The sequence below is a fragment of the Bufo bufo genome, chromosome 2, assembly GCF_905171765.1.
Source record: "Bufo bufo chromosome 2, aBufBuf1.1, whole genome shotgun sequence".
In the NCBI taxonomy this organism is placed as follows: domain Eukaryota; kingdom Metazoa; phylum Chordata; class Amphibia; order Anura; family Bufonidae; genus Bufo; species Bufo bufo.
Window position 1 is genome coordinate 301640100 of NC_053390.1, and position 72089 is coordinate 301712188.

The 72089-nt window shown below is 43.0% G+C and overlaps 1 gene segment (V, D, J or C); it reads left to right on the plus strand.

Moving 5' to 3' along the window:
• The first annotated feature begins 2058 nt into the window (after positions 1–2058).
• On the plus strand, positions 2059–30062 carry LOC120989000. The segment is given in 3 exon segments: positions 2059–2267; positions 2440–2666; positions 29766–30062. Coding segments are annotated over 3 exon segments (429 nt in total).
• Positions 30063–72089: the final 42027 nt, after the last annotated feature.

Genomic DNA, 72089 nt, shown 5'->3' on the forward strand with positions numbered 1-72089 from the left:
GGAACAAACAGTACTTAGCAACATTTCTGTTGGCAATCTTTTGGCAATGGCACAATCAAGCCTCATGGGAACAGCCACTCCTGGGTTGGGTTTACATAAGCACCACCCATTTTCAGGCCGGTAAGACCTGAAATTGCCAGGATTCTGACAAGATGACAAGATCTCTGTATTGTCCATAAATATATGAGTGCACAGTATTTAGGCCTGTGACTATAACTTGAGGGAATAGGAATAATATCACAAGTTGAGGGGACTAGATTTCTAGAGATGGACCTTGATCCAAGGATTTATTTTTATTCTGATTGTTATACTGTATTTGAAGCTGGAAAGGAATTTTTATCCTAACATTAGGTCCTTATATGGGTTTTTGCCCTCTTCTAGATCAGCCCTGAATGATTATAGATTGTACTTCATGACTTGAATCTTTTTATCAACCTAAGAAACTACGGTATGTAACTATGTAAATTCAATTCATGAGATGGTTTAGGTGACTTTCTAAGTGAAACACTTTGAAGTAAATGGAAGCTGGATGACCTACTGACCAACAAACGCTATATGGACAAAGGTACTGGGATGCCTATGTGTTACACCTACAGGAGCTTTTATGATATCCAATTCTAAAGCCATACTGTAGGTAATAACATGGAGTGGATCTTCCCTTTACATATGAAACAATGTACCGTATACCCTACTGTGAAGTTTCCATTCTTTGGAATGTCTCATTGACACATTCTTTGGAATGTGTCAATGAGATTTTTTGGCCATTCATCCAGAAGAGCATTTGTGAGGACAGCTACTGATGTAGGACGAGAGGCCCTGGCTAGCAATCTCCATTCTAGTTTATCCCAAAGATGTTGCGGTGAGGTCAGGACTCTGTGTGCGGGCCAGTCAAATTCTTCCACACTTCCACTCTCACTCAAGCATGCCTTCATGGGCTTTGCTTTGTGCACTGGGCACAGTCCTGCAGGAACATAAAAGGGCCTTCTCCAAACTGATCCCACAAAGTTGGAAGCATGCAATTGTTCAAAATGTCTTTGTAGGCCAACTCTGGAAATTAATTCCATAGCTTTATTCTTCCTCCACCAAACTGTACAGTTGGCACAATGTCAGGCAGGTAACATTGTCCTGGCATTTGCCAGACCCAGACTCATCCACCAGACTGCCAGATAGAGAAGTGTGATTCATCACTCCACAGAACATGTTTTTACTGCTCCAGAGTCCAGTGGCAGCATGCTTCACACCACTCTGACACTTGACATTGTGCTTGGTGATATTAGACTTGCTTGCTGCTGCTTGGCCATGCCAAAAAGCCCCCATTGCTTACTTTTTGTGCTTATGTTAATGTCAAAGGAGGTTTGAAACTGTACAGTTTATTGAGTCAGCAGAGCGTTGGTGACTTTTACGCACTATGTAACCTCAGCACTCAGTAACCCTGCTCTGTAAATTTACGTGATCTACCACTTCATGGCGGAGCTGCTGTGGTTCCTAAACACTTCCACTTTTGCAATAATTCCACTTACAGTTTATGGTGAAATATCTAGGAGGGAAAAACGTAACAAACTGACTTGTAATGGTGGCATCCTATTACAGGACCACGCTGGAATTCATTGAGCTCTTTAGAACGAGACATTCTTTCACAAACGTTTCTAAAGACAGACTGTATGACTAGATGCTGGATTTTATACACCTGTGGTAATGGGACTGAATGAAGCACCTTAACTCAGTGAATAAGTGTACCTCAATACTTTTCTCCATATAGTACAGTATGTATCAAAGTACTGACTAAAGTACAACCATGGTCTGAAGGGTGAATATTTTACTGGTTACAATCCACTTGGAAGCTCAATATGTTATTGACTACTAGGAACAACATACTAAATGTCCCACAGATTTGTAAGCCAGCCGGAGTGTACTTTGTGGGAAAGGAGATGGGGGTTTATAATACTAATATGGAAAACACTAGGTTGTGGTATATCTTTATTGGCAATAATGTGATTTGGTACCATCACGTGGGATGTAGCGGCACATTTCATCATAGATTGCTATAGGATAGAATTTCCTGCTCTGCATCACATCTGATTCAGCATTCAGGACACAAGCTTATATTACAGAACACAGCTGTCTGGGCTCCCCCTACACATTACAGTATATACGTCTCATGCTGCGAGTCATACACCATATACTGTACCATCTCATCTGCTTTATAGTGAATTGTGCCTCCATGAAAACCAGCCATGTTCTCTTCATTTTACTCACTCTTCATTCAGGTAATTATGATATTGACCTTTAATATTGACATTGTACAGTATATTACTTTACCTGATGTTATAGATCAACCTAAAGATTTGTCAATGCTGGGTATGTCAAGAATTATTCTACATTTTGCTCTTTATAAAGTCTCAGCATTGACTATATGATCCCATATGTTTATTGTTGTAGGTGAAGGTGCTGAAGACTATATTATGCCATCAGAGTCCGACATGTTTGCCAGAGGAGGAATGAATGTCACTCTATCCTGCTCCTACTCCAGTAGCTACACTGGAACCCTTTATCTGTACTGGTATCGTCATTATCCTGGGTCAGCTCCACAATTCATATTACATAAAGCTAACCAAGGATCTCATGCTTATACTTCCCTATTTGCTGTTGGAAAAATCACATCTGAGGTGAAAACAAAGTCTACAAACCTATTTATCAGTGATGTGAAGACGGAGGACTCAGCCACCTACCTCTGCGCTATGCAGGCAGCACAGTGTCACACATCTAACCTCTCGTCCTACATAAACCTCATACTGCCTGTATATGTTTTTTTTTTTTATGATCCAACATCATTGTGATAGTTTAGACCATTTTTATATGTAAATTGATTTTAAGTATATTTTGTATAATTTTTTTCATTCACATGGTAAGTCCTAGTTACATACAGTAGTTCCAGTACATATAGATATAGGATGGAAATGGGGGGTGTAAGAAGGTACCTGGAATCATCGTGGATGGAAGGTATGTGTCACCGAGGTTCCTGGCCTCGGTGAAGTAAGAGCCGGTATTTTATGTGTCAGCAGCAGCTATTGCTAATTGACACCTTGAGATTTAGCATGGCTGTCATAGCTGATCCAGGATGGCTCTTACTGGGAGTATCTGTAAAGAAAAGGGGGTTAGTCAGCACATACCACTGCGCAGGTGCACACTGCCATAGCTAGAAACATAGAGAAAAAAGACATTGCAAGAACACTCTGCAAACCAGATAAAGTACAAAATAATGCCATAGTCACAAAAAATATTATACTGCTAATGCTATGCCTTTTTATAAAATGAGATGCTTGGCAAATGTATTTTGTACAAAACTATTTGAGCCCGTCTGCCAAACGTCAAGGCAATCTCTGTAAGACAGGAACCTAACACTAAATACTACCTGTTATGCGCCATAAAGTTCATAAAGTTAGCATTATTGTACTTTATCTGGTTTGCAGAGTGCTGTTGCATTGTCTTTTTTCTCTATGTTTCTAGCCATGGCAGTGTGCACCTGGGCATTGGGATGTGCTGACCCCCTTTTCTTTGCAGATTTACAGCGCTGGAGGTGTGGCACTTCAGCGAGTCGTGCACTCCTGATTAGCCTGTCTGCCCCATAGGCTGATTTTAATTAGTTTCAGTATAAAGCTGTGGCCTTCTCTCACTACATTCATTAGAAGCTGTCTGGCACGAGGAAAGGTATGGAGTGGGCTTGGCATGCAAGTTGGTACCTGCACCTCTTGGAAGTAACGAAGGCCACTATGGCACCAAAAATGGTAAAAGGCAGAGTGGACCCAGCATGCATGTGGAACCAACACTTCCTGAACTTTAGGGCGGCCAATATGTTGCATAACAGGTAGTATTTAGTGTTAAGTTCCCATCTTACAGAGATTGCCTTGACGTGTGGCAGACGGGCTCAAATGGTTTTGTACAAAATGCATTTGCCAAGCATCTCACTTTATAAATAAGCGTAGCATTAGCACTATAATATTTTTTGTGACTATGGCATTATTGTACTTTATCTGGTTTGCAGAGTGTTGTTGCATTGTCTTTTTTCTCTATCTTACTGGGGGTAGTCAAAGTGCTGGGTGGTTGACTACTCCCCATGTTCCAGGCCGGGTTTTGCCAGGCATAAAAACCAGCCAGCACTGCCAGGTGTGGTGGATTTACCTCCCTCTGACACTGGAGCTCAGGAGTCTGTGTGCTGTTAACTGAGGGCTGTGCTGGGATTTGAGGTTTGAGCCGGGCTGGAGGATTCAGGCCCCTATAAAGGCGAACAGGCTGCCTATGGACTTGATGAGGCTCAACTGCTAACAGGGTGTGAATTAACACCCAGGAAAAAAGGTGACTTTAATTGTTCATGGACTTTCCTTGTTTGTGAACAAACACCAAGCAACCTGCGTTTCGTGATACACCTTATCTGCATTTTTTTATACACCAATGTGTGAATAAACACCGCTGTTTGATTCAAGAACTGTGTACTTTGCCTCTATACTGCATCCGCTAGTCCTAACTACCAGAGCGAATCCCCACAATTGGTGGAGGTTGTGGGCAAGCGCAGTGAGGCTGGCGTGAACGCCAATATATTTTTGGGTTTGCATTTTTGTGTACAGTTGTATGTCATACATCAAACCAGCTTTGTTTCAACCCGTGCCCCACGACAAAATGGAGGCTGATGTGAAGGCCCTCATGGAGGCTAATTTGCAGCAGTGAGAGACCAACCTGCACCAATGGGTGGCCAATAAGCAGCAGCAAGAGACCAACCAGTTGCTGCTACAACATGTGATGGCTTTGCAGACAGCAGGAGCAACCCCAAGCATCCACGATGACCGGAAAGTAGTCCGTGCAGCGATCCCTAAGATGACACCTGCAGACAACATCGAAACCTACCTGGCGATGTACGAGAAAGTGGCCACCAGGGAAAAGCTGCCCCGAGACCAGTGGGCTGAGGTAGTCAGTCCTTTCCTGGCATCAGAGTCCTAGCGGGTGTATTTCAACTTGCCGGACGATCAAGCAGCCGACTACCAGAAGGTAAAGGGTGAGATTTTGGCAAGGCTGGGGGTGAATGTGTTTGTCCCACATCAGTGGGAGTTTAACGCCGGCTGAGCCTGCGAGACCCCATCATTATAACTTACTCCACCTTTTGCAAAAGTGGCTACAGCCTCATGTGCTGAGTTCCACGGCTATGCTGGATAGAATATTGGCTGACATATTCTGGAAGGCGCTGCCACCCCCTCTCCAGCACTGGATCGGTCTGGAAATACCCTGGAAATGGTGGACCTGGTGGAACGCTACGATGCCACCAAGAATCTCAAGGTGGGTTCTTTTGGGAGGATGGCAGGCAAACTCCAGATCTCCCCACCCTAAGCCCACCGGTATGAGCCAATGAAACCCCCCCGGGAGGTTCCCCCTATGGGCCGGACACAGTTAATCTGCTGGCAGTTTCAGGAATCTGGCCACACCAGGGCTGAGTGTCCTCATCGGGTTAAGCCCATGAACACTAATTGTGGTTACCGACAATCGCTATATGCTAGGAAACTGTGTGCCACAGGTACCCCAGAGGCTCTAGACCACTTGTGCCAGGTGGAAGTGGGAGACACTCAAGCGGAGGCACTGCTGGACTCAGGGAGCTTGGTAAGTGCTACCCTGGTGCGGTCCGCTGAGTATACTGGCCGGAATGTTGAGGTGATGTGCATTCATGGAGGCTTGAAAGACTACCCCACCACGCTGGTGTCTCTAACCACGGTGGCCGGCAGGTGGATCCATGAAGTGGCAGTCGCTACAAATCTCTACTATGAACTCATAATAGGGAGATACTTTCCAGATTTCCTTGCCCTATGGCCGGTTGTGAGAGTTAAGGATACTCCTGAGACAGGAATAAGCCCAGGAGACTGGCCTTGTTCAGGGGGACGGCCAGAACCCTGGGAACCTGAGACCGAAGGGCCAGCAGTAGGGGAGACCGCAACTTTGGTGGAAGAGGGGGAGACGTGGAGAAGTTGCCAATGGGTCCTGGGTTGGCAGACTTCAACGTCTCCGAGGAGAATTTCAGTACAGCCCAACACCGAGAACCAACCCTATCCCAGGCCGGGGAGAATGTGGTTATACTTGATGGTGTACCCCCACAACCTGGGGCCAAGTCGATGTTTCCCCATTTTGTGGTCCACCAGAATATGCTATATCGGGTAAACCAGCTGCGGGGTGAACCTGTTGTAAAGTTGGTGGTGCCCGGGGCCTATCGAAAACTTGTGTTAGAGTTAGCCCACTAACATGTTCTTGGGGGTCATCTGGGACTGCAGAAGACACAAGACCGGATACTACAACGGTTTTACTGGCCCAGTGTCTTTAGAGAGGTGGATGACTTTTGTAAGTCTTGCCCGACCTGCCAAACCACTGGCCCCCACACCTGTTCCGCAGTCCCTTAGTTTCCCTCCCGATTATGGAGGTACCATTTGCGAGAATCGCTATGGATCTCGTTGGCCCAGTACCGATGTCTGCTAGGGGGCACCAACACATCTTGGTCGTCCTGGACTACGGCACTCTGTCCCCGGAGGCGGTGCCACTGCGACATACATCGGCCAAACTCATAGCAAAAGAGTTAATGGAGATGTTGTCCCGAGTGGTGATACCCAAAGAGGTTCTGACTAGTGATGGACGAACATCTGCCGCGAATGCTATCAAATGTTCGTGAACCGCAAGTTCGCGGCAGGTCCCATTCATTTTAATGGCAGGTGAACCTGAAAAACCTTCAGCTCATATTTGCAGCCAAGAAATAATTACTAGAAGTTCACAAATAGTCCCACAACATGGACAGTGACATACCAGATGTATTATTCGAATTTGCGATCTCCATTCATTATTTTTTTCAATGTGAAATATCGGCAATATAATTTTTGCGTGCGCACATGCGCAAATGCACTATACAGTACCCAAATGCACTATAAAGAAAGTATATTGGTATATAACACCCCGCTTTAATCAGTTTTTTTGGGGGACGACTGGTATATCACACCAGTAGAAATTATTTGTTCCAATAACGCTTGTCCCTCTATATACCTGCAGTATCGCAGCAGAACCGCACACAACTGACGCACAATACAAATGCACTATAATATACTTTCTAACAGTATATTATAACATTGTACAAGGAAGGCAATCCATTAGAATATACATAAAGATAAAACTTAACCTTTAATAATTTTATTATGAGGGTCCATTCACACGTTCGTAAGTGTTTTGCAAAACACAGACACCGGCAATGTGCATTCCGCAATTTATGGACCGCACATCGCCGGCACTATAATAGAAAATGCCTAATCTTGTCTGCAATTGCGGACAAGAATAGGACATGTTCTATTTTTTTGCGGAAACGGAACCACAGATGCGGAAGTGCGGATCCACAAATGCGGATGTGGATCCGTAATTGCGGATGCGGACAGCACATTCCGGCCCCATTGAAAATGAATGGGTCTGCACCCGTTCCGCAAAATTGCGGAACAGATGCGGACCCATTTTGTGGACGTGTGAATGGAAAAGATATCCCTCAAAATGAAAATAAATTTCATTATTAAAGTTAAGCAAAAAGCATAGTCGTGGTAGGCAATAACAAGTGCTCGGCGGCACTAAATCAGGTGCTCGGTGGCCCCAAATCAGAAACCATATGTCCTACCATAATCCGGGGGGTTCCAGTGCACATCCATGAATCCCAGAGAGAAAGCAAAAAACATCTATCCCTGGGCTAGATGATGATGTGGTATTGAAGGACAGGGTGGGCAAAGAACTGTCCCTGATATTCAGGGCCGCTGATAGAAATCATGGGGCCCCGTACAGCATACATGACGGGGCCCCCTTCAGCTCCACCCCCTGATCCCTCCTTCAGCCACACCCCTGGCCCCGCCCTTGGCCCCTCCCCAGACGCCGCCTTGAAACAACATGCAGATTTGTCTACAAGTGATATTTATTTTTCTCCAGCCAGTTATAAGTTTTATTATCCAAAATAAATACTGTTTTCAGATGAGAACAGACCTCTTTAATATCAATATGTAATAAAAAAACATTAATGAATAAATGAAGAGGTATTTTGAAAAAATTAGGAAGATTAAACAAATGATAAAGGTGGAAAAAAAACAACAAGCCAGGTCTCGTTAAAGATAGTTTACTGTAGACAACTCAACTACAGTGGGGTAGCCAGGCCTGAAATAATAATTAGAGTGAGCCTGCAGACAGTAGATCTTGACCCCCCCCCCCCAAACAAGTACATTCATACCTGTTATCCTGATTCCTGGCCCCAGGACAGAGTCACTTCCTCCTTCACTGTAGATAGACTGTAGTAGTAGCGCTGGCTGCTGTGCTGTCTGCCTCCCTGGATTCCTGGATTCGCTGCCCGGAGTGTCACAAAATTTTTTATTTTTTTTCCTTTCTTCACTGCCAGTGGTGCTTTTCCTTCTCTCACTCTCTTCCCTGGCGCCGCGGAGGGAGAAGAATCACTCCGCGGCGCCAGGGAAGGACAAGCTGGCCGGGACTTGATTCTGCAGAGCAGACTGAGCAGAGCAAATGAGCGGGCGCGGGAGAGAGAAGAGAAGAGATATAATAAGGCAGACCAAGCAGCTGCCTTAGGGCGCAGAGACGGGGGGGGGGGGGGGCGGAAAAATGAAACTTTTTTTAATACCCCGTATTTTTCGCCCCTGGGTCTTATGGGGCGAATACTAATAAAGCGCTTTATTAGTACCGGACGACTGGGAAGCGTGAAGGATCTGTACTCACCGCTTCCTGGTCCTCCGCTCGGTTGTTTGCTGTAAAGGGCTGCACACCATGTGACCTCACTGTGCGCAGCCTTCACAGCTGACAGCCGAGAACCAGGAAGAAGAGAGAGATCGCTGGTGGTGAGGAGCGGCGGTGTCCAGGAGCAGGAGAGATAAGGTTTTTTTATTTGGCTGATGGCTGACATGGGGGGGCATGATGGCTGACATGGGGGCGCATGATGGCTGACATGAGGGCATGATGGCTGACATGGGGATGATGGTTGACATGGGGGGCTAATGGCTGACATGGGGGGCTTATCTGAGGCATTGGGGGTCTGATCTGAGGTCTGATTGACATTGGGGGTCTGATTGCTGGTCTGACCTGAGGTGCAATGGAAAATATGTTTTTCTTATTATCCTCCTCTAAAACCTAGGTGCGTCTTATGGGCCGGTGCATCTTAGAGGGCAAAAAATACGGTCCTAAAACCAGCGATTGTCTGAAGCAGACAAAAGATACCAAGGCCACACAGAGGAGAAGCCAGCTGCTGAAGACGGGACCAGGGCCAGGTGAGCTGCGGGGGGGGGGGGGGGCAAAATGTAGCTTTGCTTGTGTTGGCAAAAATCCTTGCACCGGCCCTGCCTATACTAGTCCTTAAACTGACTTTTGTGGCCCTATTAGCTAGCGTTTGGTGTCCCTAACAGCCTGTCCCTGCTCCACACAGCAACCTCTCCCTACACTGGCAAAACACTGAATGTAAAATGGCGGCCAGATCAGGTTTATTTATAGGGTAGGGGATATGTCCATGTGCTGAAATGTCTCAATTGGCTGTCCTGTACCACCTGATGGATGTGTCATGGGTCAATGGTCATGCGGGAGCTCTGTAAGTTGCTGAATATCAAACAGATACGGACATCCGTCTATCACCCGCAAACTGACGGCCTAGTAGAAAGGTTTACTCAAACGTTAAAAACAATGTTAAAACGAGTAGTAGCTAAGGATGGAAAGGACTAGGCCCTCCTTCTGCCCTATCTTATGTTCGCAGTGCGAGAAGTGCCCCAGGCCTCTACTGGGTTCTCCCCCTTTCTAAATACTATATGGCAGACATCCACGTGGTCTGTCGGACATACAGTAGCCATAGAGGTGTGGGAGCAACAGCCCACACCATATAAAAGTGTTGTTGAATACGTCACCCAGATGCAGGAACGTATGGAAACCGCTGGTAAAGGAACATATGGAGGCAGCTCAGCAAGCTCAAAGTCGGGTGTATAATCGTCAGGCTCGTGCTGGATCTTAAACCCTGGGAGATCGGGTTTTGGTTCTGGTACAGACAGTGGACAGTAAGTTACTGGCTAGGTGGCAGGGACCTTACGAGGTACTATAAAAGGTTGGAGAAGTAAACTACAAGGTACACCAGCCAGGGTGGCGGAAGCCGGAGCAGGTGTATCATGTGAATTTACTCAAACAGTTGGAAGGAATAAGGAGACCAGTACTGACGATAGCCCGCGGCTGAATTTTTTAGGGGAGAGGTTCCGGCCCCTATGTCTGATGTAGGGGAAGTGGTTTGCCACAGTGAAGTGATTGCTGACAGCCTCTCCTCTAAACAGACTCAGGATGCCAGGGAGTTCGTCAGCAGGAACACGGATGTGTTCTCAGACCTCCCTGGACGCACTTCCATAATCCAGCATGACATTGTCACTGGGTACCCGAAGCTCGGTGACAGGCCATCTCTGAGAAAGTACAACTAATGCTGCAACTAGACGTCATCGAGGATTCTAGAAGTGAGTGGGCCAGCCCTATAGTACTGATACCCAAACCAGACGGGACGTTGTGGTTTTGTAACGATTTTCGAAAATTAAACGAGCTATCCAAGTTTGACGCGTATCCCATGCCCCGGGTAGACGAGCTGATTGGGAGGTTAGGACAACCCCGGTATTTTTCTGTTTTGGACCTCACCAAAGGTTACTGGCAGGTACCCTTGATGGAGGCTGCCAAAGAGAAAACGGCCTTCATCACACCGAAGGGGCTGTACCAGTATAAGGTGTTACCCTTTGGTCTGCATGGCGCCCCCCGCCACTTTCCAAAAGCTAATGGACATTGTGCTGCGACCACATCGTCGGAACACTTCGGCTTACCTGGACGATATTGTTATCCACAGTACCGACTGGAAAAGTTACCTGCTCAAAGTGCAGGCTGTAGTAGACTCCCTTCGAAAAGCTGGACTAACAGCTAACCCAAAAAAATGCGCGATAGAGTTAGAGGAGACAAAATACCTGGGGTATGTCATTGGGCGTGGATTGATAAAACCCAAAGTAACCAAAATAGAGGCGATAAGAAATTGGCTTCGACCTGTCACCACTAAACAACTAAAGTCGTTCCTAGGAATGATAGGCTATTACATGAGTTCCCCACTTTGCCACTATAGCCGCGCCCAAGCTCTTGAAGAGATGAAAATCAGTGATGGTTTTCTGGGATGAGTGGACGGAAGAGTCTTTTTCCACTTTGAAGTCATCCCTTTGGGGGTCACCGGTTTTGGTGATGCCCGACTTCAATAGGCAGACAGATGCCTACGAAGTAGGCCTCGGTGCTGTACTCTCTCAGGAAGTCAACGGGGAGGAGCATCCCGTTGTCTTTTTAAGCCGCGAGCTCACCCCAGCCCAAACCAGCTATAGTATAATGGAAAGAGAGTGCCTGGCTATCAAATGGGCTCTCGAGTCTCTCCGCTACTATTTGTTGGGAAGAAAGTTCCACCTGGTGACTGACCACTCCACTCTCAAGTGGATGAGCCAGGCCAAAGAGACAAATGCCTGAGTCACCAGGTGGTTCCTGTCCATACAGAACTTTAAGTTCTCCGTGGAACACAGGGCAGGCCGATTGCAGGGAAACGCGGATGCTTTGTCCTGGGTATACTGTATGGCAGGTGTTCACCCCCTCAGGGTTGAACAAAGGGGGGGTATATAAGAAGGTACCTGGAATCATCGTGGATGGAAGGTAGGTGTCACCAAGATTCCTGGCCTCGGTGAAGTTAGAGCCGGTATTTTATGTGTCAGCAGCAGCTATTGCTGATTGACACCTTGAGATTTAGCATGGCTGTCATAGCTGATCCGGGACGGCTCTTACTGGGAGTAGTCAAAGTGCTGGGTGGGTGGCTACTCCCCATGTTCCAGGCCGGGTTTTGCAAGGCATAAAAACCAGGAGGCACTGCCAGGTGTGGTGGATTTACTTCCCTCTGACAGTGGAGCTCAGGAGTCTGTGTGCTGTTAACTGAGGGCTGTTCTGGGATTTGAGGTTTGAGCCAGGCTGGAGGACTCAGGCCCTTCTAAAGGTGAACAGGCCACCTATGGACGTGATGAGGCTGAACTGCTAACAGGGTGTGAAATAACACCTGCATTTTCTGATACACCTTATCTGTATTTTGTTATACACCAATGTGTGAATAAACATCACTGTTTGATTCAAGAACTGTGTACTTTGCCTCTATACTGCATCCACTAGTCCTAACTACCAGCGCGAATCCCCACAGGGGGTTCAGAGATCTGAGACCCTACCAAGGAGAAATTGTTTCTGGCAATGACTCTAACAGCCCTAATATATTTCTAGCCCTTTAAGGTTTAAGACTAAAGGGTTCATATACAACATTATTACTTATATTGATGATAGAAGTGGAAACAAGTGATGATCATGACCAACAAGCATTTTGAAGGGATGAAAAGGAAAGTGCAAGGGACAATGCCTTCAATACTGAACTTCTGGAAAACCCCTTTAGGGTAACTGCACACAGTTCGGATTCCGTGCAAATTTTCCCCACACAGATTTTAGTATGGGCAAACAGTAGCATAATACAGTCCCAGCAAAGCGAATGAGATTTGCCCGATCTAATGTATACTTTGGGAGAGATTTATCAAAAGTGGTGTAAAGAAAAACTGGCTTAGGCTACTTTCACACTCGCGTTTGGTGCGAATCTGTCATGGATCTGCACAGACGGATCCGTTCAGATAATACAAATGTCTGCATCCGTTCACAACGGATCCGTTTGTATTATCTGTAACATAGCCAAGACGGATCCGTCTTGAACACCATTGAAAGTCAATGGGGGACGGATCCGCTTACTATTGTGCCAGATTGTGTCATAGAAAACGGATCTGTCCCCATTGACTTACATTGTGTGTCAGAACGGATCCGATTGTCTCAGTTTCGTCAGACAAACACCAAAACGCTGCAAGCAGCGTTTTGGTGTTCGCCTCCAAAGCGGAATAGAGATGGAATGGAGGCAAACTGATGCGTTCTGAGCGGATCCTTTTCCATTCAGAATGCATTAGGGCAAAACTGATCGGACCGCTTGTGAAAGCCCTGAACGGATCTCACAAACGGAAAGCCAAATGCCAGTGTGAAAGTAGCCTTAGTTGCTCACAGCATCCAAACAGATTCCACCTTTCATTTTTCAGAACTCCTTTGGGAAATGAAAGGTGGAAAATGATTGGTTGTTATGGGCAACTAAGCAAGCTCTACTTTACAGCAGTTTTGATAAATCTCTCCCATGTGTATATTTAAATTTAGAAATTGATATGCCGTGTGGATTTTAAATTCCGAAGCATGTCAGTTGCAATTCCACACCTTATACTGTCTTGTGAAAAAATTAGGACACCCTTTGAAAGCATGTGGTTTTTTGTAACATTTTTAATAAATGGTTATTTCATCTCCGTTTCAACAATACAGAGAGATTAAAGTAATCCGACTAAACAAAGAAAACTGAAGAAAAGTCTTTTCAAGATCTTCTGTAAATGTCATTCTACAAAAATGCCTATTCTAATGAGGAAAAAGATAGGACACCCTTGCCCCTAATAGCGAGTGTTACCTCCTTTGGCTGAAATAACTGCAGTGAGACGGTTCTTGTAGCCATCTACCAGTCTTCGACATCGGTCTGAGGAAATTTTACCCCACTCCTCAATGCAGAACTTTTTCAGCTGTGAGATGTTTGAGGGGTTTCTTGCACGTACAGCCCTTTTCAAGTCACCCCACAGCATCTCAATGGGATTCAAATCTGGACTTTGACTTGGCCATTCAGGACTCTCCATTTCTTCTTTTTCAGCCAATCTTTGGTTGATTTACTAGTATGTTTTGGGTCATTGTCATGTTGCATGGTCCAGTTCCGCTTCAGCTTTAATTTTCTAACTGATGGTCTCACATGTCTTCAAGCACCTTCTGATACACAGTAGAATTCATCGTGGATTCTATGATGGTGAGCTGACCAGGTCCTGCTGCAGCAAAGCAGCCCCAAACCATGACACTTCCACCTCCATGCTTCACAGTTGGTATGAGGTTCTTTTCTTGGAATGCTGTGTTTGGTTTACGCCAAACATGTCCTCTGCTGTTGTGTCCAAATAATTCAATTTTGGACTCATCTGTCCAAAGAACATTATTCCAGAAGTCCTGGTCTTTGTCAACTTTATCGCTGGCAAATGTCAGTCTGGCCTCGATGTTTCTCTTGGAAGTTAAACTTGTACAGTCTCTTTCTGATTGTAGAGGCATGTACTTCTACATCAACAGTAGCCAGAGCCTGCTGTAGTTCTCGAGATGACACTTTAGGGTTTTTGGATACCTCTTTTAGCATCTTGCGGTCTGCTCTTGGGGTGAACTTGCTGGGGCGACCAGTCCTGGGCATGTTGGCAGTTGTTTTGAAAGCCCTCCACTTGTAGACTATCTTCCGGACAGTGGAATGGCTGATTTCAAAATCTTTTGAGATCTTTTTAAATCCCTTCCCAGACTCATAGGCTGCTACAATCTTTTTTCTGAAGTCCTCTGACAGCTCTTTTGCTCTCACCATGGTGCTCACTCTCACTTCAACAGTCAGGAGCACACCAAACTAAATGTCTGAGGTTTAAATAGGGCAAGCCTCATTCAACATGCAGAGTAACGATCTACTAATTATGTGCACCTGGTGTGATATACCTGTGTGAGATCTGAGCCAATTTAAGAGGGAATACATGTGAGGGTGTCCTATCTTTTTCTTAGTTAGAATAGGCATTTTTGTAGAATGACATTTACAGAAGATCTTGAAAAGACCTTTTCTTCAGTTTTCTTTGTTTAGTTGGATTACTTTAATCTCTCTGTATTGTTGAAACGGAGATGAAATAACCATTTATTAAAAATGTTACAAAAAACCACATGCTTTCAAAGGGTGTCCTAATTTTTTCACATGACTGTATATAGTGATTTTCCACTTAAACTTTAAATAGGTTATTAATAGTGTTGAGCGAACTTGTGTTTCAAGTTCGGCGTCTAAAGTTCGGGTTCAGGTTATCGAAGAATCGCATTATGGATTCCGCTACCACGGACCATAACTTATGGTCCGTGGTAGCGGAATCCATAACGCGATTTTTCAATAACCCAAATCCGGAATTTAGACGCCGAACTTGAAACACAAGTTCGCTCAACACTAGTTATTAACATAAACAGAACATCCAATCCACAAAAAAAAAAACTATAAAAAAGGCAGGAAAATGCATCAAAGTGATAAACAGTGCAGATTTTAAATACTATTTTTGTGTAGATATCATGCAGATTTTCTGCATACAATATGGAACGTGTGTAGGTAGCATGGAGGTATGTTTACACTGTGTATTTTTTGTCTCCTCTCTTAATGTCAGGAGCATTAAGGGAGCAACTAGAAGAGCAGCCCTGTTTTCATATTTAGAGACATTTGACAGTGACATTATTTTCTTACAAGAATGTGGCATAGAATATTCTCTGAATTATGCAAAATTAAGAAGAGATTGGATGCAAGGACCCTCACTGTGGTCCGGCGACAACAAAAATAAAGCCTCTGGAGTCGGGATATTATTTAAAGGAAACAATTGCCAAATTATGTCATACATGCCACTAATTCTGGGAAGGGCCTTGCTGGCTAACATAAAATATAACAACAAAGAAATAAAGTTACTGAATACATATGCTTTACCTGAGATCCACAAGAGAGTCGAATTGCTGGAGGATGTGCAGCCCTTCTTAACAGGTCAGACACCTATCATCATAGGCGGAGACTTCAATTGTGCACTGAAAGAGAAAGATAGAACCGGTGAACAACCAAGACGGTGTGATAAAACAGTATAGCAGTTGAATAATCTAATTATGGACTTGAACATAATAGATGTCTAGTCAAATACCAATAACAAAGACTCAGGGTATACATGGAGCAATTCATTTGTACAATTAAGGCTGGATTACTTTTTTATTTCTAAAATCTTCAAGCCAATGAATATGCGTTTGGAGGAAAACATCTTTTCTGATCATAAGATGATTCAAGCAGAAATAGAAGTGTCCGGTGACGAAAAAGGCAAAGAAACATGGAGATTAAATGTGGACTTGCTGGAAGACAAAAAAAATAAAGGATGATTTTGTTTACAATTATAAAAAGTGGGTCAGCTACAAAAAATAGTTTTGCAACAACATTAAAATGGTGGAGTAAGTGAAAACAAAAATCAAAGATTTTTTCTTTAAAGCTGGAATAAAAAAGGCTAAGGAAAAGAAGCAATGGTTTAAGGACTTAAACACAAAATTGCAGACTTACCTGAAGTTGGGAGAAGCCGGTGTGGATGTATCTGAATTAATAAAAAAAAACTAAAGAAAACATCAAAAAGGCAATTTATAATAAAGGGAAAGAGATAATTTTTAACAGCAAAGTCAAACATTTAGAGGAGAATGAAAAGTGTTTGCGATTCTTTTTTAAAAAAAGTAATGAGGGGGCGTGGCCTGGACGTCTTCAGGAATGGCCGCGTGAAGACAGAGCTCCGCCGCCATTAGCTTCTAAAGGAGACTTTCCTACCGCGCCACTGCAGCACATGGGGAAAAAATTGCTGGGCAAGCCCTCCACCTCGTCCCGACCATCCGCCTGGGGGAATAAGACGCTTGATTCCTACCTCAGCCGTCCACTCCGCGCGGCTCCGTCCGGTTGCGGCCTGCTTCCATCTCAGGCCTCCGGCGCGTGTGAGGGTGAAGTGAAGAGCGCACAGCCGCCGACAGGTACGAGCAGCAATCCAGCCTTACGGCTTCCTACCTCCTCCCTGTCCCCACTAGCAAGGACTTTCCTACCCACTAGCGCTGTGGGGACGCAACTAAAGCGCACAGGGGCAGGAGAGGGGCTACACCTAACAGGAGGCATAGCCGCCATTATGGCGCCAAAATCGGCAGCTAAACAAGCCAAACCAGTGGCCACTCCGTCCCAGAGACGGCGAGATTGGGCCGAATCCTCTGAGGATCCCCCCAGTCAGCAGCATCATAGAAGGAGAGAGGGAGGAGAAGCTGTTACTTGGGAGCAGGGAAGTGAATATGAGGACGAGGGAGAGGGAGATCTTCTGCAACCCTCCCAGGGCCCTACAATACTTCAGCAGACATTACAACATTTGCCTACTAAGGATGATTTTAAAATGCTGGTCTCAGAAGTCAGAAATGCCTGTAAATCGGAAATCTCAACTTTAAGGCAGGATCTGAAGCACTTAGCAGACCGCATGGACACTATTGAAATAGACCATGATGACACCCGTAGAAGTGTGGCACATTTACAATCTGTTATTGCTTCTCAATCCCAAGTTATCAGGGACAATGCACGTCATCTGGAAGACCTAGATAACAGAGGGCGCAGAAATAACATCCGTGTACGGGGTTTGCCAGAAGCTAATGCGGAAGAAAATCTGCAGGAAATATTATCTGAACTTTTTAATGCTTTACTAGGCACACAGCCACCCCAGCTTATTAAGCTTGATCGAGCTCACAGAGCGCTGCGGCCTAAGTCCTCATCCATGCAGCCCAGAGACGTAATTTGTTGCGTGCACGATTTTCAGGTGAAGGAAAGCATTATGTCCAAAGCCAGGGAAGCACGCTCCATTGATTTTCATGGCGCTCCTGTTCATTTATATCAGGACTTATCATGGTGCACACTCCAAAAAAGAAGAGTATTACAGCCTTTATTGCAACTGCTGAAGGAAAAGAAGATCCCTTATAGATGGGGGTTCCCGTTTGCATTAATAGTCACGAAAAATGGCAGATCCTCCATCTTGCGTCAACATTCAGACCTCCCTGATTTTTGTGCTGCTTTGGACATTGAGATTCCACCCATCACAGACTGGGAACTACCGGATCCACAACCTGCCCTGGGTCCAATTTGGCAACCTGCCAGACAGAAGAGAAGAAGATCTTCCCCCACTGGAGGGACCCCTCTACGTGAACCACAAGATGAACCCCCATGATTGCTGCATGGACTTCATTAGCTTAAATTGTATCTCCTACTGTTCTTATTCGCCAGGAGGCGACGGCCTTATGGTTCTCTGTTTAAGGTCCTATGTTAGTAGAATTGGTTTATTGTTCAATTCTCTGGTTACTTCATGCTCTAATAAGCTTTGAAACCTGGCCCATCCTGTGCCGGTCCAGTCATGCTTCCATTAAGCAGACCAGTAGTTTCGCCCTCCCCCCCCAGCTTCTGTTGGTTGGGCTGGAAGGACGGCAGTTTGCTGATAGTAATATCACTAGTTGTTGCTCACTGATCTGTATCTGGGTGGCAACACCCAAGGTTCGGATACTAAATGGTGTATTCTTTATGTTTGTATGGTCCTGTGTCTCCCCCCCTTCCCTTTTGTGTCTCTTCTTATTGTTTTTTATACTCAGGTCTCCAGATTCCAAATCACAATCGACTGAATGCCTTAAGGTGTTTTCATCTATGACAGTGTCCTTGAAAAGGATCCATTGCAACCACATAGCAAGTACATATATTCCATGCTTTGAAAATGATTAAGTATGTATCGCTTAATGTAAAAGGTCTTAACTCTAATGTGAAGAGACGCCTGGCACTTACTGAGTGCAAGTCTCAGAAAGCTGACATAGTCTTTCTTCAGGAGACCCACTTTGATCACCAGGGCTCTTTCAAGTTTGCGCAATATTTATTCCCTCGTATATATTCTGCTTCCTCTGGGAGAAAGAGAGCAGGTGTTGCCATTCTCATGTCTGCTGATTTCCCTTTACAGGTGGAAGATGCTATTATTGATCCAGCTGGCAGGTATATCATACTAAAAGCCACACTCAATGGTAGCCCACACGTACTGTGCAATTTATACGCTCCGAATACTGCCCAAATCCCTTTCCTTAATAAGGTGTTTTTAAAACTATCGAAGTTGCTCCCAGCTGCATTGCTAGTAGGAGGAGACTTTAATCTCTCCTTCTCCGAGCGTCTAGATAGATTAACCCTTCAGAATAGACCGCCTACTAAGGATCAGTGTCGAAACTCACGTCTTTTTAGACGTCTTGTTAGAAAATTCGAATTATATGACCTCTGGAGAATTAACTATCCCACTGCAAAAACATTTTCTTTCTTCTCACATCCACATAATACACATTCCCGTATAGACTACTTTTTTGGTAATATCCCAATCTTAAGGATGCTTGCGGATGCCGACATAGGACCAATTTCCTGGTCGGACCATGCTCCGGTGTCAATTAACATTAAAACATCAGGTTACTACCCTAGAGTATGTCATTGGCGCCTTAATGAATCCTTCCTGCACCAGTTGCCGCTTAGGCAGGAGTTACGTGAGGGCCTTACAGAATACTTCACCTTAAATCAGTCCTCAGGACCCCCTATATCTATGATATGGGAAGCCCACAAGGCAGTCTTTAGAGGCGCATGTATAGCGATGGGGTCTCGACTGAAAAAAGACCGTACTATGCAACAACACAATATCACCTCACAGCTGAAGGATTTAGAAAAGATGCTAGAGTCCCGTTGCTCGCGGCCTTTGCTTAGGCGCATTATAACCCTGCGTGCTAGAGTGAAGGAATTATTGTTTTATAAAACTGAGAAAAAATTACTATATTCGCGTCAAAGATTTTATATGTGGGGAAACAAACCGCATACCCTCCTGGCTCGACAGCTTCGGGACTCTGGCACTATAAACACTCCGACTGCAATGAGGCGAGGGGATGGGGCAATAGTGTATGACCCAGAGGTCATTTCCAACTTATTTCAGGATTATTATAAGGCACTTTACTCTATCCCTCAACAACTCCCATCTGACCCAGGGCGCAGTAGACTCCTCCTAGATTCCTTTCTTTCTAAGTGTGATCTTCCTCAGTTGTCAGGAGAAGCTCTTGCCTCATTAAACGCTCCCATTACTGTGGAGGAAATGCAGGAAGTACTGAAGCAGCTACCCAATAATAAAGCCCCTGGGCCAGATGGTCTACCATACATCTATTACGCAACATTTTCTGATATTCTTTTGCCACATATGACACTGTTGTTTAATTCTTTCCTACAAGGATCACCAATACCCACTTCAATGTCGCACTCCTATATAACTTTAATACCTAAACCAGGTAAAGATCCCCTAGAATGTGGAAATTATAGGCCCATTGCACTTCTTAACTCAGATCTGAAAATTTTCACGAAAACTCTGGCTAACCGACTTTCAGACTGGCTACCCCAGCTGATCCATAAAGATCAAGTGGGCTTCGTTCGAAACCGACAGGGCGGAGATAATACAAGGCGCACTATTGACTTAATTGATATCACAAATAAACGCAGAGACTCGGCGTTGTTGCTAAGTCTTGACGCAGAGAAAGCGTTTGATCGCTTAGGGTGGCCTTTTATGTTCTCTACCATGGAGGCCTTCGGTCTGAAAGGCCCTTTCCTTACAGCCCTTCATGTTCTATATGCCCAACCTACAGCGATAGTGAAAATGAAACATGCTCATTCTTTGCCTTTCCCTATAAAAAATGGTACGCGACAGGGATGTCCACTGTCCCCTCTGCTCTTCGTTCTATGCATAGAACCCCTAGCGGCGGCCATTAGGTCTCATCCTGATATTCATGGGATTAAAGTGAATGCAGTAGAATTCAAGCTTTCACTATTCGCAGATGATATCCTGCTAACATTAACTGACTTGCATATTTCGCTTCCCAACCTCTTTAAACTACTAGAGACTTATGGTAGATTATCCGGTTATAAAATTAATACCACAAAAACTGAGGCTCTCCCTCTTAACCTAGCCCCTGATATTTTGACCACCTTAAAATCTAACTTTAATTTTCAATGGACGGAAATGTCCTTGAGGTATTTGGGAGTCAACTTAACCCCTACTTATCCCTCGTTGTACGCTCAAAACTTTCCATCTATGTTCCGAGAACTCAAGGCCTTAATGATTAAATGGATGCCTTTTCCCATCTCCCTTTTGGGCCGTATAGCATCAGTCAAGATGAATGTTTTGCCTAAATTACTGTATTTGTTTGAGACTCTCCCAATTCCTGTCCCTGAGAAGGAGCTGCGGGATTTTCAATCATCCATATTCAGGTTCATCTGGAATGGAAAGAGACATCGCATAGCTTGCTCAATTTTAATGTCACCCAAAACTCAAGGTGGTTTAGCAGTTCCAAATATTAAAAAATATTACTGGGCTACACACCTTAGAAGACTGCCAGCCTGGTCCAATATGTACGCGTACTCCAGATGGATAGAAATAGAGAAGTTGTGGATAGCCCCTGTACATCCGAACTCACTTATTTGGTACTCCCTACAACCCTCACTTAGACCTGAACTATTGGGCCCTATGTCTTTTACATGTAACATATGGTCGAGGTGTAACAGACTGTTTTCACTTGCATCAGAAAAATCTTCTATGGTCTCCTTTCTGTATAACCCACTATTTAAGTTGGGAATGAGCACAGTTTTTCTTAAAACATGGTTTCCCAAGAAGTTGTTCAGATTTGCGGATGTTGTAAACTATAGGACTCTGGGCTTGTTCTCATTTGACGAGGTACGTTCCTTGCATCAATTACCAGAGTCTTGTAGGTATCAATATGTGCAGATTAGCCATTTTTTTTCGGACCTCTTTCACTCAACGAAGGTGTCAACCCCCACGCCGTTTGAGAAACTTTGTAAATTGACTGTTACAACGAAAGGTCTCATCTCAGGCATCTATCTTATCCTATCATCCTCCTCTGTCACTCACTCCTACATGTCTAAATGGGAAGCAATTCTAGGCCAACCTATAACGTATGCAGAGTGGAAACAGATATGGGAACGGGCAGCGAAGTCGTCCTCATGTGTCACATATAGGGAAAACACATATAAAGTGCTTATGTTTTGGTATCATACCCCACAGCTATTAAAACACTTTAGCCAAGATATCTCTGATAGATGTTGGAGGTGTACGACAGGTGAGGGGACCCACCTTCACATTTTCTGGGAATGTCCTGTGATTGTGCCCTTCTGGAGAATGGTGGAGTCTGTCTTTTTTCAACTCCTCGCAATTCGTTTTCCTTTTACACCTTTTTTTTACTTACTGAATATGCCAAAAATGTCATTAAAAAAACAATTCCTCCTATTAGTCCTTCAGGTGTTAACGGCGGCCAGACGCCTAGTTGCGAGGTTTTGGTTGAGGGCAGACGCACCTACCCGAATGGACCTCATGCATAGTGTAAGAGAAGTTAGAAAAATGGAATACTTAACTGCATGTATTACTAACTCAGTCGATAGATTTACAAAGATCTGGCAAACATGGGATGACGCTTTTGATCACTTACAATAAAAGACCTTTGATTACCAGTCAGACTGTTATTTTTCCCCCTTCCTTTAATTTCCCCTATGTGTCGTGTCATTGTGATTGTCTTATGTCCTTTTGTGGTTTCAGCCCTTGGTGCATTTATGGGCCTCAGATGCAAAATGTATGTTTTGTATACTAAAGTACATTTGTTGATACTGACGTTATGCAACATAGTATTGTACCTGTATTGCCTCTTACGATTGTGCTATGAGACAATGTACCTGTATTATTTTTTCATTGATAAAAAAATCAATAAAATAAACAATTTATAAAAAAAAAAAGTAATGAAACAGAAAAGTCTTGTCTCAAAAATAGCTGACAAAACTAGAAAAGAAGATATGCTTAAAGAGGCTCAAATGTTCTACCAAAGACTTTCGTCTCCGCTCAAAAATCATGTTCTGAGCGGACACCGAACGGACCCCATTATAGTCTATGGGGTCTTTAGGTTCCGTTACGCTCAGTTAGGTCTCAGTTATCTGCAGAATCCGTCCTTTCCGTTCTCCTGCTCTTCAATGGAGCCGGAGAACGGAAAGGAGAAACGGTGATGTGAAAGGAGCCTTAGAAAATACAGTAAGGCCAAAAACAAAAGAGAATAATGTGGATTATGCTCAATTGTATTAAAAATGCAATCTGGAAGGTGCGCAACATCTTGCTCTTCAAATGAGATCTTATTGAGGAAAAGGACTGTGTGAATCTAGCCTTTAGCGAAATGCATGTATATTATTTGCAGATCACATTAAAGCACACAGCAGCTCTCACCTTCCCCTCCACCAACCGAGCTCGGATGACGCACCTGGATGCGTTGCAATGAATCAGGAAAAATGGAGATCTTGAAGATGATAAAAAAAATAGTAGCTTTATTGCGGTATAAAATCGTCGACATACAGGACAAGTTTGGGAACGCGTTTCAGACCATAAGCAAATAGCGGTCCTTCCTCATGACACATCGAACTTCTAACAAAACCGCACCTTATGGGCTGTTCACACAGCTGACCATGCAATCAATCGGTCACATGATCATGGAAAACAGCATAATAAGGAGTATGATTAAATCTATGTACAACATCCAGTTGTGTCGATTTTCCATGCGCTCCCGAAGGTGCACAAGGGGATTTTTCCTCCCCCTTATGACCTATTGTGGCATGATTTAGCTCTGGTATCACTTCGCTGGTTCCTTATGACCTATTGTGGCATGATTTAGCTCTGGTATCACTTCGCTGGTTCCTTAATAGGTATAGTGATTATTCAGATGAACTTCAAGAATACATGGTCATAATGGTGGAGTTCCTCCTCCAGCATAATTTTTTCATGTTCGATTTTGTTTTTTATTTACAGATCTCAGGGGTGTCAATGGGGGCAAAATTCTCTCCCTCCATAGCAAATATATTTATGGCGTGGTGGGAGGGGAGTTTTCTCCTCATCGACACCCACCCTTTTGGTGGTCTGGTGCAGTGGTATGGTCGCTACATCCATGACCTGCTGCTAGTGTGGTCAGGTGATGTGGCGGCCATACCACTGTTCCTTGACTACATCAATTCATGTGTGGAATCTATTTCTTTTAGTCTCCAATATCACAGTTTATGCATATGTTTTTTAGATTTGTGTCTGGAGGGGGACTGCACCACTTCCCGGGTCACTACTACTACATACAGAAAGGAATTGGCGGGCAATACAATTTTTGCATGCCTCTTCGTGCCATCCACCACACACAATACGTAATATCCCAAAGGGTGAATTAATTTGAGCCCGCCGTAATTCTTCTGTAATTGAACTTATTTGTTTGCACAAGAAGCGAAGAACATTACGGAGAGGTTGATTGGCAGGGCTTATTCACATAGACGTATTGCATCCTTTGTTACTGAAGTGTCAGCTATTGATAGGGATTCTCAGTTTTTTCCGAAAACGGGATTACAGCCCCAGGTGGGTATTTCATCTAAACATAGGCGCAGTTTCACTCCTTTTGTGACACAATATAGTTTGGAATATGATCGCATATGTAATATTATTAAAATATATCTTCCACTGTTGTCGTCTGACAACCAGTGGATGGATATTGTCACGGAAGGGGTGAAATGTGTGGTAAAAAGGGCTCCAACTTTGGGGAATTTTTTGAGCCACAGTTTGTTTTCGGAACAGAGAATGCAGAAATCGACCTGGCTTAAAAACAAAGGAAGCTATAAACAGGGGCGTAGCTAAAGGCTCATGGGCCCTGGTGAAAGAGTTCAGCTTGGGCCCCCCTTCCCTCAAACCTTCGTGCTGCCTGAGGAAAAAATTTAAACTGCACCCCCCCCCCTCCTTGATACCAAATTCTTAACCTAACCCCTTCTGTCCAGCCAGAGGTGTAACTTGAACAGCATGCGCTTTCTATAATACCAGTGTCTTCTTATGTGGCATAAGGGTCTTTGGGCCCCTCAGGCTCCTGGGCCCGGTAGCGACTGCTACCTCTGCACCCCCTATAGCTACGCCCCTGGCTATAAATGTGGCCATGCTAAGTGTATCTGCTGCGAACATACTAGAATAACTAGGAATTTTAAATCTACCGCCAACAATAAGGAATTCACCATACAGTCATATTTGAATTGTAATACGAAATTTGCGGTATATGTGATAACTTGAGAATTTTGTAAATTACAATATGTGGGTTGTACCACAAAATGAAATCAAAACCAGAGTTCAAAAACATATTTCTGATGTCCCACATTTCAAAAATCGCAATGTGTCTGCTGTCAGTACACACTTAGCGATTTTGCATGGCGGTGATACTTCCAATCTAGTGGCACAGGGAATTGAAAGGGTCTTTCTTCCAACTAGAGGGGTTGATCATAGAAGGAAACTCCTTAACCGGGAGGCTTATTGGATTTTTCAGCTTGGTTTGAGACAGCCTTTAGGTCTCAACAAAAGGCATGATTTAATTCTACATTATTAGCGGAGTTACTATGTGCCTAGGTATATTTTTATATATCTCTGTGCATTCAGTATATACATATATACACTTTTTCTGCCATTGTTTTTCATATATGTGCATTGATTGTACACCTGTTTAGGCTGTTCATCAGTATATGTGATTTTATTTTATTTTGTGCATCTTATATTCAAGTTGATCAGATGTGTTTGATTGCGCCATGTGTGCTGTTTTCCATGATCATGTGACCGATTGATTGCATGGTCAGCTGTGTGAACAGCCCATAAGGTGCGGTTTTGTTAGAAGTTCGATGTGTCATGAGGAAGGACCGCTATTTGTTTATGGTCTGAAACACGTTACCAAACTTGACCTGTATGTCAACGATTTTATACCGCAATAGAGCTACGATTTTTTCATCATCTTCGAGCTGGATATCTCCATTTTTCCTAAAATATATTATTTGCAGGACCGGAAGAGGATGGGAAGAACAGCTGCCACACTATGGAACATATATACAGTACAGACAAAAGTTTGGACACACCTTCTCCTCAAAGAGTTTTCATTTTTTTCATGACTATGAAGGCATCAAAACTATGCATTAACACATGTGGAATTATATACATAACAAACAAGTGTGAAACAACTGAAAATATGTCATATTCTAGGTTCTTCAAAGTCACCACTTTTTGCTTTGATTACTGCTTTGCACACTCTTGGCATTCTCTTGATGAGCTTCAAGAGGTAGTCACCTGAAATGGTCTTCCAACAGTCTTGAAGGAGTTCCCAGAGATGCTTAGCACTTGTTGGGCCTTTTGCCTTCACTCTGCGGTCCAGCTCACCCCAAACCATCTCGATTGGGTTCAGGTCTGGTGACTGTGGAGGCCAGGTCCTCTGGCGCAGCACGCCATCACTCTCCTTCATGGTCAAATAGCCCTTACTTTCAAAGTTTTCCCAATTTTTCGGCTGACTGACTGACCTTCATTTCTTAAAGTAATGATGGCCACTCGTTTTTCTTTACTTAGCTGCTGTTTTCTTGCCATAATACAAATTCTAACTGTCTATTCAGTATGACTATCAGCTGTGTATCCACCTGACTTCTCCTCAACGCAACTGATGGTCCCAACCCCATTTATAAGGCAAGAAATCCCACTTATTAAACCTGACAGGGCACACCTATGAAGTGAAAACCATTTCAGGGGACTACCTCTTGAAGCTCATGAAGAGAATGCCAAGAGTGTGCAAAGCAGTAATCAAAGAAAAAGGTGGCTACTTTGAAGAACCTAGAATATGACATATTTTCAGTTGTTTCACACTTGTTTGTTATGTATATAATTCCACATGTGTTAATTCATAGTTTTGATGCCTTCAGTGTGAATCTACAATTTTCATAGTCATGAAAATAAAGAAAACTCTTTGAGAAGGTGTGTCCAAACTTTTGGTCTGTACTGTATGTGGAACAATTTAGTTTAGTTATAGTATAGAAAGTTTCTTCTTGATAAGATAGATTGTTTTTTTTTTTAGATAGAATAGATAGGATATATATTTTGAGCTAAGTATGTTTATCGATTTCTCTAATTTGCTGATTGTAATGTACGGTTTTTCTAGTTTTATAATAAAAAATGAAGAGAGCTGGTCTTGAATGTCTCATAGTGCACAAGGCTGCCATTGTAAGGTATGCTGACTGTACCTGTCTCATGGATAGGTTGTTAGCTTTCAGATACCCGGCTTTTGGCATATAGCCTTTGTGTGATTGTTTGTTATAGGTAATGAAATTGCACGCGCAATACGTGCAAATTACAATTTTTGCAATCGCGAATTTTCGAATTTGCGAATATTCAGATAAAAATTTGCGAAATATGCTGCTCATCACTAGTGTCAAGTCAAGTGTTGCCATGTGGTATTGGAACTGATCAGCCTGGGCAAGAGTAGCCACATTTGCGAACAGTTGATAAAGTACATCAAGCAGCAAACATTCCGCTGGCTGTCACCCTGCCAACTCCAAGTGGGCAAGGTGTTCAGTGACAATGGTTGCAATATCGTTGCTGTGCCGAACCTGGGGAAAATAATACATGCTCCCTGTATGGGACACAACATTAACGTACTGTAGTTGTGCAACGCTTTTTAAAAAAGTATACTGGCTTGCACAAGATGCTGCCAATGTCCAGGAGACTGTCCAAGCATTTCAGCCATTCTTATTTGGTGAGAAATGCTCTCCTGGACTTACAGTGACAGAACAGACTACCGCTATACCGTTCAATCCGAAATGTTCCAACTCACTGGAATTCAACATTGCACATGCTAAATCGTCTGTGCGAGCAGCAGAAAGCTGTAAACGATTTTGTCACTCACCAGATAGCCTAAACAGCAGTGGGCATGTGTTGTTTGCAGGTCAGGCAGTGGCAGCTCATCTGAGACGCCTGTCAGGTGCTGAAGACCTTCGAAGAGGCCATAAAATTTGTCAGTAGGGACAACTGCGGCATGAACTGTCTATCTCCCTCATATTTATCTTAAAACAGATGATGAAGCTCATGCAGCAGGGGATACAGTGCAAAAAGAACAGTTAAGACATCTTGCTGTTTGCCCCGTAGCTGTTGGGGACCCATAAGGAGAAACTCCCATGGAGCAGGAAGATAAGGAGTTGCCATGGAAGAAGTGTTGGAGGTGGAGGAGTTGGAGGATGATGATGACACTGCCATGACACCAAATTGTTTCTGTAGGGAGCGAAGCAACAAACAACTGGTTCCTCGAGCACGCTGGCCAGAATGGCGAGCTATGTGCTTTCTTGCTTACACACTTACAGGAATATTATTCAAATCAAACAGTCTGATGATTACTGAATAGCCATGCTTGTAAACCCTCACTATCAAAGCAAAATGCGAGAATGTTTTCCTCCCGCCAAAAGGGAGGCCAAATTATATTATTGCCAGGAAACACTGGGTACGCAGCTTGCGACAGCTTTCGGTGAGCAGATGCCTGAAAGGGAGGGACCTCTCTATTCCCTTCAGAGTCACCCACTTCTCGCCACCAAGAGCAGCAGAAGCTACAGCTGCAGTTGTAACAGCACCTCTGCCAGCTCCCTGGTAAAATCCATAACATTTGAGGCTTTATCAGAGCGGGCACAGGCAGAGCAGCAATGTGATATGGAAGCTCCTGCCCTGCACTTGATCCAGTCTGCAGATCACGTCATCTGTCATCGATGAGGTTATTATACATGAAATCTTATATTTATTAGATCTAACACTGGACACCATCACTTATATTCTGGACTTGACACCTGATAACTTTAGATTTACATTTGTAGTTCTCTGAATATTTGTTGTATTATCCTTACTACTAAAGGTGGTAAGGATAGAAAATTGTATTACAATACAGTATGGATGGAATTCCTTTAATAGCACGGCATGTGGTGCAGAAAATTAAACTAGGTTTAGCTTAAAACTATGCAATACATTTGAATGCATAAAGTTGAAGCAGTTGAATATGTGATCAACCAGTATGTCATGGATAAGCTGTAAGAAAGTACCTATGTATTTAACATTCTTGATCTCTAAGAGCAAATAGGCCACCAGATAGCTAAGTAACGTGTGACATGTGATAGAATGCTTTCTCTCTGGCATTTTTTGGCAAACTTTTCCTGACGTCTTCCAACTCATCTGACTGTTCCTTCTTTGTTTTACATGCAGATGACAAATTTTAGATCAGCAGTCTCCAGAGCTGCCATGGTCTACCTGGGTGACATGTTTGAGAGGCCACAGTAGAAGATACTATATGGACTTAACATCTCTGTCTGTATCTTTCTGCAGAAGAGAGGAGATTCATGAGGCTTCAGAAGAGGCCTTGTCCTCCATGGCCTTTAATGTTCACACAGGCAGAGAGTTTGCCACCCTCATTAATGGTGGAATAATAGTCCAAACATAGAGTCTAAACAAAAAACATTTATATTAACTATTTCTTCTCATTTATTCACAGTCATCTTAATGCATCTATAAGAACCTCTGCCACCAGATTTACAACACAGTCCTGATGAGTGGAGCCGATTACATTCTGTGTGGTGGTAGGCGCATAACTGACAGGGCTATACCTGCCATCACCCAATCTCCCAATGATGGTTTTCCTGAAGCCAGGTCAGATATCTTCATATAGACTGTATACATACGGTCTAAGAATTAAATTATAAAAATAACAGTAGAAGCTAACACATGGCAGATGCTTAGATAATGCTCTATAATGATTGATACTTGCTACTTTCCCAAAACTCTTGATGCCCCTTCGTCAGGTTGGAGAAGACGCCAGTTGTTTTCTTAGCAGCATTGCAATTCATTAGTCTGTAAAACCTGTATGGCTCCTCTGTGGTGACGGGTTGGTTGCCACCCAGGATTTCTGAACATATATTTTGAACACCTCATGAAGACATGGAAGTAAATATATATATATATATATATATATATCAGTACAGTGTTTCATATATATATATATATATATTTCTGAAATAGTTTGTGTTTCTTTAATAATGAATTTTGGTGCCATTTTTTTAGGATGCACAGCAGAAACATATTTTAGCTACTGGCTCTTCACTCCAATCTGATGCCAATGGTGAAGAAGTAACCACAGAACCTTCCCGTCATTAAAATATCATTGTTAACATCAAATAAGAGCTTCAGAAGTCAGAAAATTAAAACAAACAAATAAACAAAAACTTCCTCCTTTTCCTTACTAACAAGAAAACTTTTCTGGGGATTTGATTTCAGTCAAGACCTGGAAGAAAACCATCCATAACATCTATATAAAAGTGAAATACAGAATTTCCACCTGTGCTCTCCTCCCATCCCCTTTTACAGACTTGGGAGTTTTTCTTAAAAAAAACAAAAAACTCTATCTTTGTATTTTTCATTAAAAAAAAAAAAACATTTGAGATTTTACTTGTGTCATGCATAGTTTTTGATCTTCATCTTTACCACTTGTAATAAAAGGAGGGATAAAAGAGAGGAAACCTCTAACCTACTATATGTTTATGAGCACCTATACTGAACATTTTCAAGAAATGTGGAAGTTAAAATAAATCTCTCTCTTGGTTTTCTATTTGACGATTTGCTTCACGAGAGATTTAACTAACTGGGTTGATGGTTAAATGTTCTGCCAGGGGTGTAGATATAGAGGAAGCGGCTGCTTTGGGGCCTGAACTCAGAAGGGGCCCACATAGGATGAGGACTGAAAGATTTTATTAACAGGGTCCCCACTAACAGTATTATAAAATGACATTATATGCAGATACACTGTAGGAAATGGAGGGACCTCGTCTGAGAGGGCAATCTTGACTAGCCACAGGAGTGGGGGTTGCAAAGAAGTCGCTGGAGGAGGGGACCCGTTCAAAAATTTACTGTGGGGCCCAGTCATTTCTAGTTACGCCACTGCGCACTGCAGTCACATCCCTTCCACCTTATAAGAGAGAAGTCAGCAGTCAGTATACTTGTACACATCAGTGATACTTATAGAATGGGGAGAAAGTTTAGGGTTATGTTTTATATGATGAATATTCTATTCATCTGAGTTTGTTTTTTAGCAGGTAAGTGCAAATTATAAATCTCAAAAAATATATCTGCCACCATATTCCTATATGTGTGTATGTAAGTATACATGTATATAAGTCTATGTGATTGTGGTTAAGTATGTACATCCATTCCAATATAAAGTTGTTTCTATAATGCATTCAGTGGACTATATATGTTCACAAGTTATACTTTTTTCTTTTACATTTAATAAATGTGAATAAATACAAATATTCACATTTTCTCATTTTCATCAACTCAGAAAGACATCAACTGGAGGCTAAACCCAGAGAAACAGTAACATTATCCTGTAATTATTCATCTACTAGCTGGATAACCCCTTAAAGTCTCAGTTCACTCCAGGAACATCAAATACAGTATTTATGGTCAGTCATCCGATGCCTAGCACCCTGCAAAAAATATCACCACTCTTCAAATGCTCACTTAATGGCCAGTAATTCTGTATTGCCAGTCTCATAATTCCTTTTAGCAGGGAAAAAATTGCATGAAAAAATAAGCACAAAGGCGCAGATTAGTCATAGCAGAAGATCTCAGTGAGAGAACTGCTCCCACTCCCACCTCAGAGGCTTGAGAACAAAATTGGGGCCACCATAAAGGCATGCTTCACGGTTTCAAAGGCTATAATGCATAATTGCCAACTGTCCCAAATTTGCTGGGACTGGCCCTGAGTTTCCTGGCAAATTTGCACTGTCTTGGGCCAAAAATGGGTGTGACTATCAAAAACCCTGCCCATGAACGGATGTTTCCAGGCGGATTTGCACCGTTTCTAGAAGCGGGACCTATGTACCCTGATTTTACAAACTGAAATGTTGGTAAGTATGGTAATGGCCACTTGACTCTAATTTTGAAGAACTGTATTTGCTACAATTATCACAAAAAATCTGTTGCCAAACGAATCCGAAGTTTTACAATTTGCTTCAGACAGATCACGCTAAAATGGCATTAGTGCCATTTTACTGTGAAAATTGACAGAAAATAAAGAGGGAGGATGACGATGGAAGATTATATGACCCTCAGAGTAAGGCTACGTGCACACGGCCATTGTGTGTTTTGCGGTCCGCAAATCACGGATCCGCAAAACACGGATGGCGTCCGTGTGCATTCCGCAATTTGCGTAACGGCACGGACAGCCATTAATATAACTGCCTCTTCTTGTCTGCAAAACGGACAAAAATAGGACAGGTTATATTTGTTTTGCGGACCACGGAACGGAGAAACAGATGCGGACAGCACACGGAGCACTGTCCGCATCTTTTGTGGCTCCATTAAAGTAAATGGGTCCGCATCCAAGCCGCAAAATCTGCGGCTCGGAAGCGGACCAAAACAACGATCGTGTGCATGTAGCCTAAAGAGCGGGAGCTAATCAAGGGCAGAATTTTGGAAGGTCCTTCAGCCTCTGGGCTGAATAGACGCCATTTTTTGTGTAGTTTACAGTCTGAGTGCATATGTGTTGGCTACGTCTGACAAAAAAGCAATTACAGACACGAGACACTAAAATAGGTGTCCTAGGGAGAGTATAGGGACATAATTAGGCTACTTTCACACTAGCGCTTGGTGCGGATCCGTCATGGATCTGCACAGACGGATCCGTTCAGATAATACAACCGCCTGCATCAGTTCAGAAAGGTTCCGTTTATATTATCTTTAACATTGCCAAGACGGATCCGTCTTGAACACCATTGAAAGTCAAAGGAGGACGGATCCGTTTTCTATTTTGCTAGATTGTGTCATAGAAAATGGATACTTTCACAATGACTTACATTGTGTGATCCATTTGGATCAGTTTCATCAGATGAACACCAAAATGCTGCAGGCAGTGTTTTGTTGTCCGCCTCCAAAGCAGAATGGTGACTGATCGGAGGCAAACTGATGCGTTCTGAGCAGATCCTTTTCCATTCAGAATGCATTAGGGCAAAACTGATCCATTTTGGACCGCTTGTGAGAGCCCTGAACGGATCTCAGAAACGGAAAGCCAAAATGCTAGTGTGAAAGTAGCCTTAGGTAGATTAAGGCCCCTTTCACACGAGCGAGTATTCCGCGCGGATGCGATGCGGGAGGTGAACGCATTGCACCCGCACTGAATACTGACCCATTCATTTCTATGGGGCTGTGCACACGAGCGGTGATTTTCACACATCACTTTTGCGTTGCGTGAAAATCGCAGCATGCTCCTCTTTGTGCGTTTTTCACGTAACGCAGGCCCCATAGAAATCAATGGGGTTGCGTGAAAATCGCAAGCATCCGCAAGCAAGTGTGGATGCGGTGCGATTTTCACGCACGGTTGCTAGGAGACGATCGGGATGGAGACCCGAACCTTATTATTTTCCCTTATAACATGGTTATAAGGGAAAATAATAGCATTCTGAATACAGAATGCTAAGTAAAACAGGGCTGGACGGGGTTAAAAAAAATAAAAAGTCATTTAACTCACCTTTATCCACTTGCTCGCGTAGCCGGCATCTCCGTCTGACTCTTTTACTGTCTAGGACCTGTGGAGAGCATTAACTATAGTTTAAGGACCTGGGATGACGTCACTCCGGTCATCACATGGTACGTCACATGATCTTTTACCATGGTGATTCACCATGGTAAAAGATCATGTGACGTACCATGTGATGACCAGAGTGACGTCATCCCAGGTCCTTAAACTATAGTTAATGCTCTCCACAGGTCCTAGACAGTAAAAGAGTCAGACGGAGATGCCCGGCATCGCGAGCAAGTGGATTAAGGTGAGTTAAATGATTTTTTATTTTTTTTAACCCCCTCCAGCCCTGTTTTACTTAGCATTCTGTATTCAGAATGCTATTAATTTCCTTTATAACCATGTTATAAGGGAAAATAATACTATTTACAGAACACCGATCCCAAGCCCGAACTTCTGTGAAGAAGTTCGGGTTTGGGTACCAAACACGCGCGATTTTTCTCACGCGAGTGCAAAACGCATTACAAGGTTTTGCACTCGCGCGGAAAAATCGCGGGTGTTCCCGCAACGCACCCGGACATTTTTCCGCAACGCCCGTGTGAAAGAAGCCTTAGAGTTTTACCAGGAAAAGTGATTAGGGAAGGATTGGTCATTCCGAGTTGTGTGTTTCATGCTGCTGCCATATAGTGAAAATGTCATATTGCACTAAAAAATCTGCAATCAAATAAACTAAATCTAGCAACAACCTTATTTTTTTATGGAAATAACCAGCCAGCCTTAAAATCAAAATAATATACAAATCTACTGTACATCTATTTCTGGAAAAGGTCAATAATAACCCATAATTACAGCTTCCACAGGAGACTGAGTATTGTATATACAGCAGAAACTGTCCTTAGACAGAGGGTTGATGGGTAAATGTACTGCAGTCACATCCCTCCCACCTTATAAGAGAGAAGTCAGCAGTCGGTATACTTGTACACATCAGTGATGTCTTGTTCTAGCACGTTATACTCTACTTTTAGAATGGGGAGAAAGTTCAGAGTTATGTCTTATGTGATGGATATTCTATTCATTGCAGTTTGTTTTCTATCAGGTAAATGCAAATTATTAATCTCAATAGATACAGTATCTCTCACTATATTCCTATGTGTGTGTATATAAGTAAACATGTATATAAGTCTATGTGATTGTTGATAAGTATATACATCCATTCCGATATAACGATGTTTCTATAATGCATTCAGTGGACTATATGTTTTCATAATTTATACTTTTTTCTTTCTTAATGAATAAATATGAATAAATACAAATATTCTAATTTTCTCCAACTTCTTATAACAGGTTCAGTGCTAGGAAATGCCATCAACTCAGAAAGACATCAACTGGAGGCTAAACCTGGAGAAACAGTAACATTATCCTGTAACTATTCATCTAGTAGCTCTTCCCCATATCTGCACTGGTATCGTCAGTACCCCCGCCAAATGCATTATATCCTCAGCCGGGGGGCAAAGAGCTATTCAAGCTTCAAACGTGATAATCCAGATTTGGAGCCTAAAAAATTCCAGTCAGAGACCAGCGATACATCCACCTCTTTATCCATCTCCAGCCTGACCGTGTCTGATTCTGCCTTGTACTTGTGTGCTCTCAGTGATGGGGCACAGTGGTGAACATGAACATATAGGCAATGTTGAAAACTCCTCATGCAATACACCTTTACATCCACTAGGCGGTGCAATACATTCACATTTACATGATTGAAAATTACATCTGATTCTGACATTTCTATACTGCCTTAGTTTTGTTTTATTTTGAGTAAAAAGAATGATGGTCAATGTTATCCATTCCCTCCATTATTCCAGAATCCAGAATAACAGAATTTGTGTAGCTATTTATTAAAACACAGAGTTTAGGTTTAAGCAGGCCATACAAATTCAATAGCTATAGGCTGTGCGATAGTTTGGATAACAGCTATATCTTCCGACTGCCCCATACACATATAAGTTCAGTTAGGCAGAATGTGTATGTGCTGTTAATGGGGAGAGAACCACTGCTAATCGCTTCTGGTGGCATCTTACATCCTGGGAGAACAAAAAGATTGGGCTAAAATTTTGTTTTCCCCATCCTTTTCTTCCCCAACATCATTGGTCGCCAAGAGGAAACAAATATATGCCGTTGTTCGTGTTTAAACCTGACAAGCAAAATCTGGAGAAAAGAATTCCTAAGAAAAGTGTAAAAAAGAAAATGGTTTAAGAAAAAAATAAAAAATAAATATATATATATATATATATATATATATACAGTCGTGGCCAAAAGTTTTGAGAATGACACAAATATTAGTTTTCACAAAGTTTGCTGCTAAACTGCTTTTAGATCTTTGTTTCAGTTGTTTCTGTGATGTAGTGAAATATAATTACACGCACTTCATATGTTTCAAAGGCTTTTATTGACAATTACATGACATTTATGCAAAGAGTCAGTATTTGCAGTGTTGGCCCTTCTTTTTCAGGACCTCTGCAATTCGACTGGGCATGCTCTCAATCAACTTCTGGGCCAATTCCTGACTGATAGCAACCCATTCTTTCATAATCACTTCTTGCAGTTTGTCAGAATTAGTGGGTTTTTGTTTGTCTACCCGCCTCTTGAGTATTGACCACAAGTTCTCAATGGGATTAAGATCTGGGGAGTTTCCAGGCCATGGACTCAAAATGTCAAAGTTTTGGTCCCCGAGCCACTTAATTATCACTTTTGCCTTATGATACGGTGCTCCATCGTGCTGGAAAATGCATTGTTCTTCACTAAACTGTTGTTGGATTGTTGGAAAAAGTTGCTGTTGGAGGGTGTTTTGGTACCATTCTTTATTCATGACTGTGTTTTTGGGCAAAATTTGTGAGTGAGCCCACTCCCTTGGATGAGAAGCAACCCCACACATGAATGGTATCAGGATGCTTTACTGTTGGCATGACACAGGACTGATGGTAGCGCTCACCTTTTCTTCTCCGGACAAGAATTTTTCCAGATGCCCCAAACAATCGGAAAGAGGCTTCATCGGATAATATGACTTTGGCCCAGTCCTCAGCAGTCCATTTACCAAACTTTCTGCAGAAGATCAATCTGTCCTTGATGGGTTTTTTTGGAGAGAAGTGGCTTCTTTGCTGCCCTTCTTGACACCAGGCCATCTTCCAAAAGTCTTCCCCTCACTGTGCGTGCAGATGCGCTCACACCTGCCTGCTGCCATTCCTGAGCAAGCTCTGCACTGGTGGCACTCCGATCCCGCAGCTGAATCCTCTTTAGGAGACGATCCTGGCACTTGCTGGTATTTCTTGGACGCCCTGAAGCCTTCTTAACAAGAATTGAACCTCTTTCCTTGAAGTTCTTGATGATCCTATAAATTGTTTATTGAGGTGCAATCTTAGTAGCCACAATATCCTTGCCTGTGAAGCCATTTTTATGCAACGCAATGATGGCTGCACGCGTTTCTTTGCAGGTCACCATGGTTAACAATGGAAGAACAATGATTTCAAGCATCACCCTCCTTTTAACATGTCAAGTCTGCCATTTTAACCCAATCAGCCTGACATAATGATCTCCAGCCTTGTGCTCGTCAACATTCTGACCTGAGTTAGCAAGACGATTACTGAAATGATCTCAGCAGGTCCTTTAATGACAGCAATGAAATGCAGTGGAAAGGTTTTTTGGGATTAAGTTAATTTTCATAGCAAAGAAGGACTATGCAATTCATCTGATCACTCTTCATAACATTCTGGAGTATATGCAAATTGCTATTATAAAAACTTAAGCAGCAACTTTTCCAATTTCCAATATTTATGTAATTCTCAAAACTTTTGGCCACGACTGTATATATATATATATATATTCAAATTAGCCCCCTTTAAATAAAAATATGCAAACAATAAAAAAAATACACATCATGGGCATTGACGAGTGCAAAAATGCCCATACTATTAAAATATAAAAATATTTTTCCCATATGCCAAATAGTGTTGAGCACGAATATTCGAATTTCGAATTTTTTTCTCGAATATCGCAATTTCGAGATTTCGCGAATATTTAGAATATAGTTCCAAATATTCGTGAAATCGAATATTCGTTTTTTTTCCCGAAAAAAAATCGTACGATTATTTTAATCTTATGATTTTTTTTTTTTTTCCTATGACTATGGCTAGGCTAATATGTGTATTTTACGAAATTTCTTAATATTGCTCTAACTTCGTCTTTTAGAATATTCGTAATATTCTAAAAGACGGAGTTAGAGCAATATTCCGAATATTCTAAAAGACGAAGTTAGAGCAATATTACGAAATTTCGTAAAACACACATATTAGGCTAGCCATAGTCATAGGAACGTTGCCTTATTCAGGAAAAAAAAATTCGTACGATTAAATTAATCGTACGATTTTTTTTTAATTATTTTTTATTTTTTTTTCCTGTATAAGGCAACGTTCCTATGACTATGGCTAGGCTAAGTTTGTACCCCTTCCCCTCTGCGTCTGGGGATCGTTCTTACAGCCCTGTCCCCCCACCCCACTAGTAACTAACACATTCACATTGAACACCCCCTGGGAAAAATAAATAAATAATTGTACATCATATTTATTGATTCAGCTATACATAATCCATATCTACCACCAATATATATATTTATCTAAGCAATATCGATATTGAATATCTATTTGAATAATATAGATATTGCTTAGATACAGATACTGATAATGGTAATTGCACACTAGCATAAGTGTATTTTCACACTAGCGGCAGGACATATCCTACAGGCTGTTCACTCTGTCGGATCCACCCTGCCGCTATTTGGCCGTGCCGCTGGACTGCCGCTCCGTCCCCATTGACTATAATGGGGACGAGGGCGGAGCTCCGGCGAAGCACGGCGAGAGGTCGCAGGACTAAGTCTACTTTCACACTTGCAGCATAGTGATCCGTCGAGCAGTTCCGACGACAGAACTGCCTGCCGGATCCGGCATCGCAAAACAACTGAAGGACAGATCCGTCCTTCCGGTCTGTGCATGCACAAACCGGGAAAACTGTGAAAAAGACTGCCAGAGGGTTCCATCCATCCACATGACAAGCGGATAGACGGATCCGTACAAAAAATGCATTTGTAGATGGATCCGTTTTTGCAATGCATCCATCTACAAATGCTGTCAGTTGTCACACTGATCGGCGGATCCGGCAGGCAGCTTCAGCTGCAATGTGACAGGAAGATCTTCTGCCAGTGTGAGCTCGGAGATGATCATGTGTTTTTTTTTAATGCAATGTGCAGAGCAGGGGGCGGGAAAGGTCAGGTTATTCATGAGGCAGAGCTCAGGCTTTGTTGTTCCACGCCCCCTCACAGGGCCGGATTAAGAGCATCATGGGCCTGGTGCAGAAGATTTTAATGCAGAAGATTTTAATGGGCCTTTTTATAGAAAATGAAAACGCAACGCAGAGCAACTTTTTATAGCACAAATAAAGTTTGAATTTATGCAAAATTACACATGTGAAAATACGCATGCATAAAGTTTGAAGTGTGAACGGGTCTGCGTAATCCCATTCAAGTCTATCGGACTAAAGTTCATGCGTCATTTTCAAGCAGATTTACGCACGGGTTTGCGTGTGAAAAATCTGCTGTGTGAACTTAGCCTAAGTGTACATCTCTGGCCACAGTTTAAATATACAGCTATCTATATAGATGGCTGTATTATGTATAGCCACCCCCCAAGGAGTTAACTACGGTAGTGCTGCTGGATATGTCATCACGTCTAGCTTTTCCATGCTCCTGAATGGCATATGTGTTTATAAAAGCTAATCTATTATAAGCAGATATGCTATTGAGGAGCTTGGAAAAGATAGGTAGGCAAGAAATAGTCACCTAGCTTTTCCATGCTACTGAATGGCAAATCTGCCTTTAGGAATATCTGTCTGTAATAGCTGAACTATTATAAGCAGATATATCATTCAGGAGCATGGAAAAGCTAGGTGACAATTTCTCACCTAACTTTTCCATGCTATGCTCCTGAATTTCAAATCTGCCTTTAGGCATATCTGTTTATAATACCTGATCTATTATAAGCAGATATACCACTCAGGAGCATTGAAGAGCTAGGTGACTATTTCTCACTTAGCTTTTCCATGCTCCTGAATGGCATATCTGTTTATAATAGATCAGGCTCAGCTATTATAAAGATATATATGCCTATAAGCAGATATGCAATTCAGGAGCATGGAAAAGCTAGGTGAAAAAAATCATCACCCAGCTTTTCCATGATCCTGAATGAGATGTATAAATTATACAGTATGCAGTATAATAGGTGAGGTGAGCCAATGCTGATTTACTTACCGCCTATGAGTTGTTTTCTGGACAGTACACGGAAGGCTGCTGAACGCGACTCACCACTGGCTGCACCCCTGACTCCACACAGGAAGAATTTAGAACTTCCCGCGCGCAGCAGCCGTCACGGTCTTTCACTTTACGGCATTGCCTAGGCCCCAGGGGAGGAGTCTGACGTGACGACGCAGCGCGGCGTGCACAGCTGACCTGTCACCTGAGTTGATCTGTCAGCTGTCACTGTCCTGGTGAGTTCTGTAAAGGGCCGGCCTGGGAGATTTCTCCTTGCGCGCCGGCCCTGTCATCATCTGACAGTCGGCACGGTTCGGTCCTACTAAAGGATAGCGGGGCGGCCGCCAGGCAACCTCAGCGAGGCGGCCCATGCGGGCTGCTGGGCCTATTTTCATGCAGGGGCCTGGAGCTGCAGCTCCATCCGCCCCCTCAGCATGTACTTCAGCATGTAAACAAATAATGACAGAACCATGAAAAGGTTGACATATGGGTTTTAACTTGATGAAATCTAGTTTAACCAAATTATATGTATATCCTGATGGGTTTTAATAGGTTTTATTTTTTTTTTCATTAACTCGGATAACCCCTTTAACTTAAATCCTAACTGCCAACTGACGGGCGCTGTAGAGTTCACAGTTAAAGGGCCGGTCAACGTGAAATTTAGTGTTAAAGGGGCGACCCTTGCAAAAGTCACTGTTATTTAATATATATTTGCAATAAATAAATACCCGAGCAACACGGGGCCACAGCTAGTTTATGTATTAAATAACAATATAAAACATACGAAAGCAAGTGATTAAACCTAATAAAATATTTATTTACAAATACAAAGTATGTAAAATATTAAATAAAAAAAACTAAGGCAAACTTTGTAGTTCATGCTGGATCTCCAGGAGGTCTTCATTCTGGATCCTCATCTGATCCTCCAGCTTCTTGTAGGCATCATCCAGCTGACGCTGATGCCTTTGTAAGCGCCCCTGAAGAAGCCCTATTTTTTTTTTTTCAGTTTTTATAAGCCGCATGGCCTTGCCTTGGGATTTCTGATGCTCAAGGAGCCTTTTTTTCAGTTTTCGGATAACTGTTAGGATAAAAAAATATTTCAATGACTTCCAATTATGATGAAGGCAGTTAGTGGTTTGGGTGGAGTTTTTGTTACAGTACTGTCCATTTATAGAACCAAATTTTTTTAAATTACAGTTTTGAAAATTATATAGTTGTTTATTTAGTATTTCAATATAGTATAATGTTATTTAGTGGGTTAATTAATGCAAGATCATTACAGTATAATAGTATTTAGTTGTTTTTTTTTTAGATGAAAGAACAATCTACACTTTTCTGTTGCTAAGCATTTCTGTTGCCCATGGTCAATATGAATAACACATGAAAGTTCTCATCTTAAAAAATATCACTTCTAATACAAAAGAGCTATAAGATTTTATGAATGGAAAAAGAAAACAAAACTTTTTTAAAAGGGCTTTTGAACACACTACAAAATCTAAATAGTCTTCATATAGACAGAGTCGTGGCACCAGGTCTCTGAGATGCCATAAATTTAAAGACAATAATATGTACTCAGCCCCTTATCTGTAAGATAATAATCGACTTATTATGATCGTCTTTGATATGTTTGTATCTTATATTTTAAATGCCCATTCATTCCGCCATGTCTCCCTTTTTATTGTATATACGACAGATGAAGGGACTGGTCAGTTCTCGGAAGCTCGCTATGTGACATATTAATTATTATTTTATGGCCATTAAAATGTATCAAGCCACCACAACTATTATTTAGTATTTATTAAAGACAGCACAGAATTACTTGGTTATAGTTATGTAATGTTTAATGTGAATTAGTTGTATACTTTATGGTTTTAATGTAGATTACAGATTTAATTAGCTTTAAAAAATATATATATATTTCTCGCTTTTTTAAATCATTTTAGTCCCTTTTTGTTATAAACATCATATGGATATTGAATTATATAGCTGTGTGCACATATTTACCCTCCTGATGGGGGGTGTAGACCTCCTTCTCGCCCTCTTCTGGAGGTGGGGGGGGAGGAATCCCCTTGTTGGGATGGTCCAGGCTGCTCCTCCTCTGCCTGCTCCGCTGACTCTTCCTCCTCACCCGTTTCTTGTTCAGGAGGAACGGGAACCCCTGTAATCACAGAATGTTAAGAATTTAGACAATTAACTCATAAATCATAATAAAGGTAAATAAAAAAAATATCCTATATGGAGGAATCTGCATGGGATTCTGATTATCCACACGGTGGATTTGCCTCACTATGGGTTTATATTACATGACAAAACAAGTGTTACAGATGGGTAAAACTGGACTAAGTTAAAAAGTAGTATGACGTGACAGGGGTTATTTGATGGTATTATGTGGGTTATATTATATTTTTGGGCTGTCATCGTTATACTGTCTGCAGAGCCGCATTTTAAATATCTGCTGTCCGTCTTCACTCACAGTTGATTTTGTTGTCATGGTCACTTTATTAATAGAAGGAGGGGTAAAGTCGCTTGCAGATAGGTGGCGAGATGACTAGATTTCTATATGCCATTTAGGCACTGTTTAGCGCTGTTCTATTCAGCAGTTAAAGGGAGTCTGTCATGTAAAGTCCTCATTTTACTCCACTAACATCCTGATCTCCCTTACCTTACCCCTATCACAATATTACCTTTCAGATAGCATTTAATTAGTGGTTTATGAGGTTAATTTAGTGGGTGGGGTGTGTGTGTGTGTGTGTGTATATATATATATATATATATATATATATATGTAGAAAGGCACAATGGACAATAATAGATGGAAGATATGTGTCACCGGGGGACCCTGGCCTGGTTGAAGTAGGAGCCACTAGTGCACGGCCATGGTCAATATGAATAACACATGAAAGTTCTCATATTAAAATATAACTTCGAACACAAAAGAGCTATAAGATTTTTTGCATGCAAATTGAGGACCAAAATTTGTTACAAGGTATTTTACAAACACTACTTGATACTTCGAAGACTGGATTTAATTTTTAAGAGGGATTTTGAACACACTACAAGAACTAATTAGTCTTCTAGAGACATAGTTGTGGCACCATGTCTCTGAGATGCCATCAATTTAAAGACAATAATATGTACTCAGCCCCTTATCTGCAAGATAATAACGGACTTATTATGATCGTGTTTGATATGTTTGTATCTTATATTGTATATAAGACAGATGAAGGGACTGTTGAGTTCTTGGAAGCTCACTATGTGACATGGTAATTATTATTTGTTGGCCATTAAAAGGTATCAAGCCAGCACAACTCTTATTTGGTATTTCTTAATGAGAGTACAGAATTACTTTGTTATAGTTATGTAATGTTTAATGTGAATTAGTTCGGTACTTTATGGTTTTAATGTAAATTACAGAGTTTTTTTATTTGATTTTTTTATTTATTTATCTACTTTTCGCAAATTTCAAACATTTTAGGCCCTTTTTCTTATAAATATTGTATGGATATTGAATTATATAGCTGTGTGCACATATTTACCCTCCTGGTTGGGGGTGTAGACCTCCTTGTCACCCTCTTCTGGAGGTGGGGGGGAGCAATCCTCTTGTTGGGATGGTCCAGGCTGCTCCTCCTCTGCCTGCTCAGCCGACTCTTTCTCCACACCCGTTGCGACCACCTTCTTTGATTTCCTGGGTTTAACCGAAGGAACAGCAACCCCTGTAATCACAGAATGTTAAGAATTTAGAAAAACAACTCATAAATCATAACAAATGTAAATATTTTAAAAAAATCCTATATGGAGGGATCTGCATGGGATTCTGATTATCCACACGGTGGATTTGACTCATTTTGGTGTTATATAACATGCCAAAACCAGTTTTACAGATGGGTAAAACTGGCCTAACTTAAAAGGTAGGATGACGTAACAGGCGTTATTTCTTTGATGGTATTATGTTGGGTATAATAATTTTTTGGGATGTCATCGTTATACTGTCTGCCCAGCCGCATTCTTAATACAATCTTACCTTTCATATAGCATTTAATTAGTGGTTTATGAGGTTAATTTACTGGGTGAGGTGTGTGTGTGTGTATATATATATATATATATATATATATATAGTAGAAAGGCACAAGGGACTATAATAGATGGAAGATATCTGTCACCGAGGATCCTGGCCTCGGTGAAGTAGGAGCCACTAGTTCATATGTCCGCAGCAGTTGCTGACGGACACTTTGGTAGTTAGCATAGCTGTGAAAAGCTAACACGGGATGGCTCTTATTGGGAGTAGTCATAGAGTTGAGCGGGTGACTACTCCACACAATCCAGGCCAGGTTTTGAATGGCTTACAAAAGTCAGCAAGAAGGGTCAGGTGGGGATGATTACATGGCTGACAATGGAGCTCTGGATGGCTGGGTGTTTGTGTTTGGAACTGAGTGAAAGACCAGAGGGTCTCTGCTTGGATACAGAGGACAATGCAAGATACTCTGTGGGATTTACGGTACTGTGCCTTACTTGTGTAATTGTTTTTTATTTAAGTGTCGGCTGGAGTAAGCCGATTAATGCTGCCTGTTGATTGTTTGTGTGCCAACAATAAAGGACACTTGTTATTTGAAGATTTCCATGGAAAAATCCTTCTGTGTATTTATCTGAAGGCTACCATTTGTGAATCCTTACAATATATATATACTAGTCAATGACCCGGCGTTGCTCTGGTATTTATTCATAGCAATTTTATATTAAATAACAGTGACTTTCACAGTGACCGGCCCTTTAACAGTGACTGACGGTGACCGGCCCTTTAACACTCATTTTCATGGTGACCGGCCCTTTAAAAGTGAGTTTCACGGTGATCGGCCCTTTAAAAGTGAGCTTCACAGTGACCGGCCCTTTAACTTTGAACTCCGCAGCGCCCGTCAGTTTGCAGTTAGGATTTAAGTGAAAGGCTGGGAGGCTAGTATTGGCTAATGCAGTTCATTTTTTTTTATATATCTCGTGAACGGTACGTCCTAGAGAGCTGAGACCCCACAAGATTTCATTCCAGGTAGCAAGGAATGTGTATACCAAGAATCATTGAAATCGATTGTTGCGTTTTTGAGCAACATACATAAATACATACATACATACGTATATATATATATTCTTGAATCCCATGAAAATTGTAGGGGGGGATGTATGTAATGGTCGGGGACTTTGACCTGAATAGTTAATCATGTTTGCAGTTTATGTAGATATAAACAAAAATACCTATATATATTTATGCGTGTGAAACGTATGAAATCATCCGGTGACATCATACATCAGTACCGCGCTGGTATAACAATAAATATACAATCTCAGCGAGGGAGAGATGTATTATGAAACCGGAAGATATTGTACATGTCACAACAGGTATTAAGTAATCATTTGAAAAGGGATGAAACACGGATGTAGTAGAGTTAACACACAGGCTTTATGAGACGTGTTATGTAAACTTAATGCAATTAAATGTGTTACGCTATTTTTTAAAATGCCTTTTGTTTCAAGATTACGGGATGAATTAATAAATCTGAGAGGTTGTGTGTTAACCATACTACATCGGTACGGATTAGCAGCATAACTGAATAGATACATTACTGAGTGTGGTAGAGAGAGATACAAAATTCATGTAAGCATTGTACCTGGGCGTAATCGCTGACTGTACTCCTTTACTAGTTCCGGGTGAAGGCGTTTGAGGTCACAAAATTTTTTCTGTTTAGCTTCCTTCTCGACCTTTTTGCCATGTTTGAGATAAAGCTCAGTCCGGACAGATGTTATGATTAGGTCTTTTTCCTTATGTTTCTTTGTCAGGTGATATCCCCGCTCCAGAAAGCGCTGAAGGATAAAGATGAAAGCATATAATCCCCATTGTTTTATTATCCAAATCAAAAAATATATATCCTCAACAAATACGCAAAAATGAAGTTACGCCTTTGAAGGGGAAATATTAGATTTATTGTTACGGTTATAAGATCGGATTGTATTGCGATTGTATGTGTGTGAGGTCTGAGCAATCAAATATTAGCCAGCTAAGCTGCGATGTACCTGTCTAGTAAGTGACGGTACTACTGTATATGGGGTGTAAAGCTGGTTTGCATCCCCGTGATGCTCGCTGGGTAACGCTAAATTAAAAAGCAAATACTTTTTGTCCAACCAAAAAACCTCATCGACATAAAATTTAATCTATATATATATTGTGTGTATGGTATATAGTGTGTGGTATATATTGTATGGCAGGAAAACGGACGTGCTATGTGCATGTGATAGATATTTATCTTTTGTCCATGCATACATGCTACTGACATAGTGCTGCGAAGTAACAAGAATACTTAGGGTACTTTAACACTTGCGTTTTTCTTTTCCGGCATTGAGTTCCGTCACAGGGGCTCAATACCGGAAAAGAACTGATCAGGCATATCCCCATGCATTCTGATTGGAGAGTAAACCGTTCAGGATGCATCAGGATGTCTTCAGTTCAGTCGTTTTGACTGATCAGGCAAAAGAGAAAAACGCAGCATGCTACGGTTTTCTCTCCGGCGAAAAAAAAACCTGAAGACTTGCGTGAACGCCGGATCCGGCATTTTTTCCCATAGGAATGAATTAGCGCCGGATCCGGCATTCAGAATACCGGAATGCCGGATCCGTCGTTCCGGCATGTGCATGCGCAGATCGGTAAAAATGTGAAAAAATGTACAAGACGGATCCGTCGGTCCGCATGACAAGCGGAGAGACGGATCCGTCCTTGCAATGCATTTGTGAGACGGATCCGCATCCGGATCCGTCTCAGGCCTCTTTCACACTTGCGTTGTCCGGATCCGGCGTGCACTCCATTTGCCGGAAGTGCCCGCCGGATCCGTAACACCGCAAGTGAACTGAAAGCATTTGAAGACGGATCCGTCTTCAAAATGCGTTCAGTGTTACTATGGCAGCCAGGACGCTATTAAAGTCCTGGTTGCCGTAGTAGTAGTGGGGAGCGGGGGAGCAGTATACTTACCGTCCGTGCGGCTCCCGGGGCGCTCCAGAATGACGTCAGAGCGCCCCATGTGATCACGTCATCCATGCGCATAGGGCGCCCTGACGTCACTCTGAAGCGCCCCGGGAGCCGCACGGACGGTAAGTATACTGCTCCCCCGCTCCACACTACACTTTACCATGGCAAACAGGACTTTAGCGTCCTGGCAGCCATGGTAACCATTCAGAAAAAGCTAAACGTCGGATCCGGTAATGCGCCAAAACGACGTTTAGCTTAAGGCCGGATCCAGATTAATGCCTTTCAATGGGCATTAATTCCGGATCCGGCCCTGCGGCAAGTGTTCAGAATTTTTGGCCGGAGCAAAAAGCGCAGCATGCTGCGGTATTTTCTCCGACCAAAAAACGTTCCGGTCCTGAACTGAATACATCCTGAACGGATTTCTCTCACTTCAGAATGCATAGTGATAATCGTGATCAGGATTCTTCCGGCATAGAGCCCCGAGGAAGGAACTCTATGCCGGAACAGAACAACGCAAGTGTGAAAGAGCCCTCACAAATGCTATCAGTCAGCGGCAGATCGGCGGATCCGGCGTGCAGTTCCGACGATGGAACTTCTCGCCGGATCACACTGCCACAAGTGTGAAAGTACCCTTAGTGCATCAATCTGTAATATCTACTAAGGTCCATTCACACGTCCGCAAAATGGTCCGCACCCATTCCGCAATTTTGCGGAATGGGTGCGGATCCATTCATTCTCTATGGGACCGGACGTGAAGCGGAGAGCACACTATGTGCTCTCCGCTTCTGCATTTGCGGAGCGCGCTCCCGAACTTCCGGGTTTCGGCCGCGAACTTCCGGTCCGCAGCTCCGCAAAAGATAGAACATGTCCTAATTTTGTCCGCAGCTGCGGACAAGAATAGACATTTCTATAGCGGGTGCTGGCCGGGTGTGTTACGGATCCGCAATTTGCGGGTACACAACACACCACAGACGTGGGGGGGGGAGAAAAAAATAAAATAAAAAATAATCAATGTAGTTTTTATTGGGATATACGAATATTTTGCAACAGACGATCCACAAATGAATAATTTCTACATTGTTCTATTGTTGCAAAATATTGTTCTGGCATGCACGCAATATATAATAAAATACAGTACTGTAATACAATATTACTTACAGTTAGAATAATCTTTTCTTCTTCTGCAGTAAAGCTTTTTCGAACCATTATTAAATTTTCGATAAGAATTTATCTTCGGGAGACAAATTCAAAAGCACTCTAGCCGAAGCAAAGTGAAACCGAAACCAGGTCATGTGACGCTATTACGTCATACTCTCGCGTTGTTTTGTTTCAGATTTTCGGTTAAAAATCGGGAATTCGAATATAAAGCAATTGATTCCACCCGTGACCCTACTTCAATATAGCAATTATTCGAGAGAAAAGAATCGAAATTTCGTTTTTTTTTTTTTTCCACTAGTACATATGTTCGGCATACTGCTCCCCGACAAGCGTCCTCGTCACCATAGGAACGAGGACGCTGTGGGTTAGAATATACCAGCGGATCTGAGTGCAGGAAATACTCAGATCCGATGGTATATTATAACCCACAGCCGTTGTTATGGTGACGGGACGCTTGTCGGGGAGCAGTATGCAGATTAAGTACACATCGAAAAAAATTATTCGAAATTACGAATATATTCTTAATATTGCTATAGCTTCTCTTATTAGAATATAACGAATATTCTAAAAGACGAAGTTAGAGCAATATTAAGAAATTTCGTAAAATACACATATAGATTGTAATTCATCTAATATAGTGCTATAATGAATTTTTTTTTTTGCCTATTTTTTTTTGCCTCTTCTGCACTTTAGTTTTGGGAAATATGTACACTATTAAAAAAAAAGGATATAGCACTATATTAGCTAAATTACAGTCTATATGTGTATTTTACGAATATTCTTAACATTGCTCTAACTTCTTCTTTTAGAATATTACGAATATTCGAAAAGACGAAGTTAGAGCAATATTAAGAAATTTCGTAAAATACACATATAGATTGTAATTCATCTAATATAGTGCTATAATTATTTTTTTTTTTTGCATTTTTTTTTTTGCCTCTTCTGCACTTTAGTTTTGGGAAATATGTACACTATTAAAAAAAAAGGATATAGCACTATATTAGCTAAATTACAATCTATATGTGTATTTTACGAATATTCTTAATATTGCTCTAACTTCGTCTTTTAGAATATTACGAATATTCTAAAAGACGAAGTTAGAGCAATATTAAGAAATTTCGTAAAATACACATATTAGCCTAGCCATAGTCATAACGTTGCCTTATACAGGAAAAAAAATAAATCGTACGAATATTTTAATCGTATATTATTCTCGAAAAATATAATATTTACGAATATTCGATTTCGACGAAAATGATACGAAAATTCATTCGAATATTCGCGAAATATCGCGAAATCGAATATGGCACCTCCCGCTCAACACTAATGCCAAACAGTGAAACCGGAAAAAAAAGTTTACGTTTTTAAAACGCTGAATAGTTTTTCTTTTTATCACATTATTCTGACCTCTATAACTTTTTTGCAGTTATGTATATTGAGCTGTTTGAGGGCTCATTTTTGACTTTTTGAGGAAGGTGATTCCACAAAAAAATAATTCTAAAAAGTTATCAAAAAGTCAAAAATGAGCCCTCAAACAGCTCTATATACATAACTGCAAAAAAGTTATAGAGGTCAGAATAATGTGATAAAAAGAAAAACTATTTTTTTTTCAAAGTTTTTATTTTTTTCATTATTAAAACACAAGAAAAGCTACACATATGTAATATTGGCATAATCGTACTGACCTGGAAAATAAAAGTAATAGGTCAGTTTTACCGCATATGAAATAGTGCCAATAGAAAGTGCATCTTGTCCCACAAAAAACAAGACCTCATGCGGTCATGTGAATGAAAAAATACTAAAAGTTATGGCTTTGGGAGGGCTGGGAGCAAAAAACGAAAATGAAAAAAATGGAAAAAATGAACCAGACATTAAAGGGTTTGTCTCATCATGGACAATTGGGGCATATCACTAGGATATGCCCCAATTGTCTTATAAGTGCTGGTCCCACCGCTGGGACCCGCACCTATATCGAGAACAGAGCCCTGCAAGTGAAGAAAGGCGCACTGCGCATGCACAGCCGCCCTCCATTCATTTTCTATGGGGACGGCCGCATAGAAATGAATGGGAGCGGGGGCCGTGCATGTGAGGTACGCTCCCATTCACTTCTATGGGGAGTCGGCTTGGTGGTGGCTGGACCAGAGTCCTCCAGCCACCACCTTGAAGGGCTCCGTTCTCGATATAGGTGCGGGTCCCAGCGGTGGGACCCGCAATTATAAGACAATGGGGGCATATCGTAGCGATATGCTCCCATTGCCCATGATGAGACAACCCCTTTAAGGGGTTAATAGTTACCCCTGTTCACGCTGCTATACCCCCCTTCCCCTGACGAAGCCACATAGTGGCGAAACATGTCGGGAGGGGAGTAATACAGTGTAGCGATTCAGCGTTTTAGACAGTGAACAGTGAGGAATACAATTGTAGCGCAAGAGCCACCTGAGTGCAAGCACGATAGCAAAGTATGATTGACACCAGCAATGCATATGTGAATTAGTATGCCGGAGTAGGTGTGCGTGATGAGGATGAGGGATACGCAGTGTTAGGCCTCTTTCACACGACCATTTTTTTTCCCCCGTTTACGGGCCGTTTTTTGCGTTCCATATACGGTCCGTATACGGAACCATTGATTTCAATGGTTCCGCAAAAAAAACGGAATGTACTCCGTATGCATTCCGTTTCCATATTTATGCTTTTCCGTTCCGTTAAAAGATAGAACATGTCCTATTATTGCCCGCAAATCACGTTCCGTGGCTCCATTCAAGTCAATAGGTCCGCAAAAAAAACGGAACACATACGGAAATGCATCCGTATGTCTTCCGTTTCCGTTCCGTTTTTTGCGGAACCATGTATTGAAAATGTTATGCCCAGCCCAATTTTTTCTATGAAATTACTGTATACTGTATATGCCATACGGAAAAACGGAACGGAAAAACGGAACGGAAACGGAAACACAACGGAAACAAAAAACGGAACGGATACGTTTAAAACGGACCGCAAAACACTGAAAAAGCCATACGGTCGTGTGAAAGAGGCCTTAGGCCCCCTGCACACGGCTGTTTTTTTTTCCCCGTTTACTGGCCGTTTTTTGCGTTCCGTAAACGGTCCGTATATGGAACCATTCATTTCAATGGTTCCGCAAAAAAAAACGGAATGTACTCCGTATGCATTCCCTTTCCGTATTTCCGTTTTTTCCGTTCCGTTCTAACATAGAACATGTCCTATTATTGCCCGCAAATCACGTTCCGTGGCTCCATTCAAGTCAATGGGTCAGCAAAAAAAAAACGGAACACATACGGAAATGCATCCGTATGTCTTCCGTTTCCGTTCCGTTTTTTGCGGAACCATGTATTGAAAATGTTATGCCCAGCCCAATTTTTTCTATGAAATTACTGTATATGCCATACGGAAAAACGGAACGGAAAAACGGAACGGAAACAAAAAACGGAATGGATACGTTTAAAACAGACCGCAAAACACTGAAAAAGCCATACGGTCGTGTGAAAAAAGCCTTAGGCCCCCTGCACACGGCCGTTTTTTTTTCCCCGTTTACTGGCCGTTTTTTGCGTTCCGTAAACGGTCCGTATACGGAACCATTCATTTCAATGGTTCCGCAAAAAAAACGGAATGTACTCCGTATGCATTCCGTTTCCGTATTTCCGTTTTTTCCGTTCTAACATAGAACATGTCCTATTATTGCCCGCAAATCACGTTCCGTGGCTCCATTCAAGTCAATGGGTCAGCAAAAAAAACGGAACACATACGGAAATGCATCCGTATGTCTTCCGTTTCCGTTCCGTTTTTTGCGGAACCATGTATTGAAAATGTTATGCCCAGCCCAATTTTTTCTATGAAATTACTGTATATGCCATACGGAAAAACGGAACGGAAAAACGGAACAGAAACGAAAGCACAACGGAAACAAAAAACGGAACAATGGATCTGTGAAAAACGGACCGCAAAACACTGAAAAAGCCATACGGTCGTGTGCAATAGGCCTTAGAGTGTAGCGATTACCTAGCCACATATTTTCCAATTGAGCCGCAGCGTGTTTACATGCTACATAAAGCTCCAAGGGCAGTTGATATAAGCGTGTGACCTGTGAAACAAACAGCTTACGTGCAAATAGACTGTGAATGAGACTGTGGGAAACATTGACCCCCTACCAATTGTTAATACACGTCAGGCTCCTCAAACAGTAACCACTGCAGGCTACACACAGTTAGACTGCAAAGTTTTGTGGCAACCCTCACTGTGTAAAATGGAAACCCACACTCTCGCAGACACCAAATGCAGGCTCAGTAAACAGTGGGGCTCGATACACCCCTGCAATTTTTAGTGGTGGATCAATTAACAGACTAAAAAACCTGCAGATCTTACAGGGAATTATAGTACCTGTGGGTAACTGCAGTATAATTTAGTTGCTATAAGCCCCTCAGGTGCCGCTAGCAACCACTAGCAGCTACTAAGATATTAGGCCTCACTGTCACTGATAATTTTAAAACACATTTTTTCTTTTCACTTTTTCAGTTCAAATTTAGTTATAATGAAGATATTTAATTTAAATTTTGTCACATTATTATTTAGGGACCCCTAAAGGGATTTTGTTCTGGTCTACCGACCGTTTAGCATATGGATTTAAATATCCCGAGGGTCTCTAAGAGGGCTTTCAACAAGACTTCATTTTATACATAGTTTCACAGACTTTTGGATCGGAGCGATTGTTTCCTAGTACTCTGGTACAGGATTTTGATTTATTAAATATATTCGTTACTTTGTCTTAACATGATATGTTTCAGGTTATTGTACAAGAATGAGCTCTTGAGTAAAGTTGTGGCCGTTCACCTTCCAATAAAGAATGTCGTGCTGTGTCTGTATTTCAGTTAGGGTACTTTCACACTTGCGGCAGGACGGATCCGACAGGCTGTTCACCCTGTCGGATCCGTCCTTCCGGTATTTCGCCGTGCCGCCGGACCGCCGCTCCGTCCCCAATGGATAAATGGGGACGGGGCGGAGCTCCGGCGCAGCACGGTAGTGCACGGCGAAAGGCCGCTGGACTAAAAGTCCTGCATGTCCGACTTTTTAGTCCGGCGGTCTCTCACCGCGAACTGCCGTACTGCGCCGGAGCTCCGCCCCCGTCCCCATTATAGTCAATGGGGACGGAGCGGCGGTCCGGCGGCACGGCGAAATAGCGGAAGGAAGGATCCGACAGGGTGAATAGCCTGTCGGATCCGTCCTGCCGCAAATGTGAAAGTACCCTTAGTTAAGTGGTCAGGTACTACTTTGGTTACTCTCATTTCCATCTACTACCCCTCCTCCCCCCAAAGTTCGTTCCCTCATGTACACACTGATTGTTTATGGAGAGTCACGGGCAGAGGTTGGAGAAGGAGGATCCTGAGTGATAGTCATTGTCTAACTGAAGCTTGAAGATATGAACAGCAAATGATATTCATAAAGACAACGCTGAAAACTATACCCTCTTTTTAACCACGTTTGAGTGAATTTAGGGGGAGTTATCATCTTGATTTGAGTTTAGGGATGAGATGAGAATCATTATCTCCCCTCTCTCTATCCTGACAATAGAAAAGTGTTCTTATGAATCATGGAAATATATGCACTATTAAATTCTACATATATAATAAAAGATAAGCATTAATAATAAAGACTAGATTTGAATAAATATGATTATTTGGATAATTAAGGGTTTATTACACAGAGGATAATTTAAATATTTGGAATAAAGCACAAGTCTCAGTCATCTTGGCTTGAGCCAAATAACCAAACATGAATCCATAACTGACCAATAAAGCTACCACCCAGCCCATCAGCTATCCTTCTAATAAAGCACATGACGGGGGGATGGCAGGGCGCTTCAGCTGTTTTACTGGGCAAATGGACACCGCTGTTGAACATTAGGGCCTTATATAGTGGAGTTCCCAGCTACCCCAGAAGCAACAGTGAAGCAGAGAACCAGCTATAGTGCGAAGATAGTCTTCCAGAATCATCTGAGGTAGGTGTGTGTGCATAGTTAACCCTTTAATATAATTCAGAAACAGAAATGTATTAACCTTGGACCATACCATTAATGCTAACCCCCAAGTTAATCCAGGGGCAATATTCCCATGGGCTGCTAGTGATAGCCAGTTGTTAGCACAGGAGTGCTTCGGCAGCCCTTAACCACACTCACCTGCAGTGACGCCATAAGGTGCAGTCTTGATATTGGCCACTACACAGATTAATAACAGGTGACATGTCATGGAAGTAACAGTGATGCACAAAAATTGCCAGACAATGTGTTTGTATATAACTTACCTGAATGTCTGAGATAACATTGATCTTTCATTTGATATCTTGGCATTTTCCTACCCATTTGACGCCTCCTTCTTTGTATTATATGCAGGTGATTGGTGAAGAATCTTAGATCAGTGGTCTTCAGAGCTAACATGGACTGCCTGGGTGACATGTTGGAGGGTCTACAGGACAAGATGCTATATAAATTTAACATTTCTGTATAATGATAATCACCTATACATGAAGTCTTATGTATCCTGTACAGGGAGAAGAAGACTGTCTGCATAATAAGCTAATAATCCACCCCTATTCGCACACTGGTCTCAAAAGGGCCGAGCCCACACTGAACCAAACATGGAATAAATAGACTACCACAAAACATTGGGGTGACAGGCATGTGGCACAATACTCTCTATGACCCTTTAAGGGCTACCAACCCGCCAAATATGACATTTAAGGCAACTCTAACTGAAGCACACTTTTATTCCACCATGCTCAACCAATCCCCAACAAGCCTGGGAACTGTAAATCCTGCCCAATTAACTTCCCTTAACCCCTTAGCCTTAACCCCCTAAGTAGCCCCTTCCGTGACTAAGCCAGTTACTTAACCCCTTAAGGACCCTATTTCACCTTAAAGACCCGGCCATTTTTTGCAAATCTGACCAGTGTCACTTTAAGTGGTGATAACTTTAAAACGCTTTGACTTATCCAGGCCATTTTGAGAATGTTTTTTTTTTGTCACATATTGTACGTCACATATTGTACTTCATGGTAAAATGAAGTAAAAAAAATAATTATTTATTTATAAAAAAAAATACCAAAATTTACCATTTTCTTTTAAAAAATTGCAAATTTCCAAGTTTCAATTTCTCTACTTCTATAATACATAGTAATACCTACAAAAATAGTTATTACTTTACATTCTCCATATGTCTACTTCATGTTTGGATCATTTTGGGAATGATATTTTATTTTTTGGGGATGTTACAAGGCTTAGAATTTTAGAAGCAAATCTTGAAATTTTTCAGAAATTTTCAAAAACCCAATTTGTAGGGACCAGTTCAGGTCTGAAGTCACTTTGTGAGGCTTACATAATAGAAACCACCCAAAATTGACCCCATTCTATAAACTACACCCCTCAAGGTACTCAAAACTGATTTTACAAACTGTGTTAACCCTTTAGGTGTTCCACAAGAATTAATGGAAAATAGAGATACAATTTCCAAATTTTACTTTTTTGCCAGATTTTCCATTTTAATAACTTTTTTCCAGTTACAAAGCAAGGGTTAACAGCCAAACCAAACTCAATATTTATGGCCCAGATTCTGTAGTTTACAGAAACACCTCATATGTGGTCGTAAACCGCTGTACGGGCACACGGCAGGGCGCAGAAGGAAAGGAATGCCATACGGTTATTGGAAGGCAGGTTTTGCTGGACTGTTTTTTTTGACACCATGTCCCATTTGAAGCCCCCCTGATGCACCCCTAGAGTAGAAACTCCATAAAAGTGACCCCATCTAAGAAACTACACCCCTCAAGGTATTCAAAACTGATTTTACAAACTTAGTTAACCCTTTAGGTGTTCCACAAGAATTAATGGAAAATAGAGATACAATTTCCAAATTTTACGTTTTTTGCAGATTTTCCATTTTAATAATTTTTTCCAGTTACAAAGCAAGGGTTAACAGCCAAACAAAACTCAATATTTATGGCCCAGATTCTGTAGTTTACAGAAACACCCCATATGTGTTCGTAAACAGCTGTACGGGCACACGGCAGGGCGCAGAAGGAAAGGAATGCCATACGGTTTTTGGAAGGCAGATTTTGCTGGACTGTTTTTTTTGACACCATGTCCCATTTGAAGCCCCCCTGATGCACTCCTAGAGTAGAAACTCCAAAAAAGTGACCCCATTTTAGAAACTACGGGATAGGGTGGCAGTATTGTTGGTACTAGTTTAGGGTACATATGATTTTTGGTTGCTCTATATTACACTTTTTGTGAGGCAAGATAACAAGAAATAGCTGTTTTGGCACCGTTTTTATTTTTTGTTATTTACAACATTCATCTGACGGATGTGGCAATACCTAATATGTATACTTTTTTTTTTATTTATGTAAGTTTTACACAATGATTTCATTTTTGAAGCCAAAAAAAAAATCATGTTTTAGTGTTTCCATAGACTGAGAGCCATAATTTTTTCAGTTTTTGGGCGATTATCTTGGGTAGGGTATGATTTTTGCGGGATGAGATGACAGTTTTATTGGCACTATTTTGGGGTGCGTGTGACTTTTTGATCGCTTGCTATTACACTTTTTGTGATGTAAAGTGACAAAAAATGGTTTATTTAGCACAGTTTTTATTTTAAATGTTTTACGGTGTTCATCTGAGGGGTTAGGTCATGTGATATTTTTATAGAGCCGGTCGATATGGACGCGGCGATACCTTAAATGTATACTTTTTTTTTTTTATGTAAGTTTTACACAATAATATCATTTTTGAAACAAAAAAATCATGTTTTAGTGTCTCCATATTCTGAAAGCCATAGTTTTTTCAGTTTTTGGGAGATTATCTAATTTTTTTGCGGGATGAGATGGCGTTTTGATTGGCACTATTTTGGGGTGCATATGACTTTTAATACTTCTGTATTGGAATGCATTGACTGTATGAGTAATACTGTGTGTATTACTCATACAGCTTCCGGCCTGTGAGATCCAGGGGGCTGGATCTCACAGGCTCTTCACCGGAAGGCAGCGCAATGCCTTCCTTAGGCATCGCGCTGCCTTCCATGCCATCGGGTCCCCCCTACAGCCGCATGGGGACCCGATGGCACCGCCATACGCTGCTGCAAACCGCAGGTAAAGCCGCAAACCGCCGCTGCGGGCAGCGGTAATCGGAAATACACATGATGTACCAGTACATCATGGGTCCTTAAGGACTCGGGAAACATGCCGTACCGGTACGTCCTAAGTCCTTAAGGGGTTAAAGGGAACAATACCCTACTTGCTGCCAGTCATGGGCCCTTACAATATTTGCTTAAATGTGGACTTGAAAGTAGCCCAGCCCAAGCCCACATTGAACCGAACGTAGAATAAATAGACTACCACTAAACATTGGGGTAAATCATGTGTCGGCCATAGCTTTATTAAACAAAACTGTATAAAACATTTTCAACTTTATTTAATTAAAGTGCAAAAAAAGCTGTGAATTATCCACCATTTTATCCCAAAAATGGCCTTATGCCAACTGTCGCTATGACAGGCATGTGGCACCATACTCTCTATGGCCCTTTGAGGGCTACTATCCTGCCACCATAATGCTTCTACCACCACCAAGCTAAATCAATACCTGCTCAATACCATCCTGAAGCCCTGACAGAAAAATGTCCATTACAATATCAGTCATATGGACCTTCTTGGGCAACAACATTTTCCAATTATCGCCTTCCAGCTGTCTGTGCCTAACCACCACGCTACCTCTAACACGAACACTCTGGTGTTCAAAAGGCGCCTCTACAGCTGCTTCGTCCCTGGCCATCCGCCAAACCGGCCGGAGAACTACCTCTGACCAAACCAAAATGGAAGCGGGGAAAAACCCAGAAAATCTCTCAAAATACGACTTTAGAAGAACAATCAACTCCCTAAGATACACATGACACAAATCATGCCCACTAGCTTGGATCACCAGAACCGTAGGTGCCCGAGTCTGATGACTAGCCTCCACTACCAAAGGCAAAACCTGCATACACCACAGGCCCGCCTATAGGCCATAAGACGCCGCAACCGCTGCAACTGAACACATCGGTCTTGGATCGGCGAATAAGCAAACGCACGCCCACTAGTGAAAACCACACAACCCCTTCCAACAGCCCCCGACCATGCAAATCGTTAGGAGGAACCAACTCCAAAATATGGAGGGCCCCAAAAAAGGGCAGTAAAAATGCTATGCGGAAAGAGAAATCTCAAACCCCAACACACAAATGGATAGCAGCGATGTAATAATTAGACCCAGGAATGCCACTGACAGAGGTCGCCGATTGTCCCGTAAAATTGACTCCTTTTTCCAGCCCCTAATAACCTGGCCAATGAAGAATTGTTTTGTGACCACCCCAACAAAGGAAAAAGATAGCCATGATGATTAACCGACGCTGCGCTGCAGCTACATCTGAAAATAAGACAATGTGACATGCAAGGCATCATTCAAATGCACCGATAAGGAACCCGCAACCCCCAACCACTCACCCCTTGCCTTACTATAAGCAGACCAGGTAGATGCCGCTAGGGAAGATTGCACTAGTGGGAACAGTTCTTGTCCATCAGGGTCCATAAGTACGGGGAGAAAGGTGTTCCCTCCAAGACCTCCATAGGTTGCAACTGTCGAAAAACCTGCCACTGGAAACGGGAGAGAGCATTAGCCATCACATTCATTGTACCTGGAACGTGCTAAGCCCTAAACCATAGAAACTGTTTGAATCTGATAGGGACTCATATACCTCTAATCTAATTTTAGAAAAGTCAGTTTTTCTAAAATCTAAAACTTTTGTTTTTGTGTCGTGTGACTCAGTCACTGTACTTATAGTAAACCACACTGACTGGTAATCACTAGATCCCAAGCTTTCCCGTACAGTAATATCAGATACTAAATTCCCGTTTGTGAATACTAAATCTAAAATGGCCTCCTTCCGGGTTGGCTCCTCCACTACTTGCTGTAGAGATAATCCCAGTAGGGAATTTAGAATATCTGTACTCCTGGCAGAACTAGCTATTTTGGTTTTCCAGTTTACATCAGGAAGATTAAAGTCTCCCATAATGATAACTTCCCCTTTCAATGTCATTTTAGCTATTTCCTCAACTAGTAGATCATCTAATTCTTTGACTTGGCTAGGTGGTCTATATATATCACACCTACGCGAGTTACCTTATGATTATCAAGCTGCAACGTAACCCAAACTGACTCTAAATTGGTCTCGCTAACTTGTATTAAATTAGATTTTATGCTATTTTTCACATACAGGGCCACCCATCCCCCTTTCTTGCCTTCTCTGTCTTTCCCATATAGAGAGAACCCTGGTATTGTTATATCCCAGTCATTACTCCCATTGAACCATGTCTCAGTAACAGCCACTAAATCTATATTTTCAGATGCCATTTTAGACTTAAGTTCATTGAACTTTTTCCCTAAACTGCGAGCATTTCTAGACAAGACTCTGAGCTTGTCATTTCTTAACCTATGTGCTACTGGCATCTTCTGGCATTGTTCGGGGGGGAAGTCGGACTGCTGGATTATCACTCTTTTGTCCCCCTTTATTACCAAAAATTATATTCTAAACAATGAAGTACCAACCTCTAAAGGAGCAACAGAAATGGAGGGGATTAACAAGACTGTTGAGGGGGCGTTGTTTGCCAGCCGAGAGAGATGGCCGTTTGAGCTGTGAGCTCCCGAGCCCTACCAAGCGACTTGCAAGCTATAACAAGCTGACAACCGGCTTTCTTACACGGCACTGAAGCAGAAGCCTCCCACTTCACACCCATGATGACAAGGGGGAAAAGATCCGTCAAGAAGCAAGGGAAACTGGACTTCTTTGTAGAGAGGCTGAGAGACCAAGATGGCGCGGGCTCGCCTGCCTCCACGCGCTCCTCAAGCTCTGCGGAGCGTGACTCCCCAGCGACTACTCCACTCCAGCAAAGAAGCTCCCCTGCCTCCCATCCTCTACCTACACATCCTTCTTCGCCGGTAGAGTCCCACCTTACCATGCCTGTGACGTTTGTACCGGACCGGTGCAGCCCTTCTGATTTCCAGGCCCGCGCTCTTGAATCCCCCAGCCAGAGCCCGCTGAAACAGAGACCTCGACTTGAGGAAGACGCGCAGGTACAAGCCGGGGTGAGTGATCGGGGTACCCCGTCTCTTGCGAACTATCCCACCACAGATGACCTAGCCACAGGCAACATGATTAAAGAGATGTTGGTGGTGTTTAGCCGCTCCATGCATACGGAGATTGCGGCCCTGTTGTCTCCCCTGCAGGCCTCAATTACTGAGGCAGACAAACGGCTCACCCATGTTGAAACTAAAATGGGAGAGTTTGCGGCATCTCACAATAATCTAGTGGATGCTCATGAGGAATTATCCTCTGAAGTGGAGAGGCTCAAAAACAAAGTGGTAGACCTAGAAGATAGGTCTCGCCGCAATAACATCAAACTACTGGGTATACCTGAAGAGATACCGCCTAAGGAGCTAGAAGCTTACATACTGGACCTTATGCGCTCACTTTTACCAAACATAAGCGAAAAGGATCTCACCCTAGACAGGGCCCACAGAGTGGCCCGACCGAAACATCTCCCGGATGCAATTCCCAGAGACGTACTTGCTAGAGTCCACTTTTTCCATATTAAAGAGTTGCTCATGAACGCCTCCAGGAAGAAAGGCCCTCTGCCGGCTCCACATGAAGGGATTAAAATCTTCGCAGATCTGTCTGCCCCTACCCTCCAGCAAAGAAGAAACCTGGCCCCCTTTACTGCAGCCTTGCGGGACCATAATATACCGTATCACTGGGGTTTTCCTACTAAGGTGCTAATCCAACACCTGGGCACTCTGCATGAAGTCCACTCCCTGGACTCAGGAAGAAAGCTACTAGCAGATTGGAACATTCCCATCAAAGAAACGCCTGATCTTCAATCAAGAGGTCCAGCCCAGATTGCATCAGACTGGCAGACGGTCTCATCCAGGCGCAAACCGCAACGTTGACCGGTGAACTGTCAGTGTGGTTCATAGTATTCCTATACTGTGTAGGGCTCGAGTGGTCAGTCTGGTAGAAACTGCCTCGTAAGCCCACACCATAGTGCCTGATGGCTATCAGGTGCCTTTTCACTGTCTTAGTTTTATTTTCCTCTTTACGTTTATTCCTTATGTTTTTCTTTTGCTGTTACCTTAATACATCCTGTATTTGTCTTCCTCATGTGCCATTGGGAAAAACCCCAAAGAGATTTGAACTACGGTTTAGATTTGTTGAAACCTTGGAACGCCCTTTCAGTATCTGCAGTTTTTATCTTACAGATTCACCATTCCTCCCACAAACATGGTTCTCAAAATTGCCGCTCTAAATGTTAAAGGGCTGAATAGCCCTTTTAAGAGATCCATGCTGTGGAAGGAAATTCGTGAACTGAAATGTGACATTTTTTGCGCCACCGAAACTCATAGAATCATCACCCTAAGTTCCCACATATCTTTCAATCCCACCATGTTAAAAAACAGAGAGGAGTATTAGTGGCCATTAGCCATTCAGTGGCTTTTTCTTTGAAATCCTCGGTCCTATTCCCTGGAGGTAGATATGTTATCTTAGTGTGCTCTATTAATAATGTCGATTACACGTTGGTTTTTCTATATGCCCCTAATAAGCACCAGCTATCTTTCTTTAGGCGTCTGGCTGCTAAGGTACGAGGACTGAAGTCTGTCAGATCTGGAGTGGTGACTTCAATTCCATTATGGACCCAAGCGTAGATTCCACAAATCCCTCCAGAGATACTCCGGGAGATATTACCTCTCTTTTCCTACAAGAAGATCTGTATGACATCTGGAGGATCCAGCATGGTACAGAAAGGGGCTACTCCTTTTTCTCACCAACGGGCCAATCCTATTCTAGAATTGACATGTTTTTAACAAGCAGGTCAGTGATTGCTAACGCAATTTTATCATCCATTCATACGATCACATGGTCAGACCACGCCCCGATATCCCTATCCCTGAAGGAGTCTCATTTAACCAAACCATATTCTCCTTGGCGAAACACGTATGTTATAGATCACCCACAACTATCCCAGGAACTTAAAACCGCATTGAGGGAGTTCTTCCTTTTGAATGACGGTTCTGTCACCAATCCCTCCATCCTTTGGTGTGCCCATAAGGCGTATATCAGAGGCGTATTTATAAAGATAGGTAGTAGACTCCAGAGAGAACGTAAAGAAAAAATAGGGAAATTATTAAATGAGATCCAGAGAGTTGAGACCCTAAATAAAGCATCTGTATCCCCTTCCTATTCAGAGGATCTCAAATCTCTTAGATCGCAACTATCCGCCTGTCTCCTTTATAGACACGAACTAAGATTGAAACGGACATAGGCATCTTTCTATTCTCAAGATAACAAAGCAGGTAGACTGTTGGCTAACCGTTTAAAACAAACAGCAGCCAAGTCTAAGATACCCTTTCTTTTGGACTCATCATCAGGGAAGAAACTAGTGTCCCTCTCTAAGATGGGAATAAGTGGCCCTATACTAGCCTCTATTCAGGCTCTCTATAAAGATCCTTCTGCCAGAGACTGGGTAAACGGGTCCCTGTCCAAGCCATTCACCATATCCAATGGGACCAGACAGGGGTGCCCCTTCTCCCCTCTCATGTTTATTCTATCTATCAAACCCCTTGCCCAAGCCCTGCAGTTAGATAGTAAAGTATCAGGGGTCCAGATCGCTGATCGTACCCACACTCTGAGCCTATATGCAGACGACGTGATACTCACGCTCACTGACCCTGCATCCTCCCTATCCTCAGCCTTGGACATTATCTCCCAATTTGGCCAACTTTCCTATTATAAGCTGAACGCATCAAAATCCCAGGCCCTGCCCCTAAATCTTGCCCCTCTAACAATTAAACTCCTCCAAGATAAATTCACGTTAGATTGGCAATTCGACCAAATCCAGTACTTGGGCATTAATCTTAGCTCCTCAATCCATAAGCTATATCTAGGTGAAAATCCCTCCATTCCTGCAATCAACCAACGGATATTAGAGATGTGGTCATCACCAAAACAGATTACAAAAACCCTTCGTCCCTTATATTCTCAGCTTAATCGCAAAGACACTTTCACTATGTCTGCACCGTTGTTATCTTGGGAACGAGACTTAAAAGCTAAGTTTACACCTTTGCAATGGCAAACAGCTTTTAAGTTTGTATCGAAAAATATTACCTGTGTAACTCAATATGAATCTTTTGTCAAAACCACGTTAAGGTGGTATTTCACTCCTGAAAGGCTGCATCTCATATACCCGTCCTTTTCCCCCCTTTGCTGGAGGAATTGTGGTCATAAAGGCACGTTGTTCCATGTCCTGTGGGATTGCCCAATAGTCAAACCCTTTTGGGTAGAAGTCTTCTTCCTAATCGCTCAGTTCTCGAGTTCACAACAGACTTTGTGCTCCCCCTCCCCCTCGATGGCGTTGTTTATGATTGGGATTTCTGATTTACCCATAGCATGTAGGGGTCTAGTTTGTCATATCCTCCTATCAGCTAAACTCGCCATCACTTCAAAGTGGAAATCCCTGCACCCGCCTACAATATTAGAAGTAACCCAAAGGGTTAACATAACCTGTCTCTTTGAACAAATTATGGCTTCTTCATCTGGTAATGCAACCTGTAATACCACAAAATATGAGATAACATAGAGACTATGGAAGTCCTCAAGATATATGTTCCCCTCCTAATTTTCACAGCTGAACAAGGCTTACAACCTTTACCCATGTACTCCCCCTCTTTCCTTCTTTCCTTCCTTTCCCCTATTGGTGCACTTTGAGGAATTGCTGATGCATTGTGTTTTTTATTTGTCATTTTACTTTATCAATTGCTTTGATCTTTGTTTTAAACTCCCCCTGTTTGGGAGAATTCATTCTATGCATGCCTGTGCTCACCTGCGAGTGTTGTACAGCATTATTTGCCTTTATGATACACTTCAATAAAAATTTTTATTGACTGTTAACAAGACTGTTGACAACCTGCACCACCGAGGCTGTCACGGCACGGTCTAGGAGGCGGGCACATCCGGAGCGCGCACGCATCCTCAGTGCGTCCGGCGTCGCCCGAGCTCCTGATAATACTATGCGCACCCCCCCCCCCCCCCCCCCGCAAATGGTTTTAGGGCTGACCACTTGGCGCTCGGCTGTGTAGTCTGTGTGGAGTCATGTGACGCTGACGCTGACCACGTCACATGACCCCTCTGGCTCCCTATTTAAACAGGCAATCTGCTAGCCACAAATTGCCTGTTATTTAGGTTCCACGTGTGTCTCCTTGGATTTCTGTTCCTGCTGTGCTGTATTGCCTTCCTGGTTCCTTATCCCAGCCTGGTTACTTCTTTTGTACTTCTAGCTGCTCCTGGTAAATGACCTTGGCTTTCTCCTGACCATTCTCCGCTTGTTCCTTTGTACTTCGCTGCCTTCCTAGTTTTGACTCGGTCCGTATTCGTTCTGTATGTTGTCTGTTTGTCCTCCCTGCACTTACACCAAGTTAGGGACTGCCATAAAGTTGTCCCTAGTCATCAGGACTTGCGAGGCAAGTAGGTAGGGTCAGGGGCAAGGGTGGAGTGCAGTGGTCACTCCCTCCCCCCCCTCTCTGTGTATGTGTGTGTTCATGACCGTTACAGAGGCATTGTTCATCCAAAAAACAACCTCCCTTTTAGCCTAACTCCCACCCCATAGCTCCATAGCAAGCACAATGATGAACAATTCCAACAATGTTAAGTTATGGCACCAAACCCTTGCAGACCAGTCCGATGGCCATACGCAGTCTTCAGGACCGTGCCATAATCCAATGACCCCGCAGTATCAGTAAACTATTCGATGCTAGAGTTCATAACTTAGAATGGGGCGGAGTTTATGTGCCCCGATTTTACCAACTGAAATGTTGGTAAGTATGGTAATGGCCTCTTGCATTCAATTTTCAAGAACTGGATTTGGTACAAATTTCACAAAAAATCTGCTGCCAAATGAATCAGAAGTTTTACATTTTGCTTCACATAAATGGCATCAGTATCATTTTACTGTGAAAATTGGCAGGAAAAAATGAGGGAGGATGAAGATGGAAGATTACATGACCCATCAGAGTAAAGAGTGGTAGGGAACTTGTCCTGATTGACTGTGAGACAATCAAGGGCAGGATTTTGGAAAATCTTTCAGTCTCTGGGCTGAATAGATGCCATTTTGTATGTAGCTTACAGTCTGAGTATATGTGTTTTGGCAGTATCTGACAAAAAAGCTATTACAGACACAAGCCACACATAGGTGTCATAGGGAGAGTATAGGGACATAATTAGGTGGATTTAGAGTTTTACCAGGAAAAGTGATTAGGGAAGGATTGGTCATTCAGAGTTGTGTGTTTCATGCTGCTGCTATATAGTGAAAATGTCATATTGCACTAAAAAATCTGCAATCAGATAAACTAAATCCAGCAACAACCTTATTTTTTTATGGAAATAACCAGCCAGCCTTAAAATCAAAATAATATACAAATCTACTGTACATTTATTTCTGGAAAAGGTCAATAATAACCCATAATTACAGCTTCCACAGGAGACTGAGTATTGTATATACAGCAGAAACTGTCCTTAGACAGAGGGTTGATGGGTAAATGTACTGCAGTCACATCCCTCCCACCTTATAAGAGAGAAGTCAGCAGTCGGTATACTTGTACACATCAGTGATGTCTTGTTCTAGCACGTTATACTCTACTTGTAGAATGGGGAGAAAGTTCAGAGTTATGTCTTATGTGATGGATATTCTATTCATTGCAGTTTGTTTTCTATCAGGTAAATGCAAATTATTAATCTCAATAGATACAGTATCTCTCACTATATTCCTATGTGTGTGTATGTAAGTAAACATCTATATAAGTCTATGTGATTGTTGTTAAGTATATACATCCATTCCGATATAACGATGTTTCTATAATGCATTCAGTGGACTATATGTTTTCATAATTTATACTTTTTTCTTTCTTAATGAATAAATATAAATAAATACACATATTCTAATTTTCTCCAACTTCTTATAACAGATGATGTGCTAGGAAACGCCATCAACTCAGAAAGACATCAACTGGAGGCTAAACCTGGAGAAACAGTAACATTATCCTGTAACTATTCATCTAGTAGCTCTTCCCCATATCTGCACTGGTATCGTCAGTACCCCCACCAAATGCAGTATATCCTCACCCGGGGGACAAAGAGCTATTCAAGCTTCAAGCGTGATAATCCAGATTTGGAGCCTAAAAAATTCCAGTCAGAGACCAGTTATACATCCACCTCTTTATCCATCTCCAGCCTGACCGTGTCTGATTCTGCCTTGTACTTGTGTGCTCTCAGTGATGGGGCACAGTGGTGAACATGAACATATAGGCAATGTTGAAAACTCCTCATGCAATACACCTTCACAGGCACTAGGCGGCGCAATACATTCACATTTACATGATTTAAAATAACATCTGATTCTGATTTTGACATTTCTATATCGCATTTTTTTTTTCTTGAGTAGAACAACATCATTTATGTAGCTATATATTAAAACACAGAGTTTAAGTTTAAGCTGACCACACAACTTCCATAGCTATAGGCTGTGCGATAGTTTGGCCAAAAGCGATATCTTGCAACTGCCCCATACACATATAATTTCAGTTAAGCCAAATGTGTATGTGTTGTTTATATATATATATATATATATATATATATATATATATATTATTCAAATCACCCCCTTTCTCCAAAATTCTAATAGAAATATGTAAACAATAAAAAGTACACATATTAAAATCAAAAGAAAAAACTACAGTACATATATGTAGTACCTACCAGCCTAATCATACTGACCTGGAGAATAAAAGTAACAGGTCAGTTTTACGGCCTATAAATTTTTCCCACTTCCACCACATTTTATTCAATACTAGCTGATAAACTGTCGTTGCTCGGGTATTTATTTATTGCAATTTTATATTAAATAACAGTGACTTTCACAATGGCCGACCCTTTAACAGTGACCACCCCTTTTACAGTGACTTTCACAATGGCCATCCCTTTAACAGCGACTGCCCCTTTAAAAGTGACTTTGACAGTGGCCGCCCCTTTAACGGTGACCGCCCCTTTAAAAGTGACTTTCACAGTGGCTGCCCCTTTAACGGGGACACCCCTTTAACAGTGACTTTCACTGTGGTCGCCCCTTTAACAGTAGTAACTAAATAACGAATCAGCCGACACTCACTCTTTGCACACGCCACACGGGATAGAAGTAATCTCCACTTGAAATCCAAAAGAAATCTCAGCAGTCGGGTCTTGAATAATCGTGGTGTTTTATTGCATCAAATCAATATGTCCTACAACCAGGACGCGTTTCGGCAAGCATGCCTTTATCAACAGGTGAGAGTGTACTCAAAGGGACAGGTATATATAGAGAGATAATACCGCCCATCATGACGTCATACACCCAGAGGGAGCGGACCAACATAAATATCACAAAACTAAACAATGTATAAGAAGCAATCAAAAGGAATAAATGAGTTAGAATATCTCAATTAAACATAACAATTACAATATTATCAGGTGTGAGATCCCTCAATGGATATTAGATGTCTGAAAGAAATAATAAAATCATAAATTATATGAATAAGTTCCATGTCAAATATGCATGATCTCATAATCCCTGTTTAGGCCCCTAGGATGCAGAGTGTCCAACGTATGGATCCAATAAGCCTCTCTACATAATAGCAGTTTCTTTATATCTCCACCTCTCCTCGGTCTTTTAACTTGTTTCAATACCTGGAACCTGAGCAGAGCGCCCCTTTAACAGTGACTTTCACGGTGGCCGGCCCTTTAACGGTGACAGCCCCTTTAACAGTGACTTTCACGGTGGCCGCCCCTTTAACGGTGAATGCCCCTTTAACCTCTTGGGGACACAGGGCGTACAGGTACGCCCTGATGTCCCGGTACTTAAGGACACAGGGCGTACATGTACGCCCTGTGTATTTCCAATCACCGCTGCGCGGCGGGTGGTGATCAGAGCAGAGTGCCTGCTGAAATCATTCAGCAGGCACTCTGTGACAATGCCGAAGGGGGGTCCTGGGAACCCCCCCCGTATCGGCGATCGTAGCAAACTACAGGTCAATTCAGACCTGCGGTTTGCTGCATTTCCGGGTTATTCGGGTCTCCGGTGACCTGATAACCCGGAATAGGGTGGTGATCGGTGGTGTGATAATACACCACCAATCACCATCCTTAGATCCTGGGAGGTGGCAGTGACAATGACCTCACCTCCCAGGATTGCTTCCTATTGGCTGCACGGGCGGGCAGGGGTCAACTTCCCTCAGCTCTGCTCTCCTCCACCACACTGCGTCCTGGAGCCGTGGAGAGAGGAGCCTCATGGGTCTTTGAGACCAGCACCCCTCATCTGTGCCCAGCACCCCTCATCTGTGCCCAGCATCCCCCATCTGAGCCACCACAGTGCCATCTGGCACTAAAAAGGTACCTAGGGACAGGTTTAGGGACAGCTTAGATTAGACAGGGAGACTTAGGGAGAGTTTAGAGGGGAAAAAAAGTTTTTTTTTTCAGCATCACCCTGATCGGGTGTCTAGGGTCCACAGCACACTCAGCTGTGTGACCCTAGACCCCCCAGGGGTGCTAACAGCTTGCCCCCCTGCCCCCCACACACATTTTTTGAGAGTGCGTAATTCCTTGCAGTATCTGGTGCATTAGAAGGGCTATGGACCCGAGGAGAGGTCTTGGGTACCAGCTAGGGAGGTTCATGCCCCTAGACTGGTTAAGAAATTCCATGAGTATCATCCCGAGAAGCCGTCACCTGAGTCCTTGGGTCCGGTGGCCCCGCGTAAAAGGGGGGGTACTGTCACTGCGCGGTCTAGGAGGCGGGCACGTCCGGAGCACGCACACGCATCATCAGCGTGTCCGGCGTCGCCAACGCTCCTGATAATACTATGCACGCTCCCCGCGCGTCTATGCGCATTCATGCAAATGGTTTTAGGGCTGAGCGCCGAGCTGATCACTTGGCGCTCGGCTGTGTAGTCTGTGTGGAGTCATGTGACGCTGACCACGTCACATGACCTCTCTGGCTCCCTATTTAACCTGTTCCGGACATAGGGCGTACAGGTACGCCCTGATGTCCAGGTACTTAAGGACACAGGGCTACCTGTACGTCCTATGTATTTCCGATCACCGCTGCTCGGCGGGCTGTGATCGGAACCCGGTGCCTGCTCAAATCACTGAGCAGTCACCTGGGGACAATGTGTAACATCCCAGAGTATGTCACTAAACTCTGTCACCCAGCTTCATTATGTTAAGATGTGAATGTGTTAATATCTGATGTAATCTCAATGTGCATTACCATGTCTATGTCTGTATTTTATATATTTGCTGTAATTTCCATGTACACCAGCAGGTGGCAGCAGTATGTAGCAGATAGTCTGAAGGAAGTTTAGTAAACCTAGACTGGAATAGACCATTCCAGCCTAGCTTCCCCATCTGAGGAGGAGTGGAATGTTCCCACTCTTACTTCAGAGGGAGGACAGAAAGTTCTAGGCAGTGTACCAGCCATCCCCTGTTGGGGAAGGCTGTGTGAATAGGAGCTCCCAGAAACAGGGATCCCAACCAAGGATTCAGGCCTAACCTGAGGCCCAGGGCAGCCTTCCCAGCCTGAGTTCCTTACCTCAGCTGGATGAACAAAGAAAGCAGCAACTGGAGAACTCTAGATCTCCAGGACGAAACCACCATTCCCTGCGAGCAGTCCTGTAAGTACAGATTCCGGAATGAGGAGAAGATAAGTACCTCCATAGCTAGTCAGGCCCAAACCAAGCAGAACCCAAGACAGAGCAGAAGACAGATACCTGCCAGATCTAAAGGCGTATGTTCTAGATGCAGAATATATAGATATAATTCCTGCCACATATTGCCATTGCCTGCTGGGACCCCAAGACTATTGCTGTAAATTGTATGGATCTAAAGCTGCCACTTATAAACATCAAGTAAAGACAAGTTGGACCCTATTATCTGTGTGGAATTCCATCATTCCTCTATTACTCCTATTTACAGCACTCATTTTATTGCATGTGAGCCAGGATACAGGAATCCAGCCGTACTGCAGGTAGGAGACACCGTTGACACAATACAGAGACATTATCCCCCTCTGGCATTCCTAGCCTAGTACGTGAGCTCATACCATCTTAAAGGGCCCTGCTACAGTACCTGCGCAAGCTGCAATTGGCGTCACAAACTAAAAACCATTAATTTTGCGCCAGTGTGCATCTGTCCCAATCCGGCTTACTGCATATTTTGGCATCACTGTGAACAGGATCGGATTGAAATTGTGTGTCCATCCCTAGCAGCAGAATCGCATCTAATTGCGCTAAAAAACGGACTTAAATCGCATGCTGCACAGTATATCAAAAAGGGCTGAAGATTGCACCAAAACCGCTTATAAAGTGACTTGCTTACTTGCATTGCTGTGCCAAGGAAAGCGCTGCACGTGCGCTGCAGCATTTGAAGAGTTAATTCGGCATTGTGGAGATTCGTCATATTCGTTCCATGCTGAAAGACAAAGAAAGTCAGAAACGCCCTCCCAGGAGCGCGAAAATGTGGAATACGCCCCCCAGAAGCGGGAAAATGTGACTACACCCCCTCAGGAGCGGTGCGAAGATAGCGAATACGCCCCCTCAGGAGCGGGAAAAATTTAACCTGCCCACCATGAACTTTCTATTGTGCACCGAGGTGATAAAGTCTACACCCCTTGGGCTGCACCCTCAGAACCTACTATTTGCCAGGAGAAGAAGGAGGACAAGATGGCGTTTCCCCAGCCAAGATGGAATCAAATGGCCATCTGCGGAGAAACTGTTTATGAGGAGCACCCACCGGAGATTCACCGAGGAACGAGGAAAGGTGGGCCCTCAATATTCGCTACCATGCTGGAGGGTGTGGATTCCTCCCAGGCCAAGGCCGAAACACCCCTCACCTTATCTAGCATTCCGGAGGAGACTGCCACTGAAGTCCCGGCTCCCGCTTCCAAAGACCCGAACCTGATCGAGTTCCCGGAGGCCATGGATCCCTCCGCGCTGTCAAGTGCTCCAGCGGAAGGTGACGCACCTCTGAAGATGAACGTGGATGTCGTGCCTGCGCCGGCGAAGGACGTCGCTGACGTCGCCACTCCAGTCTGCAACCAGTCTGCAGCCCAGATGAAGATGATCCCTACGGAGGACGTCCAGAATGCACCGGAACCGGCCGCCCGGCCGCAACCACAGGTAGGAGCTGCCGCGCTCCCTGAGGCCCCGGCCCGTGCCCATCCATCCGCCATGTCCCGAAACCCCAGCACCGCCCATTAATCTTAGGCCTGCCACGCCACTACCGCCAACTGGTGCGGCGGAGGCGGCTGGAGATTCCACTCCGCCGCCCAGCTATGAGCAGCTCAGCAGCCTCAATCCGGAGGTTCCCCACGAAATCACGGCCTTTGCCCAGACCGCATGGGAATATAAATCCACGGTTGAAGAATGGGTAAAACAGGTCATAGACAACCCCCAGGCTGGCGACCCCAGGCTCACCCACTGAACCGGAACCATCCTGTGGTTCTCTGTTGAGCGTGGTGTTGGATTCGTGCAGGACAATCACTCTGGCACCGAATTGTTCGTAGGCCGCCGTTCAGTTAAAAGGCACTACTTGCCCCAGGCCCGGCATAATCTCTATTCAGGGGACCAGATTGAATTTACCCCCATGCGGTCCATGCAAGGACTTTTTGCTACTGGAGTCACCTTGCTCCAGAAACCACTCTCCCCTGCCATCACCCCAGAGACCTGGCAGGAGGATCCAGGCTCTGCGGCCAGGACCAGATGCCTGCAGGAAACCCCAGATGGCCGCCTAATCTTCAGGGAACAGCCTCAACCGGAACCTGCACCTCTCATTCCGGGTTTGTCACCACCACCAACCCTGAGGGTTACCCACAACAGCGATTAGCAGAGGAGATTGGTCAGAGCAGATCAGCAGAACGTTTCACCCTCTCAGGGTGACGTCACCGCCTGCCGATGAAGCTCCGCCCAGTGGGAGTGGCGATTTCGATATGAGATCGGCGGCTGAGTGGCCGCGAGACGGCTGCAAACATAGTGCCGGAGGCTGTATCTCTCTTGAGCTGCACGCGCTCAAACAGAAGCGTGCAGCGTTCTCTCTACCAGTGGACATAGCGCATGTTATCAAAGATTAAACAAAACTGCACTGATGCCACTGTAACTCTGCTCCTGAGGACATGTCACTATTTACATAGTGACATAGAAACGCGTCGAGCAGA